We start from the raw sequence: 63,044 nt of genomic DNA on the forward strand, positions 1-63,044 counted from the left end.
TCATAGTAAATAACCAATTAATGAACTGTTTATTGAGTTTGGAAACATGGGAGACCTTGTTTATTCAAGAAAGCGATGCCCTGCAAGCAGAACTTGTTGATTATTAACTGATTACTGTGAGTCATTACTCTTATCAAATGCTTTGTCGGTTTGCTAATTACTGTCAAAGAGTAATTAATCAGTTCGATTACTGCACAAATCTTTAGTTTTGCATTTTTTCTGCACATTGAGTAATAATGACCTGCAAACTAGCAAGAGCAGTGCTCTTTGCCTTCGAAAGGTACAATGATAGGAAAATAATTTTGCTACACAAGGCATGAATCAAATCCATCAAGGATTTGAGTTTTCCAAGCAACTTTAAAACAATGCTGTTTTAGATAAAATAAATTTAGAGTTAATTTCTTTGAATCTTCACCTGAATTTAAAAAAAATTAAAAATTATTTTAATATATTTTTAAACAAAAAAAATATTTTAAAAAACATGTAATTACAAGCAAAATACTAAACACACAGGAAATTGAATGCTAAATAAAGAAGATTGATTGACATTAACAGGACAATTATTTCTCTTTTCATTTTTTTGGATTCATTCTCCACTGATTGGTTTCGAATAGATCATCAGAGTTGGTACTTCCAGAGGAAAGGAATTGGAAAATTCAGTTCCCAATGTGATTTTTTTTACTACAATCCCAGCAAGACAAGTCAGTTCGTTCCTTGGAGGTCTCTGTCTGTCTATCTCTGCCTAACCAATGACAGGAGGGGTAAACCCGAAGAGGGCAATTCAATTCTCATCAGAAATCTATAAAATCTTTGCTCCATTGCAAGCACAGAGGAAATCTGGCACTGTTCGCGTTGTTTATCTATTAAGAAGCGTGTAAGGTTTCTGCCGTGAGCCTGATTTGTTGCTTTCTTTTCTCTACTTTCATCTTCTTTATAGGGCTCGATATCCAAGAAATGTCGCTCTGCTAGACAGATAGTGAGAGTACTGAGAGGACATGAAAAAGAGGGGTAGTGCTAGCAGGTGAGATGGAATCACTTGAGGAAAGAAATTGAAGGAGGAGGTAGATGTGTAGTGGTGGTTGAATTGGTTTCCAGTTCACTACAGAGAGTAAAAACTCTCGGGGAAAGGGAACAAAATTGAGAAGCTTGATCTTGTTTTTGCATTATTTACCATTCAAAGAAAACTCTTTTCTTTCTTACCCTTTTTCCTTTTCCTTTTACCTGTTCATCACAGCTCACAATGGCCATAGGTGTACCGCTAGGGAGTATTTTATTTTACATCTCAAGTTTCTCCATCAATTTTCGGATTCAAAAACCCACGACACCTCTTCAGAATCAGAAAAGACTTTGTACATTTCAATCACAAAAACAACGAATCAACCAGAAGGCCAAGTAACCCTCGATGCCCTTTATTGGAACTCTCCAAGCCATTCCCTACTGCACCAACGCCGACCTATACCTACACATACTATTTAGCTCGTGGGACCATGCTTCAACATGAGGAAGATTTTGATACAAGAAATTTGTTGTATAAATGGTGTCTTTTGTAATTCTAACGTATTTTAATAAAAGTTTTGAAGTAATTCTCATGTATTTTAATAGAAGTTTTGAAAAAAAAAAAAATTTGTTAGAAAAACTATTTGTAAAATAGCATAGTTGCAACACAAAGTAACCAAGAATAATGATTATTTCAAAAGTTATTTCTCAATTAAATTAATTATCAGCTACAAAAATCGATAAAAAATCAAGAAATAAAATGAAATTCAAGATCTAATGTCAAAAAAAAAAGGTCACCAGAGACACATTACAACCCTGTTTTTGACACATTCAATATCGTTAGAAAGATTTCGACGAGATGATTTTAACTACACCTTGAAAAATCACCAAACATGGTCGTAATTTGTTAGAAGTTTTATTCATGGTTAATTTAGGGTCCATTACAACCTCGTTTAATGGTTTTTCGGAGTGTAGTTCAATTCATCCCGTCGAGATATTTCTAGAGGTATTGAGTGTGTAAAAAACATATCTTCGGTGTATCATTGGTGCACCCCATTAAACCACTATTTTCAATAGTGATTGTGTATAAAATTAATATTAGAAAACACGGTTGTGTTAAACCACTATTTTAAAAATAACAGTCATGTACGAAATTGATATTAAAAACATATAGTTATGTTCGTGCTATTTTTCAAATACTTTTACAACCTATATCATTCTCTCAAAAAAATTTATCTATCCATGTTATTTTTCAAAAATAAAATCCGTATGAATGTGTAACGAAAGAGAAAATAGTTGTATGAAATAGAAAAAACTCATCATGGACTCGGGGACTGTTTGGATTGATGACCCACGTGGATTTCTTAAGTCCAGCTGGCTGGAGGATCTCCCAGGTTGAGGTCCACTTCTGCTCGTCTTAGTCTAATGATCATGTGTAATTATTACTTAGCACATAGAAACTTTTTATTACTGATGCATGGCAACTGCTAAAGATTGCAATATTGTAAGTTGTAGCATGATAATGAAGGGTTGACCTTTGATTACTCACCCACGAGCCATGGATTGTTGCTTTTTCACCCCACTATTATTTCATCTTCATCATCTACACATGCATCTTGATTATAATAAGCTTTCTCAAGTCTCAACGCCTGTTAATCCCCACCAGCGATATGATCTGGCCGAAGTAATTTTCTACAGCTGATGTGGTCAAAGATTATTGTGATGAACAGCTCATCCAGGTCTTAGCACACAGCCCAAGCAGGGCTTGTGATCACACCGTGTAACTTATTATACCATCCTCATCAACAGCTCTTGCTCTTGCATCTTCAATGATTTATGTCTAGCTAGCATCATTGCATGGGAGTTGCGACATTGCTGCTCTCACAGCATCTGCGATTCCGAAAATGGCTAACGTTTAAACATATGAGAAGAATGGCCAAACCCTGCGAGTTTTGCCATTTGTAATCACACCGAGCTCCAAGGACCAAATGCATATCATGAGAGTCACACGTAATTATCTCTAATTGTTACGGGGACAAGCTCCTCTCTCAAGAAGCTTCATACCAGCACTATAAATCTAGTAGTAACCAACAGATTCTTAGCTGACAAGAACCCTCCTAAGTCCAATCTTCTGAATTAATCTTATAGTTACAGATGGTTGTTTAGCATATACTGCCAAGAACAGCACCACTTCATTCAAGGGCAGTTTGTTTTGTGGCCCAGCAGCACTTCTTCAAAAAATTTGTTTTAATCTTTTCACTTTAAATTGTTTTTTTAATGTTTTTTTTCTTGTTTTGGTATGATGGTATAAAAAATAAATTTAAAAAAATAAAAAAATTATTTTAATATATTTCTAAACAAAAAATAAAACTTTATAAAACAATAGTGCTATAATTTTAAAGAATAAATTCCTGCCGGATGGTATTTCCAGGTCCCCGCGTGCTTTGACTACTCAAAACCTACATACAGAAAAGAGAGAGATTCGTGTCTTCCAAACTTAACACATTGTGTAGACATTACAGATGTTGGACAATGATAGCTCTCCAGCGTTTTGACCAATAGAAGCCCAGAAACCCAAACTATTCAACATGCCAGCTACGCTCGACTCTTTTGACCAGCCCAAGTCCACCACTCAGTGTTGATCACACCCTCTTCTTTTTGGGGTTTTTGAAAATATAATATTAATTACTTTTCAAAGTAATTTTGCTTATAAATATATTAAAATAATACTTTTTTAATTTATTAAAATTATTTTTAACATGAACACATAAAAAAAATTCAAAGACATAAAAAAACACTAAATTCTAAACAAAAGTAAAATTCATATTTTTGAGAAACTCCATTCTAAACTCGTTTCAAACAGCCCACAGACCCTATTGGTTAAACATCACTTGCTTATTTAGGCGAGCACCACCCTAGACGACAATGACTACTCGGATCAATATGATGCCCGAGGTGCGAAATCTTGTCCCAAGAGCCACAGGACCACATGGTCAACATCAAAACAAGACAGAGATCTGCATGATAGACTAAAAAACTGAGGAATATAATTGATTATGTTGAGCACCTGTGCCATGGGCTATGATGCTTATTGACTGCAAACATGACCTTTTGAATCGTTTGCCCGATTGGCGTGGTGCAAACCTCATCCACGTTCACATTCTCTTTTCCTACAGAACCCTCCTACTTTATTCTATCGAATCGTAAACAAGTTCTTGACATGTTTGGCGTTCCTGCCAAAGAAGCCAAATATGCCAAGGAAACAAAAAGACAGACGCAAGTCAACAAAGTCGAGACATTTCAATCATTTTGTCATCATTTCTAAACGAACAAACTTGGAAGGGCTAATCAAGGATTATCTACTATTTCTAACAATTTGAAAAGACCAAGGATGCATTTAGGTCCTAGAATCAGTACACAATCCGGCCCTGATGGAAAACTTCAAAATATGTCAATCTGAATGATCTCTAATAGACAAAAGAAAAAAGAAAATTGCAGATGGAATATCAGGTAATCGCCCGGGTTGTAACCATCATCAGGCCATGTTTAAAATGTTCTTTAATGAATCTTTCTGCATGAGTTGGGTACTTGAATTGAATGTATGCTCGCAGACACTTCCTATAGGAGAAGTCTATCCATCCACCATCAGATCTTACAACAAACAGGCACCTTGACGTTTTAAAATGGGAATGACGATCAACCTTCAACAAGAGTAGTTCAACTGCTTATTAGTATTCTCATAGACCAACAGGATAGCTAAGTCGAAAACATTCACAATTTCACATAGCACATGATTATCAACACACACACAAAGGAGAAAATGACGGGTGAGTCCAATTCTGGCCACAATAGCTGGCATTTGACTTGAAGCGAACAAATAGCTCTACTGGTACAAATGCCCTCTGCAAACAAAAAGAAATGAGGGACCAGCAAAACAAAGAACGGAACAGATTCCAGCAAAACAAATGAAGGAGGCACCTGTTAAAAGATTTTTATCTACTGACCTACATACATGCTGACCATGTGTGGACCAAAACCCTGCAGATCTTCTAGGCAAAAGGTGCACGCAAGAAATTAACAAGAACAGAGAGACTGATGCATGTATCTGTCAATTTCTTCCATGACTTTTCACTTACGTTGCAAGGGACAAAACGAGAAACCCAAAAACTGGGACTCGTGGGAAAATTCAAAGAGATAGCATAGTCAAGCAAGAAGAATCCAACTGGTCACGCATCAAAAGTTTCCAGCTGTGTTGCAAAGATGCATGGGAAATTCCAATTTTTAAAAATCTCATTACCAAGCATCAAAAGAATATTAACTCTCTATGGAGTGTCGGACAATTACACATAGGTCACTCCAAAGAGATAGGCAGCATAGTCCATATGAAAAAGTGAAAGCAAAATATAATCAATTTGGGGCAGAAAACATCCATTATACATTAGGAAAAGAACAACAATGGATTCGTGGTGAGCTATGAGCAATAAGTTTTAAGAACTGTTTTGAAGTCTATTTAATTCTATTGAGATATAAAATAGAAGCAGTATTCTACTTGCATGCGTCCATATGATGGATTCTCCCAACCTCTAAATTGTCGTGCATGCAAATGTCAATAAACCAATGGTGGAGAAGCAACAGAAGATCTTTAAGAATATTATCTAGGAAAGCTCAAGATGTAATTCTATTTTATTTGCATGTAATGTAGTGAATCTAACTGTTTAGATTATTATGATATTTGGTATTGATTAGAGTTTTTATTTTGCTTGGAACTTTATCATATTATTCTAGTGTTTCGTTAGGGTTGAAGTGCCTATATGAAGGCCATAACCTAGTATTAGTAGTGGGGTGAGTTGGATGGTTATTAAAAATTGTGGGTGTTTTTTTTTTCCTGCTATTCTTTCAATCTTTCCCTTCCCCTCTTCATCTACTCTTGTGCCCCTTTCTTCCCTTTCTCATTTCTATCTTTATCCTGCATCAACCAATTATGTCCACAGCTACACAGTTAACAGAAAAGGAACAGAAGTGCATTACACTAAAAGGAACATAAAATTGAAACAAGAAAAGAAAAAACTGAGAACTTGAAAACTAAGGAAAAATATCAGAAAATGAGATACATACCAAGCCAAATTTTCTAGCAGTTCGATCTCATAAATGCCTCAGATATTTGGAGTGAATTATGACAAAAAATTAAATCAGTAATAATGGATCGTGAATTTGAAAATTGTAAGGATCCGTCCCATCCTTAAGATAGCAACAAAGAAACACTACAGTGCTGCCCCTGAAAAATATAAATCCTCCAAATTTAATGGGTTGTAATTCGTATGCTAATGAGACATCTGTTCGTTTCATTTGTTTAAATTTCTTTGGGATCCTCCTAATTGTCAACTCAAACTTTCATTAAATCCTGATGACACCTTTGGGCCTATTAGCATCATCTAAATGGACTTAGAAAAGTGGCACCCTTCTCAATAGGCAAAACCAACAGTAAGCATGTAAAAAACCTTAAGCACATGCAAGCTATACATCAATAAAAACAAGGTAATTAGATGGCAAAACCTTAAATCTCATCATGATATGCAGAATGTGCGTGTATACTGCAAACAAAGCATCCCTGAGCCCTATGCCCACTAATATGGGTCACTTATCAGTATGAATGATGCTCGAACGATAGAATGTTGGATCATGGAGATAAAGTAAATCATCCTAGACCTTCAACATTTAAGTAATGACATCCCTTGACTATATTCTTGTCTTTTATGTCTGACCTATATCACTAGCAACACACATGTCAGACATTTGGAAATTCACATTTAAAACTCACAAGGACAATCACCATGGCAAATTCTAGATTCATTCAAACTTGGCAAAAGTTCTCTACTCAAAATTGAATCAGGAGTCTTTGATAGTACACTTAGACAGCCTTACCACAGTGATTCTGAAATATCTACAGTATAGCCATTATGTAATAGCGTGGGAAAATATGCCAGATAAATTTTATACCAGTTAAGATAAATGGTTGACATTTCAAATTTACTTAGAAAGTCCTCCAAAATTGATCCATTCCCATGGGCTTGCCTATGCACGCTACCATGTAAAAGGGATTCGACAAAGACAACTTTATAAATGACATTCATTCTCACCAGGTTAACACCTTTGAAATAAATAGTATCAGTAATTAGAAGCAAGAATTTAAATCCATTCAATCTATGCATAATGGAAAATAAAGCATTTTTGGGCACTGGACAGTTGGACCTAAGAATTTGGGGTCACACGACATTCCTGCTGATGTTTGGTGTAGTGGGATTAAGCAAATCACCTTACACCATCAAGATTTTAAGCAATGATATCACTTACTAACATTCTTTCTTTTGGTTCAGACAAACTGACTCATGACAATAACTTCATACTTGAGTCAGAAACTGGGTATTTCAGATGTTGAAAATAACACGAACAATCAAAACAGAAAATGATAGACTGCATTCTAACTTGGCAAACATCCAATATTCAATCTAACACTATTAGAGAGAAGAGTTCAAGAATTGAGTCAGGACATTAGATATGTAGAGAAGTATCAAAATATCGAATGCCCCCCCACCATTTCATTATATGTTGGAAGAAACCTTAGATAAAGGAAATTATATCTCCTTGTAAAATTAAGAAAATAATAGCAAGGAAAAGGGAATGAAAAGAAACAAATGAGCATCCTACCATTAAAACCAACACGAGGAGAACCATGGGCATGAGCTAAAATGCTAGAAAAACCAAGGAAACATTTAGAACGTGGAAAAAAAATCGTGGGGCAGTGGCGAAACCTAAAGAGTCAGGAAAAGACTCAATGTTTAGCATAACAATCTTATCTCTTCCAAAAATAAATTTCGAACCCTCCATACTGACACAATCAAAGAGTTGATGTTTTATCCCAAGTGCAGGAGTGTCAAAGTAATAAATAACCTGGCAAGACCGAGATCGATCCACAGGGAGGTCAACTATATAAATTATAAATAATATATATAATTTAACAAAGAGTTAAAGAGATCTTTAAGATGTGAGATTAATATGAGGATTATGCCTGCATTTAAAATGAACATTTACCATAAATTAAAACTATCTTATACCATCAAACTTGTTATTATAAAACATGCTTAAGTTAGGGAATTTAATGATACTAAAAATACAATATGATGATATAAAACCTTAATAACAATGCACTTTTAAATACTAATAAGATACATTGGCAGAAATAAAAAATTTCATAGCATGAATAAAAATCTTATGTTTACCAAAAATAAATGTCGAACCCTCCATAAATTAGCACACACAAAAAAAGGTTTCATGGCATGAAAACAAAAGCGGAAAACAATTAAATGCCTTTTGGAAAACTACGCAAACTTACCGCTATAGAATCAAGCCCACACCCTACTTTATCATCACAATTCGGATGATAAACAAGAAGCCTACCTGCCACAGCTTTCTCATCTTCATCTGTTAGTTGTTCTCCATCCTTATATCTAGCAGTAAGTAAGAAAATCAGAAGAAAAGTAGAAATGATAAGCAAGGAAAGGCAGACGACATTATAGAGTAAAGGGACCTGTTAGAGTGGAGAATTTCTTTAGCGAGGTGAGCTATAGGTTCGATATCTCTCCAAATCTCTGCTTCTTCATCTTTCCACTGTCGGTAATTTTGCTCTTCCCAACTTGAATACTTTGCTGCCTCGCACAAGCTCGATACTGTGTCAATCAAAACAGATATATCATCCTCTTCCATTCGAATATACTCCGCATTCGAACACCATGATCTCCGAAGTGGCACTAGCAATCCGGTGGCGAAGCGGTGGTGGTGGTGGAGCCGGAGCCGCAGGAGCTGACTGAGAAGTGCAGATGCGGCCATTTTAGGGTCTGGGAATGGATGGTTACTAAGCTTGTATTGTGCCATTGGTAACTCGATGGGCCCATTTATCTCTTCGTGAAATAAGTGGGCTCGTTTTGAGTCTGTTTCTATGTTTGGGCTGAAGACAATCTGGCCCGTGGCCTGTTTCATCAAATTAAAGACAATTTGGTTTTTGAGTATTATTTGTATTAACCAGCTGAGCCTGTACCATTATGAATAATTAGTTATGAAAAAAAATATTTCTAAATTAAATAGGGATAAAATAAAAAAAGAAATCATCAATTTTCATTATGAAATGCTCCTGCAGTATAGGAATAAAGATTAAGTAACCGAGTATTTATCTTTCGTAAAGATTATTTTATACGAGGAGAGAACTGAATTTTAAATGTAAGCATAGGAGAAATCATGGGAAAATAAAAATAAAAGAACTTTACCTAATTTTTTACAAAGAAATTCTCTACTCCATCCGACAAATTCCAAGTTTGAGTCTCGTACTATTTGGTATAATGAAATTCTATATTCTATTTCTATGCGTGGAAATATAAATTGAATTCTAATTTTTAACTTACTTTGATTTCATCCATCCATTACTCGAAAAAGGGCTTGGATGATCAAGTAAACTCATAAATCATCCCATCAATCAAAATCATTTATTTGTATTAAAACAACATCTTTTTTTTTTTTTGACTAATTACATTGGAAGTTATGCATACATAGAACTTAAAAATGTATCAAATGGTTGTTCCAGAGCACCGTAATTTGGATAAGAAATACTTGCACTGCAGGTTTATCTTTTTCTTCTTTCATTTCCTCTTTGACATTTGATTGAATTTTTATAATTTATTTTGATTTATTTTTGCTACGATAAAATAGGGGACGCAAAAAAACTTGTCCAAGGTTGAATGTTACTATTGCAATGAAATGGGACACACAAAGCACAATTGTCCACGATTGAAAAGGAAATCAGACAAGCACAGGAGAGGGAAAGTTGCTGGTGTGATCACCTCTGAAACAAACCTTAGCACTGAAACTAATGTTGTTTCAGGTAAAACTCGAGAAATGTTTCGACAAGCTATTTCTAATGTGGGTTGCTCTACCTTGGCTAATAATACCATCGCAGCATCTGTTTTGTCAACTTCCCCAGGTACTGATTCTCCTGATTGGATTGTCGACTCGGGAGTGTTCAACCACATGACATCTGATGAAACCGTTTTTCACTCTTTAAATCTTGTTCCTTACATCCACTCCATTCAAACATCCTATTTTATCGTTAGAATTCGGACGGTAAGCAAGAAGCCTCCCTGCCACAACTTTCTCATCTTCAGCTGTTAGTTGTTCTCCATCCATATATCTAACAGTAAGTAAGAAATTCAGAATAAAAGTAGAAATGAACATTAGAGAGTAAAGGGACCTTTAAGAGTGGAGAATTTCTATGGGGAGGTAAGTTATAGGATCAATATCTCTTAAAAAATGATCGACAGGTTGACCAGGTGACCAGTGAGTACACCCAATGATCCAGTGATACGATCTCTTCGCCAGGTTAGACCCTCGAATTGGGTCTAACACCTATGAGTTAAACATACTAGCTTTACTTATTTACTCAGCACCCTAGACAATGACTACTCGGATCAATATGATGCTATGATAAGAAATGTTCTCCCAAGAGCCACAGGACCACACGTTCAAAATCAAAACAAGATAAAAAAATGGCACACTGAAAGATCTGCATCATTTACTAAAAACCTGTAGGAATATAATTGATTCTGATTGATCACCAGTGCCATGGGCTATGACGTTTATTGACTGTAGCCATGGCCTTTTGAATAGTATGCATGATTGGCGTGCAAACCCCATCTACGTTCACATTCTCTTTTCCTACAGACCCCTCCTAGTATATTCTATTGGTGTGTAAACAAGTTCTTGACATGCTAGGTACGACTAATTTGGCCAATCTGCAAACAATCAAATGTGGGTCCTAGGATTTGCGAAAAAAGCTTATTCCTGCCAAAGAAGCCATATGTGCTAAATAAAAATAAAAAGACAGATGCAAGTCAACAAAGTCGAGTTCATTTCAATCATCTTGTGTCGTCATTTCTAAACAACCAAAAAACCTTGAAAGTGCTAGACAAGGATTATCTACTACGTTTGACAATTTGGCAAGACCTAGGATACATTTAGGTACTAGAATCCATACACAATCCCCTGCGCACTTGTGCAAAACTTTAAAATATGTCGATCACAATGATCTCTAATTGCCAAAAGAAAAAAGAAAATTGCAGATGGAGTATCAAGTAATCACCCGGGTTATAATCATCATCAACTGCCACGTTTAAAATGTTCTTTAATGAATCTTTCTGCATGAGTTGGGTACTTGGATCGAATGTATGCTCGAAGGCACTTCTGATAGGAGAAGTCTATCCATCCACCATCAATTCTTACAACAAACAGGCACCTGGAGTTTTTAAATAAGGGATGACGGTCAACCTTCAACAAGAGTAGTTCAACTGCTTATTAGTATTCTCACAGACCAACAGCATAGCTAACTTGAAGACATTCACAATTTCACATAGCACATGATTATAGACACAAAAAAAGAAGAAAATGACGGGTGAGTCCAATTCTAGCCACAATAGCTGGCATTTGGCTTGAGCGAACAAATAGCTCTATTAATAGAAATGCACTCTGCAAACAAAAAGAAATGAGGGACAGCAAAAGAAAGAATGGAATAGATTCCATGTTACAGAGAAATGAAGAAGGCACCCGTTAAAAGATTTTTATCTACTGACCTACATACATGCCGACCATGTATGGACCAGAACCCTGCAGATCTCCTAAGTAAAAGGCGCGTGCAAGAAATTAACAAGAACAGTGGGACTGGTGCATGTCCCCGTCAATTTCTTGCCTGACTTTTTGCTAAGTTGCAAGGGATAAAAGGAGAAACATAAAAACAGGGACTTGTGGAAAAACTCAAAGAGATAGAGATAGATAGCATAGTCAAGTGAGAAGAATCCAATTGGCCGTGCATCAAAAGTTTCCAGCTGTGTTGCAAAACTGCTTGGGAAATTCCAATGGAGTGTTGGACAGGTTTAAGACACAGGCCATTTACTCCAAAATTGCTAGTTTGACACAAAAATGGCTTGGGAAAGATAGGCAGCATAGTCCATATGAAATAGTGAAAGCAAAATATAATCAATCTGGGGCAGTAAACATCCATTACACATTAGGAAAAGAACAACAATCGATTTGTGGTGATTGCCGAGCTATGAGCAATTACTTTTAGAAACTGTTTTGAACTCTATATAATTCTAATGAGGTATAAAATAGAAGCAGTATTCTGCTTGCATGCGTCCATATGATGGATTCTTCCAACCTCTAAATTGTTATGTGCATGCAAATGTCAATAAACCAATGGTGGAGAAGCAACGGAAGATCTTTAAGAATATTATCAAGGAAAGCTCAAGATGTAATTCTATTTTGTTTGTATGTAATAGCGAATCTAATTGTTTAGATTATTATGGTATTTGGTATTGATTAGGGTTTTTATTTTGTTTAGAACTTTATCATATTATTCTAGTGTTTCGTTAGGGTTGAAGTGCCTATATGAAGGCCATAACCTAGCATTAGTAGTGGGGTGAGTTGGATGATTATTAAAAATTGAGTTTTTTTGTTTTGTTATCCTTCCCACAGCTATTTTTCCAATCTTTCCCTTCCCCTCTTCATCTACTCTTGTGCCCCTTTCTTCCCTTTCTCATTTCTATCTTCATCCTACATCAACCAATTATGTCCACAGCTAGGCAGTTAACAGAATCGGAACAGAATTGCATTCCACTAAAAGGAGCATAAAATTGGAACTTGAAAAGAAAAAACTGAGAACTTGAAAATTAAGGAAAAATATCAGAAAGTGAGATGCATACCAAGGCAAATTTTATAGCAGTATGGTCTTATGAATGCCTCAGATATTCAGAGTGAATTACGACAAAAAATTAAATCAATAAAAATGTATCATGAATTTGAAAATTGTAAGGATGTGTCCCATCAATAAGAAAGCAAATAAGGAAATAATACAGTGTTGCTGCTAAAAAAATGCAAATCCTTTAAATTTCATGGGTTATAATTCATATACTAATAAGAAATCTGATTGTTTCATTTGTTTAAATTTCTTAGGAAAACCTCTTCACTGTTAGCTGAAACTTTGATTGATCACTGAGGACCCCTTTGGACTTGTAATCATCATCTAAATAGGGTTAGCAAAATGGCACCCTTCTCAACAGCCTACACCTACAGCAGCAGGCAAATTAACTTGGATTTGTGCAGTGAAACTTCCAGCACATGCAAGCTAAATATCCAAAAAGACAAGGTACTTAGATGGCAATACCTTCCATCTCATCATGATATGCAGAATGTGCGTGTATACTGCATCCTTGAGCCCTATGCCCACTAATATGGGTCACTTATCAGTATGAATGATGCTCGAAAGATAGAATGTTGGATCATAGAGATAAAGTAAATCATCCTAGACCTTCAACATTTAAGTAATGACATCCCTTGACTATATTCTTGTCTTTTATGTCTGACCTATATCACTAGCAACGCACATGTCAGACATTTGGAAATTCAGATTTAAAACTCACAAGGACAATCACCATGGCAAATTCTAGTTTCATTCAAACTTAGCAAAAGTTCTGTCCTCAAAATTGAATCAGGAGTCTTTGATGGTACACTTAGACAGCCTTACCACAGTGATTCTGAAATATCTACAGTATAGCCATTATGTAATAGCGTGGGAAAATATGCCAGATAAATTTTATACCAGTTAAGATAAATGGTTGACATTTCAAATTTACTTAGAAATTCCTCCAAAATTGATCCATTTCCATGGGCTTACCTATGCACACTACCATCTGAAAGGGATTTGGCAAAGACAACTTTATAAATGACATTCATTCTCACCAGGTTAACACCTTCAAAATAAATAGTTTGGATTAACACATTGTATACAGGCTGGATAACAAAAAAAAATGTAGCAGTAATTAGAAGCCAGAATTCAAATCCATTCATGCTATGCAGAGTGGAAAATAAAGCATTTTTGGGCAGTTGGACCTGAGAATTTGGGGTCACTCAGCAGTCCAGTCGATGTTTGGCTAGGTGGAATCAAGCAAATCACCTTACACCGTCAAGATTTTAAGCAATGATATCACTTGCTAATATTCTTTCTTTTGGGTCATACAAACCGACTCGTGACAATAACTCCATACTCGAGTCAGAAATTGGGAATTTCAGATGTTAAAAAATTACACAAGAACAATCAAAACAGAGAATGGTAGACTGCATTCTAACATGGCAGACATTCTCAATCCAAAATTGAATCTGACACCATTGGAAAGAACAGTTCAAGAATTGAGTCAAGACATTACGCACATGGAGAAGTGTCAAATTAAGAAAACAAGAGAAAGGAAAAACGAATGAAAAGAAACAGATGGGCATTCTACCATTAAAAACAACACGAGGAGAACCATGGGTATGAGCTCAAATGCTAGGAAATTGAAGGAAACATTAGAGCATGGAGAAAAAAATTGTGGGGCATTGCCAAGACCCAGAGAGTCAGGAAAAGACTATTTGTAGAATAAAAATCTTATCTTTACCAAAAATAAATGTCGAACCCTCCGTAAATAGCACAGAAAAAAAGTTTAATAGCACGGAACAAAAGCGGCAAACAATTAAATTCCTTCGAAAACTATGCAAGCTTAGTAGCTTACCATTATAGAATCAAGCCCACATCCTATTTTATCATCAGAATTCGGATGATAAGCAAGAAGCCTCTCTGCCACAACTTTCTCATCTTCATCTGTTAGTTGTTCTCCGTCCATGTATCTACCAGTAAGTAAGAAAATCAGAACAAAAGTAGAAATGATAAGCAAACAAAGGCAGACGACATTAGAGAGTAAAGGGACCTGTCAGAGTGGATAATTTCTTTAGCGAGGTGAGTTATAGGTTCAATATCTCTCCAAATATCTGCTTCTTCATCTTTCCACTGTCGGTAATTTTGGTCGTCCCAACTTGAATTCTTTGGTGCCTTGCGCAAGCTCAACGCTGCGGGAGTCGAAAGAGGTACACCATCCTCTTCCAGTGGAGTAGACTCCGCTGTAGAACACCATGATCTCCGAAGTGGCACGAGTAATACGGTGGCGAAGCGATGGTGGTGTTGAAGCCGGAGGCGCAGAAGCGGGGCGCCCCTGATAAGTGCAGATGCAGCCATTTTTGTGTTTGGGAATGGATTTGTTACTAAGCTTGTATTGTGCGATTGGTATTTAATGGGCCCATTTATCTCTTCATTAAAACCTGGGCTCTTTTAATGGCAAAACGTTTGTACGTATTTATTAGGGCCTGCTTTGTGGATCCACTTGTATTGGGCCTTGTAGGTCTATTACTATTTGAAACGTTTCAGAATTTGAAAAATACAAACCACAAAAATTTGACATATAAAAAAAAAATTGGGATTCTCTGCCAACAATTTCCAATTTACTATTCAGAATGCTTCTCCCACTGCTGATTCTTCCTCGTTGCCCCCTTCAACTAAAATATTCCCTTTTCTTGAAAATTGAAATTTCATGATCTTCCCAAAAGTCAACAATTTTTCGAAAGAAAATTATTCCGTCACATTGCAATTTAAATCGTAGCTATCAAATCTAGTTTGGTTAATAAGTTGACGTGAAGATTCATAACCCAACCTAACTTGAATTTTAAATTTAATTAAAAAACATTGAACAGGCTAGAATCATTTTAAATCATGGTGTCAATATTAAATGATTTTTTTATAAATAAAATAATATTATTTTAATGAAAATAACTAATTTACATAAATTAATTCAATAATCTAATAACTTTTTTTTTTTCATTTGGATAAAATTGAAATCCAATCCAATTATTAGTTCAATAGATAAACGTTACGATGACTCCGTAATAAAGACGTTGCAATCATATTTCGTGAAGCAATGGAAAGATAAATATATTGTTTATAGTGCAAGCAAAATAAATAAATACTGGCACAAGATTCCACGCGGACGACCTCACTCCCCCTGTCATACAACGTCCTTTTTACAGTGCTGTTATGGTATGGTTATTTTTTAAAAAATGTTTTTTTATATATATTAAAATAATATATTTTATAAAAAAATAAACTAAAAAAATTGCAAAAAATAATTCAACCAACCATAACCTCCGCCTAGTTTTTCACAATAATTAAATAAATGAAGATAGAAGATTAAACAATTGATTATGAATAAATATTAATTAAAGATTAATGTTATTTAAACTGAATATAACTCGAGGTATGTATATTTATATTATATGAATATATACATGAAATATTTATATTTTGTAATATAATATATATTCTTAATATTAACTTGGTATAAATATGTTTATATATATATAATTTTTCATGATAAATATTCAAAATAATATATGAATCTTTAATTTTATTATTCAACGAATACCTCAAGTACATTCCACAGGATGACAAAAAAAAAAAAAAATTCCGGTCAGAAAGAAGAGTCCACGGTAAACAAATGAGAACGCATTCACTGTATGTAAACTCAACAGCAGAGAAGCCTATTCAATAAAAGAAAAACGAAATTGTAATCCATTTTCAGATCCGTCTTTGAAAAAAAGAAAAGAAAAAAGGCAAATCAAACTACGCGAGAGAGCACCGTACTCCTCCCTCAGAAGCTGAGGCTGCAAATCTCCACCGTTCAGGTTTTAATCAATCAATCGCCGTGGATGGGTCAGTCAGCTTCGACGGCTTTAATCACAAGCCGTCGAGATTCAAATCGCAGCAGCAGCCACCGGTCAAAATCTAAATTCACGGTCCCGATCATGCCGATGCAAGTAGAAGAACAAACTGAATTTATATTCTGCGAAGGACCTGATTACATCTCAGATCTTCCTGATGAATGCTTAGCTTGTATTTTCCAGTCACTCAATTCCGGCGACCGGAAACACTGCTCTTTAGTCTGTCGGCGATGGTTAAGAATCGAAGGACAGAGCCGTCACCGACTCTCTCTCAACGCCCAATCAGATCTTCTCCCTTTAGTACCGTTTCTCTTTTCTCGCTTCGACTCTGTAACTAAACTTGCTCTAAAATGTGACCGCAGATCTACTAGCATCGGCGACGAAGCGTTAGTTGCAATATCCAGTCGTTGCCGTAACCTCACGCGCCTCAAGCTCCGCTCGTGTAGAGAACTCACCGACGCAGGCATGGCAGCTTTCGCTAAAAATTGTAAAGCATTGAAGAAGCTATCGTGTGGATCTTGCACTTTTGGAGCGAGAGGGATGAATGCCATCCTTGATAATTGCGCGTCGCTCGAGGAGCTATCGCTAAAACGGCTTCGAGGAATTACCGATGGCGCGGCGGCTGAGCCCGTAGGACCGGGTTTAGCTGCGGCTTCACTTAAAACTATTTGCTTAAAGGAACTTTATAATGGACAGTGTTTTGGCCCGCTTATAATCGGGTCAAAGAATTTAAAAACTCTGAAGCTTTTTAGATGCTCTGGCGATTGGGATAAGCTTCTTCAAGTAATTTCGGATCGGGTAACGGGTATGGTTGAGATCCATTTAGAGAGGCTCCAAGTTAGCGATACTGGCCTTGCGGCCATCTCTAATTGTTTGAATTTAGAGATTTTGCATCTAGTTAAAACCCCAGAGTGTACTGATACGGGACTTGTTTCCATCGCGGAGCGTTGTAGGTTATTAAGAAAGCTTCATGTTGATGGTTGGAAGACGAATCGGATTGGTGATGATGGGTTATCGGCAGTTGCTAAGTACTGTCCCAATTTGCAAGAGTTGGTGCTCATTGGTGTGAATCCTACAAAAATTAGTGTAGAATTGTTAGCTTCAAATTGTCAGAATCTAGAGCGGTTAGCATTATGTGGGAGTGATACTGTTGGTGATGCGGAGATTTCTTGTATTGCAGCCAAATGTGTAGCATTGAAAAAGCTTTGTATTAAGAGTTGTCCTGTTTCAGATCATGGGATGGAAGCGCTTGCAAATGGGTGCCCGAATTTGGTTAAAGTGAAGGTGAAGAAGTGTAGAGCAGTTACTTGTGAGTGTGCGGATTGGTTGAGAACGAAGAGGGGATCTTTGGCAGTGAATTTGGATTGTGGGGAACCTGAGCATCAGGATGCAAGTGCTAGTGATGGTGGGTTACTGGAAAATGTAGTTGAGTTTCATTCAGTTGCTAATCAAATGCCGCTGCCTAGTATTGCATCTAGCAGTACTGGACGATCAACTTCTTTCAAGTCAAGATTAGGGCTTTTGAGTGGGAAAAATTTGGTGGCTTGCACTTTTAGAAGATGGTCAGGTGGTAATAGCAGTTCTCGAGGATAATGAGACCGTGAACCTGAAGTCTGCACTACTGAAAAAACAGTCATTGCCCTTGGTCTCTGTGGATTATTTTGGATTGTATTGCCTGATTCCATGTTTTATGTACTTAATTTGATGTTGTGTGCTGTTTATTGCCTTTCCTATGGAATCTTCACTATAAAAAAGTGATCATTTTCTTATTTCTTAGATTGCTGTTCACTTCAACTTTGTGTTTCTTTATGTTGCAAGTTGTATGACACGCTTCTGGTTTACATGCTAAGAAGATTCCCTGGGAAATACATCAATGCATTATACTATTGTTTGTTAAACATTGTCTGTGTGGTTTGTTAATGTTATCCAAGTTTTGCCCGGTTATACATTTACTGTTTTGATGCCTCTGTTCACTGGTTCTATATGTATTATGTTACTTTTTCAGCGAGAAGCTGCTTCAGTTGGTGCATAAGCACATGAATCCTTATATGTTGATTTCGCCACGGTGAATATAATGTTTGAACCTGAATTTTTAGGGGCTGCATTATGCAAGTCAAATTCTAGAAGTGACAGATTTCTATCATCTGTTTAATTTATATGGCAATGACTCAATGGAGCTAGTTTCTGTGAGTTATGCCAGCTTGTCTTGATACTGGATCAATCATTAGCAGTTTATAAATCTCCAAACACCTGTTGTCTAGCATCCGATTCTTCCATGTCTTTCTCAATCAATGGGAGATCAGGAAGTGAATCTCTCCTAATTGGTAATTTACCTTTGTTTTAGAAATCTCTCTCCAAAACACACATGTTGACATACTAACTAGAGTAATTAGATATTTGTTGGAATTTATTACTCAAATAGGCCTAGATCCTTTATTTTCTTGCATGCAATGTTGTCTAATTAGTTACTTTTAAGAACAATTACTCGCATTCCATGCAGTGTAGTAGAACAACACCCACAACCCACACACTCACATAATAACCCAAAAAGGCCTTGACCCTTCAGCTTCTTGTGTGCAGTGTAGTACAAGGATCTTTTCTACATCGAGTATATGGTGCAAGTAAGCTCTGCGCAGACTTTATCATTTCAGTTGGGATCGATCAGCTAAATACTGTTTTTAGATAAAGTGCCTTGCCAGTATTTCAGCCATGGCAGCTATTTCAGCAATGTAGATTAAGTGCTACTTCTCTGGCTACATGATGGCATTTAATTCAACCACAAGGTACAGTTCACTTCAGCTCTTGTGTTTACTGCACTATGAGCTAGTTTGCATTTGATTTTACTAAACTTGCTCAGTGTCATACTAGAGGACGATGATTTGCACCGTTTTTCCTTTGAAATTAATTCCTCCACATTTTGATGAGTAATTGTAAATGCAAGAGCTACATAGACCGGCAGTTAGTTGAGTTTGTGTGAGCTTGATCTTTTCATAGAAATATTCATGGATACCTTTTGATCTGCTCTAGCTACAGAAGATTACTTATCCAAGCATCCTTTTCGAGCATGTATAACGGCTGTGTTCTGTGATTTATTGATTTTCCTTGTTCTCGAGATTTTAGTACGGGCTCTGAACTCCGACTGAACTGATTAAAAGAGTTGGACTTTGTGGGCAGGTCTGAGGTTTGATTGTTATCTTGAAAGGGAAAACAGTAGGAGGGAGAGGGAGAGAAGAACGACGGTAGTTAAAAGATTCTCCTTTGTGTTTAGAGGTGGGCCAATCTATTAACAAAAGAAATGTGGTTTGCATTCTCAGAGAGATTTGGTGTTTGCGGGCATGGGAAGTGGGAGATTCTCATTCTTGTTTGTGGGGGTGATTAAAGCATCAGCTAGCGAAGCAAGTTTTGCTTTCTTCGACTCGCAGACTTTGGTCATTCCACACCACAGGGATGGATTATATTTCAAGGTAACCCCAACTTTGATGCCATTGATTAGTGTTCTTATACGGTGTCAAATCTTACGCCTATTTATAAAACACGCCTGTCTCGGCAACGAGACGCTATCAATGATTTTTTATTTGTGCCAAACAATGTCGTCTTTGATTTTTTTTTTAATTTTTTTTCTCTAAAATAAGATCTTTTCTTTATATAAAAAAAAAACCCAATAGATACGAGGGAACTTTGAACACGTCCAACAAGCAACATGGATCTTAGATATAGATGATCCGGGATCTGATGCAGACTGAGTTTGTTGTTAAACCGTTAAGGGAGTTGATTTGGTTAAAATCAAAATAAGACATGATCAATTATTATTTTTATCTAAAATAACGTTTCAATTTTTTTGTATAAAAAAAGTCTAAAATCACATTGTTTTATATATAAAAAAAAAAAAACCAATAGATCTTGGTTAATCCGTTACTCATGAGTTGACTTGTTCAACTTGCAACATAAATCTTATCTTAAACTTGTAACTATAGTCTCTCAGCATCTTCGAGGAAGATGCTAAATGAAAAGCCGAAAATAATAATAAAAATATTATGTTGGCTTTTCAATATTTAATTTACATGTTTTAAGAGGTGTTAAATAAAATATCATTTATCATTTTTTTTATAAAAGTACTACTTTTACATATCTTTGCAAAAATATCAAAACACTATAATGATGTTTTTTTCACTTGAATTTTTATTAAATCTATGTTTTTTTTTTGTTTTTTTATGAAATTATTCTAATCTTGTATCATGTGTTTGACTAATTCATTTAGATTAACTCGAGATATATTTTTTGTTTTTTAAATTTCATCTTCTAATATTGAGTTAATTGAGAATCATTCGAGTTGTTTTTAGACCTGTCAAGTTAACCAAATTATATCAAATTAATTATGTATCAAATATACTAAAATATAATAAAACATTGGAGTGCATATTAAGAAAAAAAACTATATTTATACTATTTAAAAAGTTGTATTATCAATTTCACTATTCTATTAGCTTCTTCCCTTGGCCATATATATATATTGGAATGACTTTTATTTTATTATTTTAAAAAAAGAGTATTTTGCCATTTTATTGGTGTGCGTAAAATAGAGATAAAATGAAAAAAAAAAAAAAGAGGCATTTTTCGGTTTCGCTTCTCATTTAGCACATGCCCTAATGCCTTGAAAAGACATCGGTCATTCCACTCATGAGGCGACTTTATTTTTCGAACAGGCTAGGTTCTGCAAAGACATCATTCACTATTTTCCTGTGTTTGCTCCACTGCAGACAATAAACCTTACCTTTGAGGGCAAGAATTTCCGATTGGAAGCAAATGTGTTTTCTTTGTTAATTGAATGATACCAGTTTGGGAGCTGTCATCAGAAGTAAATGGGCAGTTTCATCCTGAAGGTGATTTGTAAAACTTTATGAAGTGTATAAGAGTTTAAGTTTAAAATATTTTTTTGTTTAGAAATATTTTAAAATAATATTTTTTTAAAAAAAATTATTTTTAATATTAGTATATTAAAATGATTTTAAAAAATTAAACAAATAAATTTTAAAAAACAGTCGTGTAGGATCATTGGCGGCATTTTCAAGAATAGACGTGTCTTTAGCAATATTTACCTGCCGTAAAAGAAACACTTTTATGGTTAGACATTTGAGAAAGCCTGCCCTTTTAAATGAACACTTGCTTCTGCGATTAGATAATGGGTTTTATACAACGCAGTGGAACGTTTTGCCGGTTGGTGATGGCTTTTATGCTGTTGATGTAAGGATATTTTATAGGGCAGTATTAATTGTATATTAATGTATTTTTTATTTGTAAATATATTAATATAATATATTTTTTATTTTTAAAAATTTATTTTTCACATCAACACCTCTTCCAAACAACTGAGAAACACTAAAAAAAAATTAACTTGAAGTAAAACAAATATATATATTATGACAAAAAATAAATTAAAATTCAATGTCAAACACCCTCGTAAACTTGTCATTGCTCTTTCAAAAATAATTTTCTAAAAAATTGTTGTAAAATTATATTTTTCCTTAATTTATATTGTATTTATGAAAAATATTTTTAAATTAATTACTTGATAAACATCAATCTTAATAACCTCTATAAATTAATACTTTTAAGACTAAAAAATATATTAATTAATCAAGATATTATTTAAATTTAAAAAATTATAAAAAAAACATTATTTAAACAAGATTTTTATCAAGTTATACAGTTTATTAATTAATTCAAAAAATAATAATTTTAAATTCAAGTTTTAAACATTTTTTATACAGTAATGTTTGTCAAGCAAGATTTTAAAACCATGTTCACAAGTCTTAAACTTCCGTAGTTTTCTATCCTTTTTTTCCCTGAGCAACACACATTCATTCGGAGGAATTCAAACTTTATGAAGCTGTCCGGAAACGCGGGACAAATACCATTTCATAAAAAAATAGTTTTTTTTATTTAAATTTTTTTTTATGTTTTTAAATTATCAATATTAAAAATAAAAATACTTTCAAAAACATCCACAATATATTTATCTAATAAGCTTGTGGAAGTCTCGTGCTGCATTAGATGTTTCTTTGTATCATTATTGTATTTTCAGATTTTACCGTGCTTTCCAACGGTTTATTCATGCTGGTTTGCTAATAATTATAGTCATAAAACTCGAATAAAAACTTGAATCATTTGGTCATCATATCAAAAATAAAACGATATTATTTAATTTTTAAAATAAAACAACATTATTTTAAATAATAATTTAAAACAATATTATTTTAAATATATTTTCCAAAAAATTCTTTTAGATTGATTAGATAAAGATATAACTCACTACATCACCTAGGTTTGACTAAGTTAATGTCAAACAAGATGAAAAGAAAACCCGCATCAAGTCAACTGGGCAGGCTATGTTTAATAACTATGCTAACAGATGCTTATATTAACTTCATCAATGCCCGATTAAAAAAATAAAAAAGACTTCAATAAATGCCCAACTCCGACTGGTTATGCTCCCTTTCAATTGGATGGGAATTGACAACCGCAAGATCTGGCTTAGTAGATTACTACTTTTTAAGTGTGCATTCAAGAGTGTATGTGTGTGTGTAATCACTAACCTCGTATAAGACTCCAACATGCGCAATCCTCCCCTTGCATTCCCGTGCAAAGCACCATCGCTTTCCATGGACTAACCTGATTGGTAAAACTCACAGCTAACCAAGTCTTTAGGGATCCTTTGCATCGTGGAGTTCATCAAACAATACAAATAAACCAACGCATGCAGCGGGAATAGATTATGCAACTAAAATGAAAGATGTATATATCGAAGAGAGTAAAATATAATTATACTAGTCTTTAATACACTACAAAGAACGAAGAAAAATAATAACCACCACCTTTGTCTTGTGCATTCATGACCATGGTTAAGCAGGCTTCCTTGCAACCCTAGCATAAATGTGAGTTCAGCTGCGCCTGATAGATTTGTCTTATTGATGGATGACAACTTTCCCATCTTCAAATATTGAAAACATATTAAAGGTCTTGCAACAATGGCTCACCAAAGGCACCTGTTGAGTCTTATATTGAAGCAAAGCTCATGTCACCTGTCTCCGCTTAGTTTATTTTTTTCTCTTTCTTGGTTTCAGGCTTTCGGTAGAAAATTATCTGACTGAGGATGGTACCATTTGTGATCATACCAAGTAGGGAGCCCAAAACAACTGTAGAAGAATTAAGGACAGAAACTATACGAAACACATGCAATGAACAAAGAAATGGTACAGGCATCTTACAAAAAGAAAGGCAAAATAATTACAAGCACAGTTCACATAAAGCTGTAGAGAAGGGTGAGGTGAAAGGGAAAGCATTATTTAAAGATATAGCATCTCGACTTTCAAATTTACCAAAGTATGCATATTTGACAAGAATATCTCCAAGAGAAAGATCATCTTAAGAGTAATGCTTGCAAATCCATGTCCATATTCATTTATCACCTTCATAAACATAACCATTGATGAAATTTTGTCTCACTGTACCACTTCATGAAAAATCATATTCTCAATTATATCCTGGCCTAGCGGCGCATAAAACATTCACACCAACACGATTCATGTCCCACATCAACTTCTTGAAGGAAAATGTTTTTAAGTGGAAATGAAATTAAGTTATGAAACAGGCTAATGCCCAAGAAACAGGACCAAGCGAAATGATAGTTGAATTTTTTAAGCATGGAAGCCAGCTTGTTAAAGTAGAGTCAAATAATTTTCTCTGTTCAAACAATCAACTGCAGATGTTAAAATAAATCTCCAAAAGCAAGGAAAGTTGACAAGGATACCACTTGTTGGTGCCTTCTCTTGCATGCTGGTAAAAACTCTCACTGCAAAACAATTCAAAATTTCATTAACTCCACTCAACATGTCTACTCGCAGTGGAAACTGTTAAATTTACAATGTCTCTCACCCAAACCACCACCAAAATTCATGAAGCATGTTAAGAAGCTGAGCTCCCCTGTGCTTTTGTTCTGTTCAAGGATAGCCATTAATTAGTAACATGAGAGCAAAGAACATACATATCACTCATCATAGATAGAAGGTTGCATATCAGACAGCATAATAAGAGAGCTGCTACTAACTCTACTCATCCAAAGATCTTAACTCTTCTCATGAAAGCAATGAGGAGTAGCCCAATTCAACACCTCATGCACCACTCACTTACATGTCCAATTAGTACAGCTAAAACCTAAATATGTATGTGAGGGATGATAAAGGCACCGGTGCATTTTTGTACATGGAATGAATTAGGAGCTCACCAATGTCCAGTACTATAACAAATGATGAACAACATGCGGCTCGTAATAACTAATAACTACAAAATCAAATACAGACAATATCCCTCTCACAAGGGCAGTATTTCCTTGTTCGTAACATATAAATAAGCAGCATTTTTTGGAGAAAAAAATGCCGAACTACCTACAAGGTCAATTTTGCAAGCTACAAGTTACAGACATCCTATTGGCGCATATACTAAAGCATGGGAACTTGTTACTAGTATCTTACAAAAGACTTAGGGAAAGGTGGCAAAAATATATTTGATAACTGTGAAAGTTCGACCCCCCATGAAAAAGTTCTCCCATTTTCTAGTGCAAACAAACACTGAAAAATTATTCAATGGACAAACTTTTCCCGTGAACCCTTGCATAGCGACATTTCAGAGGAAAGTATTTTAACCAACTCATAATATTATTCATTAATACCATCACTTAACCACTTAAGCCACCTCTAACACAACCATCCCATTGCCATCGCCACCGCCTCCACACCATCGTATCACCAACACCACCACTCCCCCCATTTTATCACCATCACTATCTCTATGATGACTCATTTTTTCAGGAAAAATAATATTTTCTACAAACAAACACAACCTTAGTCGGAAAGTTCTCTCAAGTAATTGCAGAACTAAAACAAATATGCAAAATAGAATTTCAAACAGATTTCATTGAGACATACCCTACAACTTAACAACAAAACATAAACTTGATCTTCTAACTTACAGAAAAGTTCTCCCATATCTGTGGAATCCTGGCAAAGAGAAAAATCGCATGTTGGGACGCCTGTAACAGATTGTTTCCACATTAGATTGCTTCATATATGCAATAAAAGAAAGAAATGGAAAGAAAAAGACAAGAGTAAAATTTCCTTAACACGAAGAGTGAATATGTGTCTACATTTCGAGTCTGGGCGACACAACTATTAACCTTGTGTATGGATTATCCTTTTATTTTTATAATATCAAAAGAAGAAGAAAAAAGATGAATGGCAACAATTCCCGATGAAGAGGTTAAAATGCAGAGTATACATTAAAGGGCCACTTACATAGAGAGCTTCAAAAAGAAACGGCTCAATTTGACCGGCTAAAACAGTTGGTGCTAGAGCACAATAACTGAAACAGTGTAATAAGGAAAAACGTTGACTGCGTTTTAAATTTTCACAGTTTGAAAATATCAAAACTAGGAGATAGTAGGATACAGCAATGCCCTGATCCATGTAGTCGTTCGCACAGGTTGTGAGAAGTAGTAGATAATAGCAACTAAAATTATAGCTGCAAGATACAAGCAAAAGAGGAAGAAAGTTAGATCTTTCAACATACAACTTCAGTTTTAATGAACGGAACATGAAGTACAAGGATAATCAGAACATAAAAAGAACTAATCAGAGGAAAACCTAGAGCCTAATTAACCATTATCGATGTAGAAAAACTAATGCTTCAGTCTCAGCTACATTGAACAAATAAATGTGTACTCAACAAGATACATTCATTAAAGGTGTAATGAATAAAGTCTGACTTCATTGCCACATCAGAGTTAACATGGTAAACAATGTTAATCAGAGTATCTACAACTAACCCACGAATTCTACATAGATAGACAATAGAATTCAGATTCATGGAATAATTTGTAGCGATTAGTTTCTCATCCATCAAATGTTAAAACTATACCAAATCATTATTTGACAACGATCCAGTTTGAAATCATTAACACAAACAATTGATCAGCCTAACACCAAAATAACAGATAATGTCCCCCAAAACCAAGAGACGCTCATGACAATAGTAAAGTTAGACCTACACAATCATGATCATCAACTTCGAGAAAATTCATGATAAATTTCAAAGTAATTCATCCCTCTAAATTCAATGCAGCAACATTTTCACCTGGCAGCCTATAAGGAGAAGTCAGAATAAAGAGAAAAGAGTGTAGCACGCACCTTGGATCAAAAGAAAAGCCAATTCTCCATAAGCAGAAAAAGGAAGGCCTTTGTGAAGACAGTAAGCTAGGGCTATGGTATAACCAACCACTTCAAGCTCAAACCCTACAACACTAAGCCCTCTCACGCTTTTATTCTTCAAAATTTTCAGTATCTGGAATTTCAATAAATAATTAAATAAATAAATTATATCCGAATACTATTATAACAAAAACAAATGATTTAGAGTGAAGAAAACCACCTACCTGGGGGACTTTGACGGTGGTGGAGGCGGCAACGATGGCGTAACCGAGAAGCTTGGAGATTAGTGGAAGCAAACAGTCTTTATCGGGGAATTTACCGTCGCGGAGAGATCCGGTTGCGCAGCCGAAATCCATCCCTAAAACCTTCATTTTCTTCTCTTTTCGGTGTGCTATGGGATTGTGGATCTGAACAGAGCTATGCTGCTCGTCTACCTGAAGTTTAGAACATTTTATATATAATCTGGTGCGTAGACTTTTATATGTTTTTTATTTGAGTGTCGTTACCTTTATTATTTGCAATTTAAGGTGTTAATTTCTAAATTCTTTTAATTAAGTATGCTTGAACATTTTAAATTATTTATGATTGAGTGTTTGTATTTTTATTTTTTTATTTGAATGTATATTTTTTATTTTTCTAATTTATAATATGTGTTCTCAAAATTAATCAATTGAGTGCTTTTAATTTTAAAAGCTAGCAAAAATCTACATTGTATATTACGAAGAACATGTTTGATCAAGTTATATAAAACTAAAAATAATTTATTTAAATTAAAAAAAGAAAAACAAAAGGCGACTTGCATGAGAAATAAATTTGTGTGGACAATAGTTGATTTATATATTTATTTGGCGAGTCCATACATTTTATTGATAAATTGAGATGTATATAAAATCATATAAAAAGACATATTTTTTGTATAATGAATTTATATTTAGAATCATGAAGTTGTAAAAATAATTAATTTTTTCATCTTTAAAAAGTTAGAATCGAAGATTTGTTTTGTTTAAAAGAAAGTGAATAAAATTAAATCAATTTAAGTTTTTTCTATCTAGATAAGTCCATGTTTACTTTTTTAAATAAACAAATAAAATTTAATAAAATTTACTATCATAAATATTTAAATATAAAAAATAAAAACTAAAATAACAAAAAAAAAGTACATGTACTCAATTAAAAATAAAATAGAATATTTAAGGACAGGCAACATATATGTAGGCATATCATGTGTTAATTTAATGGTTATGTCAACACATGTTTGATAAAATCTAATAAAATCACTTGATTAGAAAAACAATATGAAAAATATATACTCAAATAAAATAAATAAAAGTAAAGACACTGCAATGTAAAAAATGAAAGTTGGCACCCCAAATCCGTAATAATCTCCTAAAGTTAACCACTCCTTCAAGTCTTCAACTACACGTTTACAGTTAGAGTTGTTTGATAGCTTGTGTAAGGCGTTGTTTACTTGTTATGAATCAAAGGCTGCAGCCGCTGCACAAAAGTGTCCAGAAGCAATGCTATTGGGCTACGAGCCAGCGGGTTTTGAGGAGGAACCACCTTTTCACCTTTTCCTTTTAAAATTTAAAATTAATAAAACATAAAATGTAGCAAAACTATAAATTATTCTGGGTCACCTTTTCATTTTCTTTTATATGCATTAATTCTTTCTTATATGCAAAAATTAGAAATTTTCAAATTCTAAAATCATTGTTAAATTGCAGAGAGAATTCTAATTTGATAAATCTTGAATATTAATAATAATAATAATAATAATTTCAATAATTTATCTTAAAGTTAATTTAAAAGGCAACATATAAACTATTTAAATCATAACTAAAATTCACCTAGTTAATGAGAAACCAAATAATATCTTGAGATATAATTAATAAAAAATCCAAAAATAACTTAGAAAATAAATAAAATTTTAAAACAACATCTCGGATTTGAGCTTAAAATCATGTCAATCGATTATAGCTATTTAAACCATTATAAAACCAACTTTATAGATCCGATCTAATATTTAAATTAAAAATTATATATGTTTTCATTAAAATTTGATTTGTCGAATCTTCTTCTTGGTATCCTCTATCTAACGGGGCTGATCCTGGATGTGAGGGTGCAGGGGGCTTGCTTAGAGATACTCATGGTCACTTTCTTGCTGGCTTATGAGCAAGTACTGGCGTTTATAGTGCTTTCAAGGCTGAGTTATGGCCTGCGAGGATTGGTGTGGAGTTTACATGGAATATTAACGATAGACTTCTGCAATCGGAGGTTGATTCCCGGGAAGTGGCTTCAGTTCTGTCAAAAGACACAGAAGAGACAACTGGTTCCGTTACAGAGGAGCAATTAATGAGCTAATTAAGATTTAATCAATTTTTTGCATAAAGACTCTTGACTTTCGAGAGTAATTTGGCGAAGCAATCTGCTTATTTCTACGTTTTCTGAATGAATCTTCAGCACTAATTGTTCAAAGCCTAGCCTATCAGCCCAAGCCGTCGCTTTAACTTTGAAACCAGGCTCTTGATTCTAAAAGCTAAAACAAAACTTTGCAAAGATCGATGGGCCTTTGTCATCCTATATGGTATATGTTGTATATTACTCACATGTCAGGTTACCAAGTCTCCCTCTTCTCTCTCTGTATGAGGTAGGGTTCATGCATGGTTATAAAACCTGTCCGGTCTTCAAAACCCGGATTACAGGTTAGATAAATTAAATTGGATTCAGTAATTCTGTTTAATTTATATTGTTTTATAAATAAATCAAATCATGTTTCACCTAAGTTTTGATTATATGATAGATTAACTCATTCAGTCAATTAGATTTAATCAAGTTAAATTTCACTTGATTTACTACGAAACTCAACTCTTGTCGACTAGTTTTAATAAGACTGGTTTTAAGAATGTAGCCGACCGGAGGAAATAAACCGGGAGTGGATATGCCTATCCAATGAGATGTAATAATAAGGATTCAGCACCAATTGAAGGTTAATATTGGAATGTCCTATCCAAGAAGATAAGGGAAGAGAGAGATGATTGTAGGGTGGGAGGGCCGTGCCAGTATCCTTTAAGAAAGAAGGGGATGCTCTTTTTTGCCCCTATTATTTGTAGCTGTCATCCAATTGGGCTGCCCCCCAGCCTAGGGGTGCCATCCCTATCCTATGTTTTTCATGCTGGACCAATTTCCTCTGTAATTTCTAACGCAAGATGTGGCCGACACCAATTCATTTTAACTACGAGCGACTAGGTGTTTGACTGCAGCAGTGTGGGGACTGGGGGTCTCTATGAGATCACTTTGGCGAGTTGGTGAGATACCTTTTGGTTATTAAATGTGAATTGATTGGCGATATTACAGGGCTCCACACCACGATTGGTATAAACCAATGAAATGCTGATTTTATACCTATTCCAAATTAGGTTTTATATGGTTAACGGTTACATTTAGGTAATCTATTAGATTAATCCATGACACAGTTAACTTGGATAAAAATAAGACATGCTTTTATTTTTTAAAAAAAAAACCCTTCAAACAATATCCTAATCAACTCGCCTACCCATAATTAAATTGACAACACACAACCTACTTCTTGAGTCGGATTATGGATCGGGGCAAGTCATGAATCGAGTTGTGCCTTCCACCTATGATTAAAAGAATAGGCGCATTAGTCTTGAAGTAATTGAGTCCGGGTTAATATTAAAGAATGAAAAGAAGTTGTTAATAACAAAGATCTCAAGTGCGTTGCAATACTTTTCCTCCACAACCAGTTCCATTGAAATTAATTATGGAGGTGTGGGAGAAGGGCAGACTGTGCATGGAATCTAGCTAGCAAGGAAGGGAACAGTACAGCACATGTCGAGGGAGAGTGGGGACGTATTGGTCAAGTTCATGATGCTGCTCTCCTAATTGCATAAACACGAGGTTCAGGACCACATTTTTATCCCTCTGCTAGTTTTTTTTGTTTAATGGATGATTTATAAGATCTTGCACTGCAAAGGAGCTGATCGTTTTCTATTCCGAAAATATTCATCTACTCATTAGAATGTTCAATGCCCAGAAGCTCGTCTCTTCGTGTTTGTAAAATCAGCCTAATTGCCAGGTTTCACGGCCATAATTACGCCTTCTCTGCACCGTTGAATTTGAAACTTCAGTGTCATTTCATGTGTTTCAACTTTAAAGAATTGGTAGAAACAGCGATACAGCAAATAAAAGAAGTTTTTTTAAGTAGCATCTAGGAGTTCGAAAATAATTAGGAAAATAAAGAAAATTTCAAAATAATAACTAGTGGATTGATCCCAACCTCGTTTACCAATAACTAGCCAAACTCGTATATAATTGAGCTCGTAGAACATCTCGATGAAATTTCAATATAATTTAACAATTAGATAAAAAAATTATGTTTTTTAATTAAAAAAGATTATTTAACTTGTTGAAATCTTTTAGATTTAAAACTATTTACATAACTAATGAATTAATATTTATTGTTTTTTATTTGTGTGTTTGAAATTACTCTCCAAAAAACTTATAATAAAAAGATTTCGACCCATTATTTTTTGGGTTCGGCCATAGCCCATACATAATTACATTCCCTAATGAATCATAAATATTAAGAGGGAATAGTGGTCAGATATTTGCAGTGAATTCGAATCTGCCGATCGAGAACAAATTAGCTAGTTGGTGTAGATTGCTTTAATGTTAAGACTGGACGATTTCTCACTTTCTTCCTGATCAAAAACATTTTTGGTGCAACTTTTAAAAGCTGGAGCTGAGAACGTAATTGCCCATGACAGGATCTGGGCGTGTGGACTGTGGCTAATGCTGGGGAGGTTGGCTAGGTCTTAAATGCTGCGTTTATATCCCATCAAAAGTTCCCATCTCTACCTTTATCGGTTAATCTCCGGGATTCCACGTACGGTTAAATTCCTTCCACTCTACCTTCAACAGCAAGCTGGTAAATCCATCCATATCCCACGGACGATTATTGTAAATGGTTCATGTCGCCGTCAACGTGGCATGGCCCTTCTGTCCAGTTACCTCCGATGGCTAGAAAAATTATTGCAGCTAGGTTCTTTTCTCTGTGGGGTATTTGTCCATTTTGTCAAGGACATGTTGTTTTCCTAGCTACACCCACCTATCTACAACATCCCACGACCATATGCATGCAAGTTGATCATCTTTCGTGTTTGTTTTACATAACCAGGCTTCATCTGAGATGTCAATGATTTAATTTTAGCCATTACTAGAGTGTATTTAAAACAAGAAGTTGTGAGATGGAGACGACGACAACAGTTGTGTGTGTGTGTTTTGCGGGCCATGTTTAACTTCGATGATTAAAGCGTAGCGATAGAATCATGCTCTGGTTGTTTTTAAGTGCGATATACGTTTTACTTCGATTATATATTTAAAAATATTTAATTAATTAATATGCGCTATATTTTTAAAAATATATATATTTTTTCAAACTATAAAAATCACCAAACACACTCAGCATCACTTTTAAGGACCAGAAGCATCACTGTTGTGCCGAATTTTGCTGCTAATGATGACTAATCAATGGTGCGTTTCCCAGCCCCCCAATATTATATTAAGTTTATGGTTTATATTTTCAAATATGACCCCATGCCATGCATATTAAGTTTATAGTTAGGAAATGTGAAATTTTCTTAAAATTAACTTGAGTCCTCTGCTTAACCATTTTAGCAAAGCAATTAATCACAATTACTCCACAAATTGGTACGTCAAAAAAATACCCTTCTAATTTTGATTTATTTATGTTGGAGTAATTTGATCTCGAGATATTCGGACATTAAAAAATCAACTAGACATTTTTTTTTAGATATAGTTTTAAAACTTGATCTGAAAGTTAATCTTGGATAAAACATGAGTCATGGGTCAAAAGAGTTGACCCGAACCCTAATTTTTTTTAAAAAAAATGATATTATTTTAACAAAAAAAATCAATAAATTGATGACTGAATTTTGATTAATAAACTTAAATTTTTGACCTAATCAGCCATTTTTTTTGTTCTATTTGTTGAGCAAGTCTGAGTTTTAAATCAATGCTTTAGAGTGTTTATTTATAACAGGATAGATGGTCTTTCCTTTACTTCTATTACCAAGACAGTAGCAACATATTTTTGTTGCAGAATACATCAGTTGAGCTGAGTTATTGTGAAATAAAACAAGCTAGCAAACAAGGGAAAAGAAAAAAAGAAATTGCTCCGAATTAAAAGAAAACGAGATGCAAAAGGACATTAAGGACTGTCCCATCATGTTTCCTTGAACAAACAAACAAAATGGAGAAGGTTCTGTCATGTTTACAGCTACTTAAGCATGCTTTCATTTAAAAGCATGCAGACATGCCCTTAATAGTAGAAGAGCTTGTAGCTTCAAGTTTGGTAATGCAACCACCTGCTTTGGCTTGGTGGTGAATTATCTAGTTGATTTCTGGCGGTTTTAAAAAAATCAAATTAAAGTAGATCTGATTAACCCTGTTGATTCCGCTCGTGATCTAATTGATTTTATCAAAATTTAATTTAAATTTTTTTGTTTTAAAAATTAAAAACTTTTATCAGGATCTAATAACTTCGAATAAAACCTTAAATACCTGACAGAGGCGCTGTATACAAGCGGGTTAAGCAGGAGCGTGCTTTTTCACTCTCGGTTTTCTTATTTCCCGCGCTTGGTTTGTGCCATTTGTCATGCTTTTTGTTTGCTTTTTTCCCTTTTATTAACCGTGACTCTTGAACTAGAACTCCTTGTCAACTGGTAGCTCACCCCCCTCTTCTCTCTGTGCGTTTCTGGCTTTCTTTATCTATCTTTCTGTGCTTGTGACAATGGAAGGTGGACTCCCGATGCTTAACTGTCTCTTACAGCACACGCTGAGGAGCCTGTGTTCATGTACAGATTCTTCTAATCCTTCCAAATGGGTGTATGCAGTCTTTTGGAGGATACTGCCTAGGAATTACCCTCCACCAAAGTAGGAAACTTGAAATTGAAGTTATTTGCTCACTATAAAGGGCCAAATTATTATAATTTGGTTATCAGAAAGAATTTCAAAAGCTAATATTTTTCCCCAAGTGCATGCATGCCTAATGCCAAGGGGATACATTGTTTTCTTGCAGGTGGGATTATGGAGGCACTGCTCTTGATCGTTCCAAAGGAAACAAAAGAAACTGGTAAGAATGACCAAAGTCCCTACTCATTTTTCTCTTAATTTTGGCCTAATGATGTATACCCTTCTTTTGGTGACTTTTCAGGATCCTAGTTTGGGAGGATGGATTTTGCGATGTCTATGAATGTGAGAGGGCAGGAACTGGGTACATGAAGGGAAGATTTGGAACAGATGTCTTCTTCAAAATGTCTCATGAAGTTTATAACTACGGGGAAGGGTGAGAATTGATATTTCTAAAATTATGACTTTTGTTGGTAACGATATGGTAGGCAAGTGAATGAAGGACATTGTATGGAAACTTATTGCAGATTAGTGGGGAAAGTTGCAGCAGATAACAGTCACAAATGGGTGTTCAAAGAAAACCCAAATGAGAGTGATCCGAACTTAATCTCCTCATGGAATATGTCAATTGAACCTGTAAGATGATCAGTACAAATTTTGCTCTAAAAGACTGAAAGCAGATAAGAATACTGCACTGCTTTTACCTTCTAACATAACTTTCTAATGTGTCTTTCCTTTATACAGCAGCCAAGAGCATGGGAATTTCAATTCAATTCAGGCATTCAGGTTGGTACTTTGATCACAATTCATTAAGCATAAGAAAATAGAAGCCAGCCCAATCACCAAAAGTTAATCCATGGAAGCTCATTACAACTATTTCTTGACTAGCAGACAATTGCCATCATTTCAGTCAGGGAAGGTGTCATTCAATTGGGTTCTTTTGATAAGGTACTTCTCTCCCCCTCTCTTTCTCTCTTGACTTCTAAATTTGTGCATTAACCAACAGGAATTTACTATCTTCTAGATTGTGGAAGACCTTAATTTGGTAATCAGTATACAGAGGAAATTCAGCTATCTCCAGAGCATACCAGGAATCTTTGCAATACAAAGACCATACCTGCCAATTCAGCATCCATACATTACCAAACCCAACACCCATACGATCGAAAACCAAGAAATAGCCTTCTCAGTTGATGACAAACGCCAAATAACAGGAGTTAAGAGATTGTTTCATGAAAGTTTAGATGATTTTCCAATAAAGGCAATCAACATGGGCTGGAACAGTCCCCAAAATGGAATCCCAGGACCCCCCATTTGGTCAATACCACCTCTTCTGCCCACCATGTCTTGCAGTCTCGGAGCTTTGTTATCAAAGTTACCTTCTGCGACCCCTTCCTATAGTAACATAGAAGCTCTTGGCACATCTCTTCTTAACAACAACAACAATAATCGTACTAGTATAAGCCAGAGAGTCAGGGTTGATGATCTTGGAGTAACAAGAGAAGGCCAGCTAGTCTCCTCTGGCCATTTAGATGCTGCTCGAGAAGAAAAACCAACTTCCATAAAGCCTAGTTTAAACTTACCGGACAAGGTGGTCGGTTTTGGACATGTCAGAGAGGGAGAAAGTGCCTTGAGTCTCAACTGATCAGGAGAACCAAATTGCACTTATCATTGTATTTCATTGTCTTACGCACAAACGTGGCGTTGTTGATAAATTAATATTAGTGCATAATAAAACTCTCTTGATTGTATCCTAAGCTAACATTACATCACAAGCATGAAGTCACAATCAAATTTAGCCCTCGTAGATTTGTGCATTAGAATTTAGAAGCTGAACGCAACACACCTGTCTGGTGTCTACACTTTGGAGCAGAAATACAAGCTCAATACAGCCTACATAATGAGAGATGTTAATAGTTGCGAGGAGGCATCCCCTTCATCAAGGGCAGGTATGGGGTGGCATTGTGGGGTTGCGCAATCGTGGTCTATCCATATCCTTTTGGGCAGTGGTACTCAAGCATATGCAATGGTCCCCGAAAATCGAAGTAAAGATGAAAAATGACAAGAGATAATTGAGTGTAGGATCGAGTTGTTTTGTGAGACATTTGGTATCTAACCCCCGACACTAGGGATGGTCCCAACCTCAATTTGTTGATGATTTTCTTTTCAGTCGATGTGCTCTCGTATTATGTCTTAAGAGAATGAGTTGTGATTTGTGTTGTGAAACATTCATCTGGTCCCATTTGCTAGGATAAGACAACATGTTAAGCTCGGTTGTGAACGGTCAAAAATAGAAAATAAAGTGAACTTGATCAACAACCTCGGAATTTGAATAATGCTGACAATTTTCTGAAGGTAAGAAAAAACATGGTTGTTTCTAGTTTATGTATCTGGTTTTTCTGTCACGAGAAACAAGTGTTGTTCACAAGACAAATCACCACTTGCCAATTCTCATACTTTTAAGTTGATCGAACTTCGAGAATTTTGGAGATTGGAAAATTTCGTGGCATAAGTTAGAACTGGATTGAGGTAACACTCATGTTCTCATGTGAGAATTAAAATGCTCAGCAATCAAGGTTCTTAAATGCTGATGTTTGCTATTATCCATGCCTTCTCCTCCTGGTCTGGGATCTAACCTAGGAAAAAGTTTTGTTAAGGGGGTGTTTTATACAGTTTCTATTTTTATTTTTAGGTGTTTTTTAAAAATATTTTTGGTTTAAAAACATATTAAATTAATATTTTTTTGATAGTTTTAATTTTGCTAATTTAAAAAAATCTAAAAAATATATTTTCATTTATTTTTAAATAAAAAAGCTATTTTTAAAAACATTATACATCACAATCATTATATATCACAATCCAAACTTTGGTCGCTCATGATCACCTAGTACACAAGTTAATTATTTTAATTCAAAATAATTAGTTTAATTTTAACTCGATCAAATTTAAAATGAATTTAATTGAATAAACCAAGTTTAATCAAACTAGTTTAAATTAAAACTTGACTTTAATAATTATGTTTTTAAACAGCTCGTAAAATAAGGTTAATGGATATCATCCACCCTGTTAGTTAGAAGTATGAACCAAGGTTGTTAATTTCATTTCGATAGGTGTTCTGTTTTTTCAATTGAAATGGAATGTTTTAGTTTCGAAGTGTTTCCGCGTGCCGTTTCGGTATTGTACTGTTCATATATATATATATATATATATATATATATATTCAACAAACATAATTCAAATTTAAGATAAATTAATTATAAATTATGCAATACAAACACAATGCCAAATAAATATAATTTCAAAATTTAAAATATTCCTAAATAGTGAAGATTAAATAGGTTTTTAACAAAAAGTAATTTAACTTAAACAAAATATCAAAATATTATGAAAATAAAATGTTTTAACACAAATATTTTAAATATAAAGTTAGGTCAATGTTATCAAGGCTAATGGAATCTATAGCATTCCTTATTTTGCTCAAATTCCTACAAAGTATAAACATGAAAAAAACAACATGAATATAAACCATATATATTAGTGATAAATCTAATTTTAAAAAATTAATATCATTATTAATGAAAATAGTAATAATAATTTTCAATATTATTATCAATATCATTGTTATTGAAAATAGTAATGAAAAAGAGCTTTTTATAATTGGGTGATTTAATTAATTAAATTGAACAAGGTTCAATTTGATTCAATAGCTTTTCAAGAGCGAAACGGAACATGTGGAATGAAACCGGAACGTTCCGGGCGGAATTTAGCCGAAAAATCCGGAACGAACCAAGATTTAAAATGAGATGAAATTTGTTTCGTTTTGTTTCGTTTTTTGAATTGATATGGAATGTTTCGGCAATTCCGAGCAAAACGGAACGAAATTAATATGAACACCCAGATTATGAAGACATGCCTACGAGAATAGATTATATATAAAATTGAGCATAAATGTTTAAAGTGCATGGATATTGCATTGGTAAGTATAGATTATTTTTTCCTTTACAGAAAAATAAAAACAAAAAATGTTCTTCATAGATGATTTACAATGATAAAACTAAATTACGATAATAAATTAAAAATATACTTTATAAAAATAGCTCAAAACATTTTTTTTAAGAATGAACAGTGTACAAGTTAAAACCCATAAATTAAAAGTTAAAACATCTAATTTTTAAAATTAAATAAAAAAAATTGATTCAATCTTGTAACAAATTTTCGATTAAAATCAAAAGTTATTTCCATGTAAACATACTTGAAATATTTTTAATCAAAAAAAAAACTTCAAAATCATTTTACAAGATCATATCAAAGATAACCTTTAAATCTCATAATTTCAAATCATGGGACGGGCCATGTTTTGATTAATAGGCTTATTATGCTGGTCTATTCTATTATACCCCATAATTTCAGAAAATGCTTTCCTTCTGTGTTGGAATAGGATTCTATCCTTTCCTTACACTTGCATGAGAAAAATCGAAATCAAATACTGATCATATTCAAATTTGTGCCTCATCGATATAACAAGGAACTGTGATTGTTGATTCATCTAGGGAAATAATTGAACTTTTAAATATGAATGCCACAGATACAAGAACTGCAGAGAAAAGGATAAATGCCATTGATGCTTAGCATACCACAATATACAAGCACCGCGGATGGTATTACAGACCAAATTCATCATAGTCATATTGCTAGATTATGACAACATTTACAGAAGATATTGGAAACAGATAACAAGCTGTCTATTCTCCAGATGCAATGCAGATAAATATTAAATTATTTACACAATCAGCATCTTAATGATCATTTAATTATCATCCATCTTTGGGTGTCGAATGATGCAGAAATTAAGGTCTGCAGCATAACAAAATCAAGAAGAAAAGCATCAAAACCAGCTATGATTCTTTTCTCATTTCTTTGATTCTATCGACTGCTGCTTCTGGGCGTGAACTGATGCTCAAGCAACGCTGTTTTTGCCTTCAGTTCCGTGAGCCCAGTGAGGCTTAGCAGGAGTGCGTCGCAATGCCTTCACTCCAAATGGGTTGCCCTTGCTCTGTTCAGGAGTTCAAATAATCAAAAACATAAAATTAGATTTGTATGAATGATGATATACATAAAATGGTTGGAGAAGCTAAGTGTAGTTTGTCTTACAATCAAGCAGGTTCCTTCATTAACGTTGCAGACTGGGTACTCATGTGGGCAGCAGCTATAATGGTCATCACAGCAGGTGGCACCCTCGAGTGGGCAGCATCCCCATGCAAAGCAATACTTTCCATACTCAAAGATGCAGCAGCAAGTACTGCTATCAGGGCAGGAAAAGTAATTATCACACACGGAAGGAGGTTTTACTGGAGATGGAGGCGATGGACCAGGATTGGGGGGATTTTGGCCTTTCTTGATAGGGTAAGAGGGTTCTATTGCAATTCCACATTTTCCTGTTGGACTAGCAATGTTTCTCTCCATTCTGATATAGCCGCTCTCTCCCCAGCTCTTGCCCCATGAGTTCCTCACAATCCAGTAATCTTTACCCTTTTCAGTTCCGTAACCCACGGCAGCAACACCATGGTCCAGACTTGTCCCACATTCTCCAGTAAATACACCCTGGAAGGTAAGGAAATAAGATGTAATTAATTATGATCGGTTCTTGTAGCCATTACTCAATTGAACTGCATGTTTGACACTTCAACAAAGTTCTACTGTGCTTTAAAACATCAAAACCATCATCAGGTCTTGTACTTAATACCATGTCAGGGAGAGAAATTTCTTACCGAATTATATAACTGGAAATTTCTGCCACCACCTTCAATTGCAACACTCACTGGCTGATTTGCCACTGCCTTTTTCAATGCCGTCTCATCATTTTCAGGAACATCTTCATAAGAATCGATTGAAACAACTTTGGCATTTTTCTGCAAGCACAAACATCTATTAGGAACCATCTTCTTGAATGAATAAACATTTCATTATCTGCATTAATTTCATCGTGTTTCAGTTTCATCCTAAAGACCAAAGAAGGCTCACCCTGTACGTGTCACATCTACCATCACGACCAAGGTAGGGATAGTCATCTTCAGTGTCAATGCCACCATTGTTGATGATGAATTCAAAAGCGTAATCCATAAGACCACCATTGCACCCTTCATTATAACTGGTATCACAATCCACCAACTCCTGCTCAGACAAAGCGATCAAATCACCAGTGACGATCTTGTTAATCCCTTCCACAGCAGCAATCGTTGAGAACGCCCAGCAACTCCCTTTATATCAAAAGAAACGTCAGTAATTTATCCTTTCACGGTGTATATAAAATCAAAACGTTTCAAGACTCAGTTTGATGCCGGCAAGCTCATTTACTAACATATCAATACACAAATCTTTAATCAAATAAAAAAATTGGATTCTTTGCCTATAATCGCGCTCCTATTTTGCTTTTCTGGATTAATCAACGAGTAAAATGTATCATTCGACATTGGCTAGCAGTTTGCCCTTGTGCTGGAATCAGTGGATCCAAAAATTATCTATACCAGCCGCAATTATGACTATTAGTTTGGAGCCTTCTCGCACATGACGAAACCGAAACTAAATTCAAGACACGGCTGAGATGAAGAAATACAGTTCCTGGTATACTGAATAATTTATCGGGTAAAGCGATATTACAGTCGTAGAAAAACATGAAGAAAACTCCACACACGAGGAACCAATTTCCTAAGTACTGCATCAAATCTATAGGCAAAAGCGTCTAGCGATCCCTCAAACCAAAAAAATATATTAAAACAGTAGTAACTTTGACGATCACGTTTAGTTTTTTAATCATCCACATCCGGATATATATATATATATATATATATATATATTGTGATGTGTGTAAGTGAATTTTTTCCCCCTTGATCTCCTCTTAAATGCTATCATAGAGAAAGAATTCGTTGACCAACAAAGACAAATCAAAGGTTAATCAAAATATTTGGAACACGATTAGATAATTCCAAGGAAATCAAAAACAAATACCTACCAAATAAAATTGATTCGATGCCAGAAAAAGTTTGACAAAAAATTTTAACCCTCTAGTTTGAACTTTACTCTTCCTTTTCTTTTATGATTTACTGTAATTTCGGATCGGCCTCTAAAATCTTTAATAAGAATTAAAAGGGAGCAGGTCTAGATATTTGCTTCACTGAAAATAGATTTATATTTTTAATAAAAATAAATATATTAGCAAAGAGCAATCCTGGTAGTTAAAGGAAACTTACCACAGCCTCCCTGATCTTTGACCTCAGCTACGGCACCTTCCTTCCTCCAGTCAACGGAATCCGGCAAAGAGTCTCCAACACGCGGAGCATAACGATCACTTGTCTTAGGCAACCTCTTCTTATGACCAGTTCGAGTACCCAAGTACATGGACCGGAACTCCTCGTTGGTCAGATCAGCAAATCGGTTCAACCCGACTGTGTAGGTCCGGTTCTCTGAATTATGCTGATCAATAAACATAAGATTATCCTTAAAAATCTCAAATCTCTTTTCTTTCTCTCCTAGAGCGTTGTAGTTCTTTCCATGCTTTACAAGCCACTCCTCGTACATGGCCATAACCTCATCATCAGTTCTCCAGCTTGATTTGGTAGCATGAGTTTGGTGATAGGATATGATTGACATGTCGAAGGCTGATGATAAAGCAAAGACTAGAAACAATAGCATCAACATGAGCGTTGATGATCTAAACAACCCCATCTCTGATTATTTTTCTCTCTCCTTTTTTTCCCTTTTGAGAAAGGATTGGAGAGGAAGACAGGATGTGAAAATGGAGGGGTGGGGATGGTAGGCTTATAAAGAAAAAATGGATGAGATATTAGGGTTAGATACAACAAGGTGAGGGATTAAATTTAAGGGAAAAATAATTAAGCCTTGAGGTGGTATGGTAATTTAATATTGGAAAACTGGAAGATGAAAATTTTGGTAGATGACAAGTGAGAACAGAAAAGCTACTGTCCATGCGGATGAGATTTGATTGGTCAGGAACCTGAACGAGAGTCCAACACCGTGAATATCGGAGTTGTTGTAATGGGGACTCATTTTCACGCGCGGATTTTTGCTGGGTAAACTGGCCAGCCGTAATGGTTAGAATCATAGCTATTAAACCTTATTCGAATGGACATCTTGACTTGAAAATTTTAGAATTCAGAACTTCATTCCATATTGGTTTTTTTTTAATCAAATAAGATATTAATCTATTAAAGTTTTATTATTTCATATTGGTTTTTTAGTAATTCAATTCTTCTTCCCAAACCCAACTGAATCAACACCTATGAATTGATTTAATGATTTATGGATTAATATGATGATTTGTGAATTAAGTGTGTTTATATTTTAGTAGTTTTGCTGTTATGATGATTTGGAGAGGTAAGGTTTAAGAATAATTACAAATTATTTTTTTATTATTAATTAATATTTAAAAAATAATAAATTAAACATATAAAATTATAATACATCTTGATTAGTCAAATATTTTTTAAATTAAGGTGGATGCATAACCTAGTTTAAGACACACCATGCGCTCCCAACTGACCCGAACTCGATAATCCAGGTTACAGGTAGTATGAAGCGGTTAAAAGGTAAAATGTATTGTTTTTACTTGAAAAGATTATGGTGTTGAGAGTGGTTGATACAGTGTGCGAATTAGGAGTGACCACGTCATCTGACTTTTGTGTGGGTGCCTTGGGCTGGTGGGAGACTGAGACCCCTCTTTTTGTCTTTCTGTGGGACACCACTAAAAGTTTTAATTGATTCCTCCATTGCATCAATAATTACAACCCCTTTCCCTTTCACAAAACACAATTGCTTCGCTACCCTTCGGAGTCATAGTTTGTATTTGGTCCTCGCTTTTTATATAATCTAAATTTGGACACTTTCATTTTTTTTATCCTAATATTATCCATCAACTCCTTGTTTCTCTATCATTTGGTACTTTTGTCAGCTTCCTCGTAAAAATTTTGGGTTTAATTTCAATTTATCTCCTTAGATTTAGGATAGATCTAGTCTTTTTTTTCTAAGATTTTAATTATTACACTCAAGTATCAACATCCCTTTTAAACTAACCCAAATAATATATATATTATCACCTCATTTGACCAATTAAAACCTTATTTTGTTTTGAATTTCAATTTTTTTATATAAAAAAAGAAGTTGAAACTCGATACCATACAGCTCTAAAAATCAAATTTTTTAGTGTCAAATCAAAGAAAAAATCTAGTGTCAATCTATTTTGTAAATCCCAACTATGTAATCACTTTTCTTGGCACCAAGCCGCTCAACCAACTAAGATCTTGGTTGTAATTCAAGAACTATGTAACCACTTGTACTAGAACTTGGGAAATAACATTAGGTAAGAAAACATGGGGATCAGGTCGAAACAAAATTAGGATCGCAGGGCTCAAATATGCTATGTCTTGCAAGTGGTGACGTGCTACTTTTCTTGTTCTTTTGTTTAATTCGAGCCCTTTTTTAATTCATTTACAAAGTCGTCGGTGAAAAAATTACAGAAAACGTGAAAGCTAATCTTCACGACACACGACAGTCCTAGAAAACTGCGACTGTAGAAGGGAGATGGTGTTTACGTGCTGGATTGAAAATCTAAAACGATCCTGTGGATCAAAGCAAGCCGATTAAAAAAACAAAAGCATATGCATTGATTAATTATTCTGATATTTAGACCATGTGCTTGGCCCTAATAATATTTTCATATGGGTTATTAAGCAATTTCTAATCGAGTGAATTCAACTTCGATGATCGAGAGAGATTAACGAAGTAAACAAAGTCTAACTGTTAAGGGTCGGAGTGATTTTGTTTTTCGAGACAGATTTGTTTCTTTTTTCTTTTGTTTATCTGTGAAATTCTTTGAGAGAGAGAAAAAAAACTATAATTAAAGCATGTGGTAAATAGATGTCTCTGGCTTACTTCCCGTGTTCCTCTTGGCTGCCGAAAACATTGAATTTGAGAAGATATAAAGACATTTACATATTTTTCTAACCAAACTGGTAAAATAGTAATTATAGTTGCTTAACCTGGATGGTGCCTCGACTATTATTATATTAGTCCGTGGATCGTCGGATCAAACTGGATTATAAAACAATATTATTTTGGATGAAAAAATTAATGGAGTTTATCTTATCTAATCTTACTTATATTAGGTTAATCAAATCACGTATTAGTTTTCAAAACGGTTTAAAATAAAACATAACCAAGAACAAGTGTTGGGTAGACGGGTCATTATAGAAACCGACATGTGAGGGCAAATTTATTTAATAATTATGCTTTCAATCCGCCCAAGTTCCGTGTCTCCCAAACAAGGCGTTAGCTGATGTGCATCCACCATCCAAGGCTTTTGAGATTAGAAAAACGGTGAATGGGCCAAGTCCATAGATTCCTTGAATCTTAATAATGGTTTTAATTGACAAAGGACGAAAAAGATAAAGTTTACACTGACAAGCGACAGCAACCTTTGATTAAAACAAGAGATTTTTACAATTGTTGAGATATTTTCATGTTGATTGAGAGCGTGTTTGGTATTGTGGTTGCTGTTGTGGTTGTGGTTTTAAAAAAGTTGTTTTATAAAAAGTACTTTTAGTTGAGGTTGGGTTGGAAAAATATATGTTTGGTTAAAACTGTGGTTGAAATTGAGGTTGAACAAAAAGTAGTTTAATGTGTTTGGTTAAAAAAATGCTTTTCAAATTGAGGTTATAAAATAATTAAAAAATATTTTTAATTTAAATATTGTAGATTTAACTACTATTATTACATCATGAAATAAATAATATTGATATCATTTTTTTTTATTATTCCATTAAACTATATGCAATGTCATCACATACGAAATTTATCCAACAATGACTATATTTTTCATGGTTTCTTAAGCACGCAACAACAAAAACTGAATTTTTTGTTACGTCATCAAGCGATATCTTTCTAATTTTTTGAATAAAACACAATTAAAATAAAAATAAAAACTGAATTTTTTTTAACTGGGTCGAACCCGGCAATAACATAATTGGAATTGCGATCAAATTTCACAAATGCTACGTCATCATGTGATATCCTTCTAATTTATGTAGTGTTATTAAATAATATTAAATACTAGTTTTTCGAGTAAAACTCAATTGTTTTAAAAAAAATTTACAATTTCATTACGTACAAAATTCATTCGACAAGAACTACAGTTTTTATGAATTTTTGAGCGTGTAATAAAATTAGGTAAAATATTATCAGGAATAAAATTGAGATTACAATACGAGTAAATTTAATTCACCTTAAACTAATTTTTTAAAAAAACAATATTGTTCATGTTCACATGAACAATACGAGTGAAATCAATTAACTATACTGGTTTTTCGAGGAAAAAAAAACTAAACTTTCTGCCATGTTTTTCAAAAAAAAAAAAAAACAACACTGTTCACTAAAGTGAACAGTGCAACAGTGGAGCATGGCTCCACTGTGGAGCCATGCTCCACTATTCTGCTTTTTTCCCTACGAGAAGCAGCAAAATGCTGCTTCTCATGAAACTCCGGTTTCATGTGGGTCCTACCCATCAAAAGCAACTTTTTTTGGGTTACCAAACGTTAATTAACGTGGCTGCGGGTGAACCTCGCCCGCAGCCACGTTCTGAGTGTTTTGCAGACCCAATTTATTTGGTCATGAACTCACGAGAGGAAAGAACCAGAAATTTTCCAGTTGAAGACCTTTCTAATTTCTCTTACGGACAGCATTAGTCCACGAAGCATGTGTACTTGTTTACGAACCAAGGTGAGAAAAAAAAAAAAAACAGGTTCTAATTAGATTTCCAAATAGATCCAAGACACCTGGTTTGTGATTCGTTTGAATTTGGACACGACCAAGGAGATTGGCGGTGGAAGTTTCCTTGGTGGGAGTACAAGAAGGGAAAATAAATTTCTCTTTGATAAATGAAAAAAAAAAAAGATTCCAGTCAAATCATTATAACAGTTTGGTAGAATTTTTAGAAAAACAATACCTACTATAAAAATTTTGAATAAAATAGTATGGTTTGAATATATTCATGTTTTTTAATATTAATTTTGTATATGACCGCGCTATTAGAGATATTGGTTGTTTAGTTTATGAGCCTAATGTATATCTCACGTAAATTAATTTATAAGTGCAAAAATCAACTCATTTTTTTTTAATGAAAAATCAACGATCAGGATATTATATTATACTATATACTAAAAGAGGTATCAATTTTTTATTATATGAATTCCTAATGAAAAGCTGGTTTTAATCTTTAATGGACAAAGTAGCATCCCTTGAATGGATATGATGGTATTTTTCATTGAACACATTCATCATTGGTTGGAAAAAAGTTTTGGGAGTGCAGGAAGGGAAAATAAATTTCTCTTGGATAAATAAAAAAGAAAAAGAAAAAGAAAAAAAGATTCCAAGTCAAATCATTCTACTAATTTGGTAAGATTTGTAAAAGGATAAAAAAAGGAAATAAATAATCAATCATAGAAAACACATCATGATTTTACTTTTTACACACATCAAAAAGATTTAGATAAAATAGTTTTAACTATATTTTAAAAAATCAATTAATAAGATTGTGATTGGTTAGGGGTTTAATTTGGATTAATCCAAAGTTAAGGTAATCTAAGGATTTGTTCATGGTTAATTTGAGGTTAGAGTTGTTGAGTGGACTTTTAAGGTGTGGTTAGAGTTATTCTATTAACATTTTTTAATAATATTGGTTGTCTAAAAGATAAAGTACGATGACCTGTTATTTTTTTTTATTTTTTTTACTTGTTTTTACTATTTTATTATACCAACTTATCTTTTTTTTTAGTTATGGGATGTCGAATATCGAGAATCTAAAAAAAGTTTAGCTTTTATAAAGGTGAATTGATATGAATGAGATGTACATTTTAATCAATGACTAAACAATAAATATTTTCATATATTAGTGACTGCGAACAAAAATAATACTAAGATACATAATTGTGTTCAAAATGTATTGTTTTTTCTAAAATTTTATAACCATTAACATTTCCCCGAAACTCTAAGTAAATAACATCAACATCATCTTTCAAAAAAAAATACCATATTTATGTCCTCGAAACTCTGTCATGATCAATGCATAGGAGCTGCAATCATGTATCAGGCACAGGTCATTGGATATGTCACGAATGATTTCTCTTTTCTATACCGAACCTGTTTATAAATACGTGCTTCGCTCTGATAATTAACTCCCCTTCCATGCGGGGAAGCAGAAATATATTGCTGGGGCAGTTTCTTTCATAAGGCAGATAAAAATTATAGCTGTCACGTCGATAACTGAATTACCGTATCAATTTTTATAAATCATTTTTATTAAAACAAATATCATTTCTTTTTTTTTAGTATTCAATTGGTCAGGTTTTGATAAATGATTAAGAGCTGGTATTCGGTTGTTGTTTATTTTTTTAAAATATTTTTTATTTAAAAATATATTAAAATAATACATATATTAAATTTATTTATACACTAATAAAATAAAAAAATATATAAAAAAATTAATTTTTAAAAAATGATTTAAAAATAAAAAACATGAACACGCCGAGTTGCCCATCATGCCCTGAAAACCTGATAAAACCAGCCATGATTCAGTGTATCAATATTGTTTTTCTGTTCAATTTCGAATCTGTGTTGCGTTTGTCTGCTTAACCATTAAAGAAAAACAATGACGTTAGGATTGACTTCTCGGCACCTTCAAGAGCTGAATCTTTACGAAACACTTAAAATATATGGAAGTCACATCACAAAAATTGGAAACAATCTCCCAACAAAAAGCTCCAACCTTGTTTTAAAGAACGATATTTTTCAGTAGCAGAGATTCATCCTGGGCAACAAATTGTCATATGATTAAAAATAGCCTGGAAATCCCAATCATAACATACAAAACTCAATAATTTCCTAATATCTACGATGAAATTTCTTTTCCCATGTGAAAATTTCTCAAACCACTGTGTCTCGAACAGTATCTTATTATATGAAAAATACAAATTTTTATTTAAATCTTGATTATTTTTATGGTTAGAAAATGCTTTTATAAAAAAATAAATTTTAAATTTATTTTTTAGTATTTTTAGATTGTTTTAATATACTATATTAAAATTATTATATTTAAAAAAATATAACAGTGAAATGATTTTTCTCGACCAGAATTATAAAACTACTGATGCTATCCACCTACGATTAAGAACGGTCTCGAGAGCTGAACATTTCCTTAATGCAATTTTAAGAGAAAAGGCATCATTAATGTACGGCTGATATGTTGTTTTCAAAATATATTCAACAATCCCAGATTTTGTATGTGATGGGGCACTCAAAAAATTAAAAAAAATAAATAAAAAAGTATGTTACCAGGCGTGCTTGCTGCCAAGCTGCCTGGCCCAGACCTCGGTCCCTTCAGTTCTCTCTCTCAATTTGTTTTTTTTTTCTATCTAAATGTTTCTAGTTTATTTGTTAGGCACAAATGTCAAAATATTTGTATAAATCCCATAATGCTCTCCCTGGAGCATACCACACTACCTTTATTAGCCAATAACCAGCACTTTATTTTTTTCTCCCCACCACCGGATGTAGCCTCTAAAAATCTATAAATAACATGTCATGAGGTAAGAAAAGAGACTTTTACATGTCGTACGTTACTGCTCCAATTAAATACTCTCTTTTATGTACATTTTTTTATATTTATTAACTTAAATATTGAAGATTTCCTATCCCGATAAAATACTTGTTTTACAAGTTAATCATCGGTCCAATATCACAATCATAAAAAAAAAAACCAATTTATTCGAGGTTTTCCACCACTTCATCAATTTATATAGAGTTATTTGTATAATTGTAAGTAATTAGCCTTTATTTTTATAATTAAAAAAAGCTTTTATTTGGCTATATTTATTAGAGAATCTATCAAAGATAACAATAAAGCAAAGTAGAAAATAGATGAGTTTTTTTTTTCCTTTTTTCTAATCAAGATTGAAAAACCTAATTATTTTTAGATCAAAGCACTCCAACCTTCACTATCCATACCAAGAGTAGATAATGATTCAACTCTATCAATTTATAACAACAATACATCAATAATCAAGAAGTAAATACGTTTGGATATTAAGAAAGGGGGCGCTGTTATGAATTAATGGTATAAAAGTCAGAGGAGTGTCCTTGTCACCATCCCACCCTCTCCAATCCTTGCAGGTTGAAAAGCTCGTGAATTCAATCAATGGAGACAGATTGAATGTGACAGGTTATATTTTTTTAGTTCCATGGCCATAACCATGTCAAGGGATCCATTATTCTATATCTTATCCTTTCCTTATCTTCTCCGGGCGTCGTTTAACCCCAGATGAGATACGACAAAGGCAATCAAGGCAAAGATTCCATCTAGATGCAGAAAAGTGAAGGATATGCAAACTGATTCTCTGTGTTCTAAAACACAAACAAAACAAAAACTGTGATTCTCCCTGCCATAAACCCTAGCTGAGTATCTTCAATAATAATAATAAGCAGCGCAAAAACTCATTACGCACGAAATCTTCTATGTGAAGCAGAGTAGCATGGGGGAGAGCTAGTTCCTCGGCAATTGGATATTTAAGAAATTTGTAGAAATTCAATGTGGGGAAAGGGGAGTACATGGACCAGGCTCCCCCGTGAACTCATTAGACGACGTTACAGCCATGGGTTAGGCGCCGGGTCCACAGCTCATTATCTGCAAATTTCTTTAAGATACAAAACAGTTGTAGCTTACCTAGTTGCCTGCTTCCATGCTGTGACCTCACTGGCTCACTCCCATGGCACAGGCAGCCAGAGTTCAAGAGGCTCTCGCCTGATTACATTATAGAAGCTAGTTTATTTTTGGGTATTATCTTTTTAAGTGAATTTTTAAAAAATAAATTATTTTTTGATATTAACAAAAACATTAAAAATAAGTTGAAAAATACTTTTTAGTACTTGATTATGTCATGAAAAATAAATTAAAAAATAACTTATTAATATTTTTTTTTCAAGTTTATTAGAATAATAAGAAACAAATCTTACAAAATAAATCATTATTCGTAAAATATTTTATGAAACTTCTTAGAATTTAAGTTTGAAGGTTGATTATAAAATATTTTATGAAAAAAAAACACACAAAATATTTTTTTTTGAAAAAAATACAATAACATTTGTAAAGAAAATTCTATAAAATATGTTATGCAAAATAAATGGAAATACCCTTAATGTATTCCTTTATTCACATCAACTACATTGAATTTTTTCAAGCAACGGCTCCATACCGCTACGGTGATGGGCGGTGCAAAGATGCCATGCCCGTCCTTATTCACATCAACTACAATAAAGTCTGAATTCAAGTCCCATCCTCTCGGCGTTATTAGGCAACATTGTAATAATACGGTACAGCTCATTTATTCAGCAAATAAAAAATAAAATAAAAAATGAAACACCAACAATGTTATTAGAGTGTATGCCAATGCAGCAAATTGCATTTTAAATCGTGATTGGTCACGTAAAGGATATAAAAAATAATATTTTTATGATCAACGTAATTTTAAATGTAATTGGCTACAGACAAACAGATCCTTTAATTAAAATAGCTTCTTGTCTTATTTTTTTCTTTTAATATGCTACTTGTAACACAACAATAGACAATAAATATTAGGGTGATTGATATATATTTGTTTTTGTACAATCTTGGAGTTTTAAAATATTGTTTGTTTTTGATGTAGAGACATTGTTTTTCAAAAAATTTAATATTTTTGTTTAAAATTAATTGTTTTTTTAGTGTATTTTTATTGTTTTGATGTGCTGGTATTGAAAATAAATTTTAAAATAAAAAAACATATTATTTTGATGTATTTTCAAGCAAAAAATACTTTAAAAACAATCATTACCAGAATATCAAACACGCTCTAAAGTTATCCATGCTTTCTTTATGAAAAAAACCATTATCATATTATATTTATTTGATATTTTAAAGTAAAAATTATAAATATGAAAAGGATATAATTCTTAACATACTTCTATATATATAAAATTCAAAAATAAATCATATTTACTGATGGAACCATGTTAGTCTTTCATGATTTTGGAACAAAAAAATGGCACAAGCAATTCATTAATCCGAACAAGGTCATTTGCATGTAAAATCTCAACATTTGAATTCTCGTTAGCATTAATTTCATGATCTTAGGCTTTTTCTCTCCTTCTCTATTTATTACTGTCATCCGTGAATAAGAAAAATTCAAGACAAAACAAACAAAACACACTCAGCGGTCATTAACCATTTATATGAATTTTTAAGAAATGAATACTGTACTGGCAATTTTTTTCTGTCACTCAAGGTAATAAAGAAAGGACTTGAGTTTTTTTTTTTTTTTTGAGATCATTTAGCAATGTTTATTTTAGGAAAAATATTCTTCCATAATTTCTTTCATGTTCTAGCCAATACAAAATCCTTTATAGTGAAATGAAAAGGGAAAAAAAAACGAGCAATATCATGCATAAATCTATGTAATTAAATGGATGTTTTTCAATGTAATAATAATTGTTTTTTTAAGTGTATTTTGCTCGGAAAAATATAAAAATAATTTTTTAAAATTTATTTTTAACATTTGTTCATAAAAAAAATTAAAAAATACTAAAAATAAATTATTTTAAAATTAAATTTTAATTAAAAAAAAGGTTAAAACTCACTCCAATACGTGCTCATATCCGAAGCTTCACCCAGATTGATTCTTGTCCCTTTCATTTAACGCATATTTTCAATGCGCACCAAACATCAAGTAATTCAACTAGTTTTCATTGACAGAACTGATATTGAAAAATCATATTTTCCTCCGAGGACGAGTAATCTTACAAGGCTATAGTAATGTCTCGAGGTTTTTTTTTTTTTTTTGTTGGCCTTGGAGTGACAGACAAGGCCAGCAGATTGCTAAAATGGCTGATCCAAGCCAATGGAAATGAGAATGGAGTCTATAGTGTACATAAGGCCCAGGAAGTGATGAATGGTAGATCGAACGTGCACCGTGGTAGAAATTCCAATCAAGAAACTAATGAGACCTCTTTTTTTTTTACGAATTTCTTATACTAAACCGATCATAGTTATCGGAACTGATTTAGGATGTTACTCCAAAAATATTATTGAATCATTGAATCAACTTGTAAGCTATCACGTCAATCTAAATTATTATTATTTAATTAAAAAATATTATTTTGTGTTTTTTTTTAAATTGCTGTTAGATCTGATTTGGTTTGGTTAAATCAACTACATTGCTAAGAATATGATCGTGTCAATGAGTTTTACCGGGTTCATGTCTTATCTGGTTTAGCTAAAAATTATACCTGAGTTAAGTTTTGAATTCCAAAATTTTTAATTTATGGGGTGTTTAAAATTGTGTTGCATGGTGTTTTTTAAAATAATTTTTCGTCTTAAAAAGCAATTGTTTTTAAAATTTTTAATATTAATATATTAAAATCATTAAAAATATATCAATTCAATATATTTTTTATAAGCCAAGAACACCTGAAAACAGAACCTAAGTTATGACAAACACCTCCTTGAGATGCTGGGTCGGGTCAAATTTAATAGTTATAGAATTGATAGAGGCAATGGGCCACTTTAGTGTCTACAACTTCTTAAATAACCTCTAGCATGAAATCCAAAGGTGTCGTGAGAAAAAGAATAAAAAGAGACCAAGAAAGATAAGCCCACATCCATTTATGGTCCAAATTTAATAGTTATAGAATTGATAGGCGCTTATCGGGCCTAGGGCTGTTTGAGACGATAAGCCATCGAAGCATCGCAAGTATCTAGGAATTTCCTCGGGCTGCCCACCTTTAAACTAGGAGATGTTGGATCTCTCATGTTCCTTGAAATATGTTCTGTCATGTGTTACTAAATTCGTGTCTTGGATATCGTTAACAAAACTTCCAGAGATTATGGAGTTAAAATAGAAATGAATATTTAGTAAATACTATTGCATAAATATTATATAACTCAAGTATTAAGATAAGCCTAAGCTATAATTATAGGAGTAAAATCAGCATAAAAAAAGAAGAAGAAGATACTAAAAATGAGGCTAGAAAAAATATGCAAAATCTGAAAATTTCAAGGTATAAAGTTGAAGAATTAATTTTCATTATTATTAGCATTGAATTAGTTATTATAAATCAATAATAAAATCTAGAAAAACAAAGAGTTTTTTTAAATTAATTTTTTATTTATTCATAATTTATTTCATTGTAATAAATTTCCAACAAAAAATAATATTGTTAATAAATTAAACAGCTATACGCATGCACGCAGCAACTCCTACACTTGCGAGCTTGAAATGCAAGGCAAAGTATCCTGTCCAGAACAAACCTCAATTCTTGTTCACAATACATTACTTGATTTAAAATTCATCACAAACCAATTAATTTTATCTTAAATCTCTATACATAAAACAACGTTGCCCTTCCGGAATCCTTGTCCAAGGAACACGTAAAATACTTCCAATGCCCGCGTAAAGAGGTCGTGCTTTCTAATCTGGAGCATGCATTGAAGAAAATTGACAGAATGTATTAACTGAGGGCAGAATGATATTTTTCTTCTTTTATTTTAAAGTATTCCAAGCGATGATCAGACTGCTGACGGAGTTAGTGTGTGTGAGTGTCTCTATATAAATGTATATCCTTGAAGCTTGGTCGAATGATTGTGCCAAAACCATCATTAGTCGCCGTTGCTGTTCAAACTGCTATCTACTAAAATATGTAAAAGATGTCCGAGGTCTCACGTCACCGAATGCTTTATGTATTTATTTGTTTCCCGACAAAAAAAGAAAGTCCCTTGCTTTGCAATAGTTTGGAATTACGGTCCAAATAGAATTTAGTTGAAATTTATTTTTTTAATATATTTTTATATGTGTTAATATAAAAAATAAATTTTAAAATATAAAAAATTATTATTTTAATATATTTCTATATAAAAAATATTTTTAAAAATAATTACAATCACACTCACAAACACCATTTACTTTTTTTTCCCATCATTCATTATCTACACGCAGTGTAAAATGTTAAAAAATTACTATTAAAACATAGTTTGTACTTAGATTTTATTTTAAATTGTATCTGAAAAATATTAATTAAATAAAACTTGATTGGCTTGGTAAAATTCAATTTAATCTAAGTTGGGTTAGCTATTTTTTTAAAAAAAATAAAATAAATTTATTTCAAAATAAAATCACCAATAAAAATTGTTTCACCATCCACAAATTGATTCAATAACTCGTATCCTTTCGCATCCATTCTATGTACAGAGGCTGAGAAACATGCAAGGATACGCAGCCCTTTCCGATTAGTTTGTTCAATCGAGACTCGCACGCCGAGGAATAAAAATAGGAATAAAAGGAGCATAGTGGTAAGTATCCAGCCATAGTAGATAAAAAAAAATATCGGTCCATGCACTCACGTGGGCCCAGAGCCGGATTCAAGTTGAAGATGAAAACTCGAAGATGATAAATCAACGGTGCAAAACAGGTTAACGATACATCTCAACGGTGAAGGGACCATAGAGAAAAAAGAAAAGAATCCCATGTGACTTGAAGGTAGAGCTTTGACGCTGCTTCTGGTGTCCTGTAAAAGAGGAACCTTGTCGGTCCCACCCAACTCTTCACTCTAACATATACTTACGACTTTTGCATTAAAAGCTGTTAAAGGTCAACTCCACCTCACTGTCTCCAACCCAATCCCTTCACTCCCTCCCTTTCTCACCGATTTTACCGAGTCATCTATCCAACGGCTCATCACAACAAAACCTTTTGACCTTATCCCTCCCTCCCTCCCTCTCATCATTTTACACGTTCTCCAACCGGTTTCAATAGACCCGCTTCAAGACTTTGATATGAGGTGGTCAAATTAATTTTGCCAGTTGGCGGATGAATCCAATTTTTTTCACTAGATAATATCGTTTTAAACTTTTTTAAACAAGCTAAACATGTTGATTTGATAAAAAAAAAAATTAAAATGAAATTAGACTGGAGTTAAATTTCAAGCTAATGAATTAATATGTATTTAATGTTGTAGAAAATTTTTCCATTATAGTTTGAAAAAATAAATTTAAAAAAACTTTAAATTATAGTATTGGGTCAAGAAAGAGTTTTCAACCCCATTTATATTAATATAAAAAAAATATTTTAATATATTTTTTTAAAAAATAATTTTTACCGTAATATCAAAACACGCTCATTTTTATAACTGTGTTTTTAATCCCGTTAAGGGGACCCACCTTTAAAGAGGCATTCAAAGTCCTGGAAAAAACCTCCATGTGGCAGAGACCCATTAGATAGGGAGTTTGACGGCAAGGTAAACAGAAAGGACAGGATAGTGACCTTTGATGCCTTTGGCATTTGAGAGAGGAAAGGGCATCGGTTTGACTCTAAAAATAATATAAAATAAGCACTACTTTCCTTTATTTTCTCAGCATCTTTCTCCTTTCCCTTTTGCTTTTTCTTTCCTTTTCTTTTTTGATTTTTTTCCCCCATGTTTCAAGTTCCGTTGAATTGAATCCCTTCTGTTTATGTATCTACCTATTTCTACAATAATCACAACAATCTTTTCTCACCCCTCTCGTCTTTTTATATATCAGTCAATCAATCCATAGAGAGAAAGAGAGATTCAGTCTTGGATGGTGTAAAAGACATGGCTGTGGAGCTTATGATGGGGTATTCTGGTGATAGTTTTGCTACAAAAATGCAAGAGAATGATGTGAGAGAAGCCGCAACTGCTGGGATACAAAGCGTTGAGGAAGTCATAAAACTGCTCAAACAAAATCAACTGGAACAGCAACAAAAACAACAATACTACCAAGAGTTGTCTGCAGCCTCTTCAAGTTCCAATCTTGGCACGGATAATATCATGGCTGTTACTGATATGGCCGTGAACAATTTCAAAAAGGTTATTTCTTTACTGGGTCGCACCACAAGAACTGGCCATGCTCGATTTAGAAGAGCTCCTGTTGCCTGCCCTCCTCAACAACAAATACAAGAACCAGAACCAGGACCGCAACAGCAAAAACAGCAAGTTCAAGAGCCAGTACCATATGTTCGAGCAATTAATTCGCAGCCAACAGAGCAAGGCTCTGCTTTTAGAGTTTATCAACCGACCCCAATTCATCGTCTCCCTCCTTTGCCTCACAATCAGCAACAAAAGACACTGCTGGTTACGAAAAATGGATTATCAGATCGGAATGAAATGGCTACTACGATCAATTTCGCTAATTCGCCAACAATATCTGCTCCTTCTTTCTTGTCTTCTTTAACAGGGGAAACTGATAGCTTCCAGTGTTCTAAGTCTTCTGGGTTTCAGTTTACCCAACCTTCTGCTGGTAAACCTCCTTTGTCCTCTTCTTCTCTTAAGAGAAAGTGCAACTCCATGGATGATGCTGCTCTCAAGTGTGGCTCTTCTTCTAGTCGCTGCCACTGCTCCAAGAAAAGGTTTGTCGTCTAAACTAGCAAAGTCAAATTTCATTTGCTTAATTTTTATGGAATTGTTTGAAATGGTGCTGATTTCATTTTTCATAACCCTTTTTTCATTAATTCAGCAGGAAATCAAGAATTAAAAGGGTGGTTAGAGTTCCTGCAATTAGTAGTAAGATGGCAGATATCCCACCTGATGATTATTCCTGGAGAAAGTATGGCCAAAAGCCCATCAAAGGCTCTCCTCATCCCAGGTATCCTAAAGTTGCCTTCTTTGTTTCCTTGGTTCTCAATACATTCTGGGTATTGTCGGTCCTTCAATGTTCCTTTCACGTTTCGATTTATACTTGGATAGCCGTGGGCAAGTCCAAAAACTCAACCTTGATTCCTTTTGTTTCAACTTGTTTAGGGGATACTACAAGTGCAGTAGCGTGAGAGGATGTCCGGCACGCAAACACGTGGAGAGAGCTCTAGATGACTCGATGATGCTTATTGTGACCTATGAAGGGGAACACAACCACTCTCATCCAATCGATGAAGCACCTGGTGCTCTTGTCCTTGAATCATCTTAAGTCAACTGATCGATCGGCATGGAAAAGATCTTCCCCAGTTCATTCACGCCCGTGTAAGACAAGACACTAGTGCTCAGATAGTCAAAAGGACAAGGCTAGTGGGCACATTAGCTGCCTAAGCAACAAAAAAAAAAAAGGAGAAAAAAACTCCATAGGATTCCTTAGTTTCTTTCATGTGGTTGAAGACTTTTGTTTAGAAATGAAAAAGGTAGGAAGAGGGTAGATATTGTGGATTTGGTGGGAGTTGAATCATGCAAGTAGTGGGTTTTTTATTAATTTTTTTTGTCGAGGTCCTACACTGATTTCTATATTTTTTATTTTTACATACATATATGCTTGATTCCCTGGTGGATCTTGCAAGGTTTTCCCACTTATTTTGTTCCAATTTCCACTCATGCTATGTGCATTGTTTTTTAAATGAGAGGCAGTCAATGGGGAGGAGAAGGATTTGTATTTAATAGGGCATGGTTGACCCCCTTCATGTCCAAAATAGTTATGATGCTCGCGATGGTGGATGAAGGGAAGTTTTGGCCTTTTGGGTGGAGATGTTATCCTCTTCTTGTTAGTGTATTCCACTTGGCAGGCAGTGTTTTCTCCTATGTTCTGATTGAATTTGTGACAATGAATATGCCTGGATTTGGGTGTTGTGGAGAATCCGTAAAAATTATGGTATATGGTATGGATGACTTTTGAGAGTTCATGCAAGTGACCCACCTAAATTAATGAGAGTTTTGCAAAGTCAAAGTTGCTTGTTGGGGGTGATGATAATAATTGTTCCCCACCATTATTGGTTTTTCAACCAGATTTGTTGTATGTGTTCTGCATTGGGCTGGATTCGTATCTATGACAAATTAGATGCTAAATTTATGATATTGTTACCGAAACAAGTATAGAGTGAACAAATTAGTTGAGTGTATGCAGTTATTTCATGAGCAAGAGTTTATAAATGAAAGGGTGAAGAGTGAAATGATAATTTCATTGTAATTCAAGTTATATTTTACTGTGTATTGGTTACACTTGCACCCCGCCAATTCTTTTTCTAAACTACAAAAAAAATATTAAAAGTATAGAGATTTTTTTTATAATATTATTAAATTTAATCAAGTAGTTTGATCTTGAAATTTATCAACCTGATTTTTTATTTATCTCAAGCTTTAAATTAAATTATGTAGGAACTTATTTAAAGTGAATTATTTAATTTAATGGATTTAATGATAATTTGAATAACTGATAAAAACATGACACAACTTAAAAAAAAATTAAGACAATATTTTTTTTAAACATTGAAACGATGCCAGATTGGATCTACCTCGATCACCCTATGACTTGAGTAATGGACTCTAATAAATTTAATAACCTTACTGTTTTTATAAATTATTTTTATTTAATTTATGATAGAATCACATACTTGCAATATTGAGCATTTAAAAAGGATATTTATCTAGGATCGTGATAACCCTATGAAAAGTAAAAAAAAATAAACTATTAATTTCATTTCTCGACCAGTATTGATGAAAAGTGAAATAAAAAAAATAATTAAAAAAATTAAAGAACCAAAAACTAAAACGCAAATATATCAAGTTTGATGGCTAAATCCGCTAAATTTATAAATCAAGTAACCCGAGTCAACATATCAAATTCGCAAACCGGGAAATGAACTCTATTGTGATCAATAACTTGTTTTTTTCTAAGCTATTTTTTATCTAACTATATGATAACAAAAATTGACAGTTGCAAAATCGAACGTCAAACCAATATCAAGACTCTTTTTTTTAAGACTATGATAACCTCATAAAAAATATAACGAAACTCTATTATCAATCAGTCTAATATCGAATGATGAAATAAAAAAATAAAAATAAAAGTTAAACTCATTAAACTCGTCAACAGCTCATGGACTTTCTAAAATTTAATAACATGTTTTTTACCCAAAACTTTTTTTTTCTAACCATATGATAAAGATAAAAATAAATGATCATATAATCAAGTTCACTTGGGAAAAAAAAAAAAGAAAATAAATGCTAAACCCGTGAACCGGGACAACCAAGTTTACTTTGCCAGACTCACAAACTGGGTCATTGACTCCACAAAGTTCAATAACCTAGTTTTTTTTTCAAAATAAATTTTTATTTAGCTATTTTTTTAAAAAATAGATTATACTGCGACACCGAGATACTTTTCTGATACTAACCCGATATTAAAATATTTTTTTGATATTGCGATAACTATATAAAATATAAATTAAATTAAATTATCAACTTTAACTCCCTATAAACACATTATATTATGAATAAATAAATAAAACAATAACCAAATAAAAAAAGGGGTCAAAATGCAAAAACAAAATTAATAAAATAAAAGAAAATTGTGAATTATTATTTAATCCACAGTGCTAATAATAAGTATGGAGAAACAATTTTTTCCCATACCTTTTAATTTTATTCTTAACTATAATTTTATAATACACATTTAAAATCTTTTATATTTTTGTTCAAAGGTAATACACAAAAGGTAAAAGAATAAATATTGTCGATATTTGTTTTTTATAGAGTTGATAGCTGAATATGTTTTTTTATATAACGGAGTAAATTATAAACTTAAATTATGTTGAGAGATCAAATTAATTTTGGTCTCCGAGTATCTTATATTTTATAAATGAATTTTTGAATATTATATTTTGTAATTTTGATCAAAACAAATCTTAAAAAACAAAAAATAATAATAATATCACGAAAAGCAGTAATTACAGTAGACACTCGTTATCTCTTTCCGTACTAACTTCTCTCCTCTCTCACCTGAATCTATAAAAAATCTCCATCCCCATCCGAAATCCCACTCGGGCTTTTCCAGCAACACACAAAAAGTCCAAGAAACTTTCCACGGCCACCATTGTTACATATCATCAAAGGATGAAATCACTAGTGGGTCAGCAGATTGAGAATCACAAGTCGAATGGACTTCTCTCATGCCATTTATCTACTTCATGACTCTTATCTACTTCGTTTTTGCTATTCTCGGTTCCCCTGCTCACTGGCCAATCAACGAGAAGGCTAGACCACTTTTAGAATTATTTATTTTAATAAAAAAATATTTTTTTTATATTGTCATATCAGAATTATTGAAAAATATTAAAAAAATATTAAATTAACATTTTTAAAAATAAATATATTTTAAAATACATTTAAATACACTCTCAATCCTGCATAAAAAAAGAATATTTTAATTATTACTTTTTAAAATATTTTTTTATTTATAAATATGTTAAAATAATATTTTTTATTTTTAAAAAATTATTTTTGATTTTAGCGACGTGAAAATATAAAAAAATAATAATTTAAAATTAAAAAAATTAAAAAAATAATTTTTTAAAAAATACTTAACGAAAAACAAACAGCTAAATAAGCATGATATTGTGGTGCAAAGATGGAGTGGTTTGGTTTATTATATTTGTTTTTGTTTATGTTTGTACAGGATGTGTTTTGAAAAAAGAAAAAGCTTTTTAATATTTATTTCAGATACAATAACAGTTTTCTAAATTAATATATTTTTTTATTTATTTTTCACGCTAACTTCCAAGGATATGAAATATTATTCGTCTTTGAATATCAAGTTACAAATATAATATACAAAAACTTAATTATAAAATAAAAAATCACCGAACCATAAAATACTGAACGTAATTTATGTTGTTAATTGAATTAAAGATATAAAAATAGAATTAAGTCACCAACCTTTTTCTCTTCTACGCTGAAATTAAAATGGTCACTATCCTCAATCAAGAAATTCTTGCAGAGTGGTCAAATCATCAATTAAGTAATGGCACTTTCTTGTTACAGTGCTCGAACAACAGAGCATCAAGCCAAAACAAGATAAGATCAACGTCAAAACACTGACTTTTACTGCGTGAGCTTTCAGATCTGATTCTAGCAGTTGTTACAGGCTTCAGGCTTGCAGCTCCTGTGGTGGTCCAGTGTCGTTGGACTAAACCCGACCACAAAGATCCTGTAGGTCTTTAGATGACATGCCTCAACCTGCGCCATTCAATCCACCTCTGAAAACTTATCCTTTCTTCATCTTCTACTCGGTCGAGCCAACAGATAATTGTCTAGACTCTAGACGATGAGGCATGGCAGTGCCGCCGTGGTAGCATTCTGTTGCGCCGGGCGCGATTGGAGTGGTGCCTGTTCGGCAGTGTGGTGAAAACTGTGATTTATTTTAACTATTGTTTTAAAAACATTTAATTAATGAATACATATCTAGTTTTATATAAATTTAATTGAAAATTCTTTTTTAAAATATTAATTATGAAATAAAAAGTATATAATTTATAATTTTTTTAATCCATGATCTCAAAAGATACTACAACGACAAACATATACTTATACTAGCTCAAATTTGTCTAACAATATATTTCTCGTTTTATTTTTCATATTTCTTCATAAATATATTACTCTTTATTTTCTCAACAAGGTCAAGTACAAAAAAAATAGAAGATATTTATGGTATTTTTTTTAAACTAATAAGTTTATTCTTCAAGTTTTTTTATTAGTAAATTCATACCTTCTTGCATGCCCTGTAACATTCGAGCAATATTTTTAAAAGTTTGATATTTGTGTCTTTCAAAGTTATAATTTCGTTAATATTTTTTTATTTTTACACTAAGATTTACAAAAATGAAAAAATAAATAATATTTCTTCACTTTTACATTCATAATTACATGTGATCAAAACATCAAGGTCGACAAGTAGACTGGGCGGGCTTCGGACATACTTTCAATTTACAAACTCAAACCCACGTTCGAAGAAAACACAAACAACAATGGGTTTCAAAGCTTCAACAGCGTACTTCATATTGTTAGGTCAATGGCCCAAGAACAATGTAATAAACTCTTTTGAAATGACGATTATAACACTTTTGAAATGTGGAATTTGGGCTGGTTCTCCTCCGCCGAGGAGTATTCCAACATTTCCAGATACCATTATCGTTCATACAAGAAAAAAACTTAAAAAAAAATAGACGTGAAAATGGTCGAGAGAATCATTTTAAAAGATGGCTGGTTAGAAAACAAATCACAAAATCAATTGAAGAGGCCTGAACATGATGCCATCTGGACGAAGTTTTGCCGTCTAGGGGTAGTTTAAACTGAAATCCAGTAGCTAAAGGTGACCTATAAAATGGAAAAAAGAGTGATCTTCTGCATCCAACGCTCCATCTTTCATTAGGGATGGAACCAGTGAGATTACTTTATTGAAATAAGAGAGATGAAGATATTAGAGATAAAAAAAAAGATATCTTTTTTTTGTACTTTGTATTTTAAAAGTATATAAGTTTTGTTTGGGCCAAAAGCCCTATTTTATATAAAAAAATAATGAAAATGAAATGATGAGATTTTAAAAGTGTTTGGTATTATATTAGTTTATATTTTTTAAATTATTTTTTATTTGAAAAAATATCAAATTAATACTTGTTTTTTTAGTTTTAATGTATTGATATAAAAAATTAATCTATTTTAAAAAAATTATTTTAATATATTTTTTATTAAAAAATATTTTTTAAAAACACGTTTCAATACATTATTATATTACCAAACATATACTAAGTTGTAACATTCATTAGATTCATTCACGAAGCAATGGTAACAAGTCATGCACAACTTCATCAATGGAAACATCTCCTAGCTTTTAAAAGACGCAACTAATAAATTTTTGCTCTGGACTTCGTTCAAATCACAATTGATACAGATGTGGAAAAGGATAACTAGGATTTCTCGAGCATAAAAAAAATCGTTTTAATAAATTCTGAAATTTAATAATTCTAAAAACTATTTTAAAAAATAACACATCAAATGGAAGTAGCTAAATCAACCTATTCTATATATATATATATATATATATATATATATATATATATATATATATATATATATAAAGCTAAGCTAAAAATAATAAGAAAGAAATTGAGAAATAACAAGAAAAATGAAGAAAATTACAAAACAACTATCTTTTGAATGGAGTTTGGATATGTTTTTGATCAAATTTAAACCAGGTTTAACAATCAGATAAAAAATAGATATAATTTTTTATTTATTCGAACTTTT

At 33.3% G+C, this 63,044-nt stretch overlaps 7 protein-coding genes and 1 long non-coding RNA gene across 13 annotated transcripts; 3 read left to right on the forward strand and 5 right to left on the reverse strand.

Annotated features, from left to right (window-relative positions):
• Window positions 1-4,277: 4,277 nt before the first annotated feature.
• On the reverse strand, window positions 4,278-8,940 carry LOC18104839 (protein DCL, chloroplastic). Of its 4 annotated transcripts, none has more exons than XM_024585471.2 (4): window positions 8,582-8,940; window positions 8,387-8,501; window positions 4,805-4,898; window positions 4,597-4,697 (listed from the first exon to the last, which is right to left on the reverse strand). In XM_024585471.2, exons 1-4 carry the CDS (start codon window positions 8,923-8,925, stop codon window positions 4,693-4,695), a joined length of 558 nt encoding a protein of 185 aa, XP_024441239.2. In that variant the 5' UTR covers window positions 8,926-8,940; the 3' UTR covers window positions 4,597-4,692. The 4 variants fall into 4 exon arrangements, with proteins under 4 accessions (XP_006374878.3, XP_024441238.2, XP_024441239.2 ...); XM_024585469.2 differs by lacking the exon at window positions 4,805-4,898 and adding an exon at window positions 7,702-7,944; XM_006374816.3 differs by lacking the exon at window positions 4,805-4,898 and having other exon boundaries at window positions 4,278-4,697.
• Window positions 8,941-10,925: 1,985 nt separating this feature from the next.
• LOC18104844 (protein DCL homolog, chloroplastic) lies at window positions 10,926-15,170 on the reverse strand. The gene is made up of 3 exons (XM_006374818.3): window positions 14,832-15,170; window positions 14,637-14,751; window positions 10,926-11,364 (listed from the first exon to the last, which is right to left on the reverse strand). Exons 1-3 carry the CDS (start codon window positions 15,134-15,136, stop codon window positions 11,197-11,199), a joined length of 588 nt encoding a protein of 195 aa, XP_006374880.2. The 5' UTR covers window positions 15,137-15,170; the 3' UTR covers window positions 10,926-11,196.
• Window positions 15,171-16,436: 1,266 nt separating this feature from the next.
• LOC18104843 (F-box protein At1g47056) lies at window positions 16,437-18,569 on the forward strand. The gene has a single exon (XM_006374820.3). The coding sequence runs from the start codon at window positions 16,660-16,662 to the stop codon at window positions 18,262-18,264; it is 1,605 nt and encodes a 534-aa protein (XP_006374882.3). The 5' UTR covers window positions 16,437-16,659; the 3' UTR covers window positions 18,265-18,569.
• A 4,872-nt stretch (window positions 18,570-23,441) lies between these two features.
• LOC18104845 (mannose-P-dolichol utilization defect 1 protein homolog 2) lies at window positions 23,442-27,381 on the reverse strand. Its single transcript, XM_006374821.3, has 8 exons — window positions 27,155-27,381; window positions 26,910-27,063; window positions 26,172-26,244; window positions 26,019-26,085; window positions 25,697-25,756; window positions 24,604-24,664; window positions 24,479-24,520; window positions 23,442-23,864 (listed from the first exon to the last, which is right to left on the reverse strand). The coding sequence occupies exons 1-8, from the start codon at window positions 27,299-27,301 to the stop codon at window positions 23,761-23,763; spliced, it is 708 nt and encodes a 235-aa protein (XP_006374883.1). The 5' UTR covers window positions 27,302-27,381; the 3' UTR covers window positions 23,442-23,760.
• A 4,082-nt stretch (window positions 27,382-31,463) lies between these two features.
• LOC112324055 (uncharacterized) lies at window positions 31,464-33,671 on the reverse strand. The gene is made up of 2 exons (XR_002977665.2): window positions 33,534-33,671; window positions 31,464-32,134 (listed from the first exon to the last, which is right to left on the reverse strand). It is a non-coding gene; the product is annotated as an uncharacterized LOC112324055 (long non-coding RNA).
• LOC18104847 (uncharacterized) lies at window positions 33,610-35,638 on the forward strand. 2 transcript variants are annotated; one of them, XM_006374823.3, is made up of 7 exons: window positions 33,610-33,905; window positions 34,051-34,104; window positions 34,186-34,317; window positions 34,409-34,517; window positions 34,626-34,667; window positions 34,773-34,829; window positions 34,906-35,638. In XM_006374823.3, the coding sequence occupies exons 1-7, from the start codon at window positions 33,763-33,765 to the stop codon at window positions 35,524-35,526; spliced, it is 1,158 nt and encodes a 385-aa protein (XP_006374885.1). In that variant the 5' UTR covers window positions 33,610-33,762; the 3' UTR covers window positions 35,527-35,638. The 2 variants fall into 2 exon arrangements, with proteins under 2 accessions (XP_006374885.1, XP_024440479.1); XM_024584711.2 differs by having other exon boundaries at window positions 34,629-34,667.
• A 2,838-nt stretch (window positions 35,639-38,476) lies between these two features.
• Window positions 38,477-41,963, reverse strand: LOC18104848 (cysteine proteinase mucunain). Its single transcript, XM_006374824.3, has 5 exons — window positions 41,129-41,963; window positions 39,903-40,138; window positions 39,650-39,790; window positions 39,033-39,482; window positions 38,477-38,934 (listed from the first exon to the last, which is right to left on the reverse strand). The coding sequence occupies exons 1-5, from the start codon at window positions 41,601-41,603 to the stop codon at window positions 38,839-38,841; spliced, it is 1,398 nt and encodes a 465-aa protein (XP_006374886.1). The 5' UTR covers window positions 41,604-41,963; the 3' UTR covers window positions 38,477-38,838.
• A 13,398-nt stretch (window positions 41,964-55,361) lies between these two features.
• Window positions 55,362-57,316, forward strand: LOC18104849 (probable WRKY transcription factor 7). Of its 2 annotated transcripts, none has more exons than XM_024585550.2 (3): window positions 55,362-56,392; window positions 56,503-56,628; window positions 56,784-57,316. In XM_024585550.2, exons 1-3 carry the CDS (start codon window positions 55,599-55,601, stop codon window positions 56,944-56,946), a joined length of 1,083 nt encoding a protein of 360 aa, XP_024441318.1. In that variant the 5' UTR covers window positions 55,362-55,598; the 3' UTR covers window positions 56,947-57,316. The 2 variants fall into 2 exon arrangements, with proteins under 2 accessions (XP_024441318.1, XP_024441317.1); XM_024585549.2 differs by having other exon boundaries at window positions 55,366-56,392; window positions 56,500-56,628.
• Window positions 57,317-63,044: the final 5,728 nt, after the last annotated feature.

The sequence above is a fragment of the Populus trichocarpa genome, chromosome 14 (assembly GCF_000002775.5).
Source record: "Populus trichocarpa isolate Nisqually-1 chromosome 14, P.trichocarpa_v4.1, whole genome shotgun sequence".
Taxonomy (NCBI): domain Eukaryota; kingdom Viridiplantae; phylum Streptophyta; class Magnoliopsida; order Malpighiales; family Salicaceae; genus Populus; species Populus trichocarpa.

What these genes read in the sequence shown, in the direction of transcription:
- LOC18104844 (XM_006374818.3), bottom strand. Translation starts at nt 15,136, where the DNA reads ATGGCTGCATCTGCACTTATCAGGGGCGCCCCGCTTCTGCGCCTCCGG. An exon ending in GAAATTATCCACTCTGACAG is followed by an intron (nt 14,752 to 14,831) that starts GTCCCTTTACTC and finishes ACTTACTGGTAG; the next exon opens with ATACATGGACGGAGAACAAC. An exon ending in GTGGGCTTGATTCTATAATG is followed by an intron (nt 11,365 to 14,636) that starts GTAAGCTACTAA and finishes CTCTTGTTGAAG; the next exon opens with GTTGACCGTCATCCCTTATT.
- LOC18104848 (XM_006374824.3), bottom strand. Translation starts at nt 41,603, where the DNA reads ATGGGGTTGTTTAGATCATCAACGCTCATGTTGATGCTATTGTTTCTA. An exon ending in CAAAGATCAGGGAGGCTGTG is followed by an intron (nt 40,139 to 41,128) that starts GTAAGTTTCCTT and finishes TTTGATATAAAG; the next exon opens with GGAGTTGCTGGGCGTTCTCA. An exon ending in GTAGATGTGACACGTACAGG is followed by an intron (nt 39,791 to 39,902) that starts GTGAGCCTTCTT and finishes TTGTGCTTGCAG; the next exon opens with AAAAATGCCAAAGTTGTTTC.
- LOC18104845 (XM_006374821.3), bottom strand. Translation starts at nt 27,301, where the DNA reads ATGAAGGTTTTAGGGATGGATTTCGGCTGCGCAACCGGATCTCTCCGC. An exon ending in AGATATGGGAGAACTTTTCT is followed by an intron (nt 24,665 to 25,696) that starts GTAAGTTAGAAG and finishes ATCCTTGAACAG; the next exon opens with AACAAAAGCACAGGGGAGCT. An exon ending in AGAGAAGGCACCAACAAGTG is followed by an intron (nt 23,865 to 24,478) that starts GTATCCTTGTCA and finishes ATTCTTCTACAG; the next exon opens with TTGTTTTGGGCTCCCTACTT.
- LOC18104843 (XM_006374820.3), top strand. Translation starts at nt 16,660, where the DNA reads ATGGGTCAGTCAGCTTCGACGGCTTTAATCACAAGCCGTCGAGATTCA.
- LOC18104849 (XM_024585549.2), top strand. Translation starts at nt 55,599, where the DNA reads ATGGCTGTGGAGCTTATGATGGGGTATTCTGGTGATAGTTTTGCTACA. An exon ending in TGCCACTGCTCCAAGAAAAG is followed by an intron (nt 56,393 to 56,499) that starts GTTTGTCGTCTA and finishes TCATTAATTCAG; the next exon opens with CAGGAAATCAAGAATTAAAA. An exon ending in AAAGGCTCTCCTCATCCCAG is followed by an intron (nt 56,629 to 56,783) that starts GTATCCTAAAGT and finishes CAACTTGTTTAG; the next exon opens with GGGATACTACAAGTGCAGTA.
- LOC18104847 (XM_006374823.3), top strand. Translation starts at nt 33,763, where the DNA reads ATGGAAGGTGGACTCCCGATGCTTAACTGTCTCTTACAGCACACGCTG. An exon ending in AGGAATTACCCTCCACCAAA is followed by an intron (nt 33,906 to 34,050) that starts GTAGGAAACTTG and finishes GTTTTCTTGCAG; the next exon opens with GTGGGATTATGGAGGCACTG. An exon ending in AATTGGGTTCTTTTGATAAG is followed by an intron (nt 34,830 to 34,905) that starts GTACTTCTCTCC and finishes ACTATCTTCTAG; the next exon opens with ATTGTGGAAGACCTTAATTT.
- LOC18104839 (XM_024585469.2), bottom strand. Translation starts at nt 8,925, where the DNA reads ATGGCACAATACAAGCTTAGTAACCATCCATTCCCAGACCCTAAAATG. An exon ending in GAAATTCTCCACTCTAACAG is followed by an intron (nt 8,502 to 8,581) that starts GTCCCTTTACTC and finishes ACTTACTGCTAG; the next exon opens with ATATAAGGATGGAGAACAAC. An exon ending in GTGGGCTTGATTCTATAGCG is followed by an intron (nt 7,945 to 8,386) that starts GTAAGTTTGCGT and finishes CGGTCTTGCCAG; the next exon opens with GTTATTTATTACTTTGACAC.